Here is a 72089-nt window from a genome sequence, read left to right on the forward strand (position 1 = left end):
ACACTGCTGACTTTGAAAAGAACTCCATGTATTCAAGATAATTTTTGTTTTTTATTGAAAGAGAAAAGTAAATCAATTCATTTGATATCCTGCAGGTAAGTTCATAAACCTTGACTTTATTAATTTTTATTTCATTTTGTATCATTTGTGACATCAAAAATAAACCATCTGAAATAAGTTTCATTTTAGATATAACTGAAAGTTTGTTTAAATAGTAAACAAAATAAATTCCTATCAATGATGAAATATCCTGTGTAACCAGTCAGCTGAAATTACGCTAAACAAATGCCTGATATTCAACGCCAGTTTGCAGCAGAGGTCTTCAAATGTGATACCAACTGATTTTATGGCATTTTAACGTCCATCATCATCTTACCTTTGCCTGCTTGATTTCTTTTTTTAAAACTTTGCAAAATAGTAAAGGTCACACTTTTTATGACACCTTTTCAGCCGAGCATACACTAGTTGACAGATTTGGGCTCAATTACAATTACGTAATTGAAGAAGTGTTAAATTACTATATAATTACTTTTCAATTAAATTACATTTTTTCCCCAATTACAATTACCAATTACATGTACTGTACTTTAGTCAATTTCAATTTCAATAACTTTAAATTAATTTTCATTACTATAAATTCATATTTCACATTTAGGGCCATCCATTTCAACATAGGCCTTATTCTAAGATACAGAGCAACTGATCTGTATGACTCTATTGCATTTTGTATTCACTTGTTTGTAATATTTTATTTGATTCTGTATGCCGAATAAAATAATAATAATAATAATAACTGACAAAATGAATGTAATAGAGAGCATTGATCCTGCCTATCGCCCCCTTCAATGTTAAAATCAATTGACATTCTCAATGTAGATCTGCATGATTTCTTCATTTGTAGAAATCCTGATGTACAACATTTTTTTTTACCAAGAAAATACAAAAGAGGAGTAGCAATTAATATGTTCACTAAAACACCTACACGTACAAGAACTGTTGCCAATCACATGTGAATTCGAAGAAAGTGTGTGGTGTCTTCTGGAAACAGCTACATGTAGGGACAAGATTTTAACCCTATTTTAAGTGGGCTTTTTTGGACCAGGATATACAAGGGGGGGAGGGGTCAAATTGCCCCCCCCCCTCCAGATCTCGGTCACTGATTGCATGATTGCCACAAAATTTTGCACGCGTGTAGAGCTGCATGTAAACTACAAGACTGTATCTAGAATGAAAAAAAATTGATTGTATATTTTAATAAATTTTTTATGCAAATAAGCATATATATGAAATTTGCCCTAAATTTGTTTTCTATGGATGTTTTTGCCTTTAACTCATTTTAGAGAGCTGGTAGAATGCTAATTTTTGTTGATGTCAGGATTCTGCCACCCGTTGGCATTAGATCTTAATCCATGAAATTGAGGTGGGTGCACAATTTCTTTTTTTCCCTTTAATTTTGGGTGTTTTTGGTATCCCAACTATGAAGGTACCCATGTTATTATACTGTGGCACCCTATGGTTACCTACTGGGCTCAGGCCCACTTTGCATGCCGGGACTCTCTGGGTAAGGGTGTGACCAACAAAGTGGTAAATTGTGTAAATTGGCGAGACAAAAATGGGGGCTTTGGAGCAGACTTATTGTAAAAAGGAGGGTCCTCGGAACGGGCTTCGAAACTACAAATGTTTGTGAAAATAGGGGTCCTAGGAACAGGTCGTTATTTCTTCTTTTTTTCTCAATAATAAGAAAATGCTATGCTTTTTATTGGAGTGGCTTTCTTTGTTCTTTTCTTATAAGATAAAAATGCTATGCCTTGGAACAGAAATTTCAGTGTAAATATGGGGGTCCTCTCCTCGGCAACACCCTCCACCCCAGGAGGGGGGTACACGAATTATAACATGATACCTATGTGCCGTGCCAATTCAAAAATATGGGGCTCTGGAAGTTAATTTATGTCTTAAAACAGGACTCACAGGAACGGCTCTTGGAACAACGATTGCTAAAAATGCAATGCTCTGGAACGGACTACATAAAAAAACGGGGTCTCCGGAACTCATTAGATCGGAGGCGCAAAACGTGCATGCGTCTTGCTAGATTCATATCGGGCCAGCGCAAGTTAGCTGCGAGACGGGAAGCTTCAACGGGCCAGCATAATGGGCTTTTAGTGGCTCCGCGCTGGTCGAGCTCGTCGCTCAGCTCTGACCGGCTTACACAGAGTAGATCACGACGAGTGCTCTCCAGTCTCAAGAGCGAGAAATCACAAATTTGAGCATGTGGAGGGTCTCCGGAATGGGAAAAATTTGGTATTTTATAGATGGCAAATATAGCGATCTTCAACGCTTATATATAAGCGTCGAAACTTGTAGCCATCTCCTTGTATTAATCTCTATTATACAAGCTGTCAAAATGTAACGAACTAGTCCGCAATTTTTCGGATCTCCTCTATATATATATATATATACGAGGGGGGAATTGTAGCGAACTAATTCGCTATTTTTTCGAATCTCCTCTATAAACAAGGAGGAATTGTAGCGAACTAGTTCGCTATTTTTTCTGATCTCCTCTATATATACACGAGGGGGAATTGTAGCGAACTAGTTCACTATTTTTCGGATCTCCTCTATATACGAAAGGGAATTGTTGCGAACTAGTTCGCTATTTTTCGTATCTCCTCTATATATACGAAAGGGAATTGTTGCGAACTAGTTCGCTATTTTTTGGATCTCCTCTATATCTATACAAAAGAGAATTAAAGCGAACTAGTTTGCTATTTTTCGGATCTCCTCTATATATACACGAGGGGGAATAGTAGCGAACTAGTTCGCTATTTACGGACCTCCTCTATATATATATATATATATATATATACGTTGGGGCATTGTAGCGAACTAGTTCGCTATTTTTCGGATATCATCTACATATACACGACAAATTGTTGCAAACTAGTTCGCAATTTCTCATCTCTATACATTTAAAACGTGGCAAACTGCAGCGAACTAGTTGGCAATTTTTCCAAAGCTTACATTATGGTGAAGGCTTCAAAGTGAAAATTGACAGGTTTTGGCTGTATTGGAGCCATATTTGTTAAGTTGTATGATAGGCGTATCTGCTATGCAGTACTATTTGAAATGTTTACATTATTTTGATAGGCTGAAAGTGAAAATCCACAGGTTTGGTGCCTATCTTACGCTGGATTGGTGCCATATTCGTTTGCTGATATATCTGTTATGCTTTGATATTTTAATTGTTTCTTTGATGGTCTTGATGCGGGGGCTCACAGTTCTGAATTGTGGTTTAAAAATATTTTGATAATATGTATTTACATATAATAAAGAAATTTGTAAAATGTTTCACTGACCATTCCAAATATCTTCTATTTGATAGTGTTTCATTCACTATTTTCCTGCATAATCTCGCTGTACATGTGAGGGTGTGTGGGGAAAGCATTTAAAGGGGCATTACACACGCCGGCACGTACAGAGATATGAATATTCATGAGCTCCCCCTGCAGGATTGGTACCTATATAGTGCTTACCCATTTGGTCTCATCAGGCCCTTCAAATCAGGCCGGAAGAGCTAACAGAGAAATAACTGAGAATTTCATCATTTTTTATTCAGGATTATATTGAATATTTCTACAATATCAAAACAATTTGAAAGCTCCAAATAGTCTTAACTTAATCAGTTATAATGATAAATAAAATATGCATATAATTAACATAAACATGTATAATTTACATGAACGCTTTCATTTTCAGCATTGCAATTTTAGATAGATAGATAGATAAATGGATTTTATTAAAAACATCATGTCTCGCAGTAAAAACTGAAATGAACATGAATTACAGATTAAAACAATTACAATAACAAAAAGCAATATAAAGTATTAACATAGGAATTTAAATTAAAATTAAGGGGTCACTCTCGCAGTGCACTTAATTTCGGCAAGGAGGAATACATTTCCAGGCACCCCAAATGGGGTACCTGTAGAAAATTAACTTTGAATGCAATCATCCAAAGTGCACCACGAAAATGACCCTGTAAATACTTGACATGAATAAAATCTATATATAAAAAAATACTAAGTTCTTACTTCGGTATAACAAGGCATAAATTAAACTAGATTCGATTCATAAAAAATCATGAGTAAAGTTAAAACTATCAAAATTGTACAGAGGAAACCATTAGGACTTTACATTTACTATTGATAAAATACTTTACTACTAATAAAATAGGGAAAACTAGCATTTATATAAAACAGAATTTCAAAATATATGGACCCTAATTGCACTTAAAATTAGTTACACCAGTGACTAGGCTTATTTATGTGAGTAAATGTTAGTATTAACTCCAAGTACGTACACAATTTCAGAGTTTTTGGTTCAACCGTGGCCGAAATTCATACCCCCCCCTCCCCCGACACGGCTGTGATGTGAGTCAAAAGGTCTGACCTGTTTAGTGTCAATTTGTTAAACTATAGTATTAAATTCAATTGCTTAAGATATAATTCACCTTTCAGGTACTTGGAGCAATGTTTGTATAGTTGATTAATTAAACAAGCTGAAAGGTAAATATTGCTCAGGCCTGCTTGTAGTAATATTATGGGGAAAACTTAGGAGTCCTCTTCCTTCTTTCCCCTCCCCTCTTTTACTTCTATCCCCTCCCTCCCCCTTCATTTCCTCCACGATCCCCTCCTCTCTTTTTCTTTCTCTTTCCCTGGGTCTTTCCCCCTCCTCTCCTTACTTTACCTCTTTTCCCTCCCTTCTTCTTCTCTCCTCTCTCCTTTTCCTCCCCCGTCCTCTTTTCCTCTTCCCCTCTCCTCCTCTTTCCCCTTTCCTCCTCTTCTTCCCCAGTACTCTCTTCTTTTTCCTTTCCTCTTTCCCCTTCCCTCTGTAAATAGCAAACTAGTTGGCAACAATTCTCCCTCGTATATGTAGAGATCAAAAAAATTCAAAACTATTTTGCAACAATTCCCCCCTCCCCTTGTTTAAATATGTAGAGGATATCACAAAAATTGCAAACTAGTTTGTTACAATTTGACACAATCTATAATATACAGAGAGGAGATGAGAAATTACGAACTAGTTCACAACAATTCCCCCTGGTCGATGTTTATACAGAAGTGATCAGAAAAATTCAAACTAGTTCGCTACAATTTGACACGCTTTATATCAAATGTATAGAGAGATGAGAAATTGCGAACTAGTTTGCAACTATTTCCAGTCGTGTATATGTAGAGATCAGAAAAATAGCGAACTAATTCTCTACAATGCCCCCTCGCTTTATAGAGATAAAAAAAATAGTGAACTAGTGTCTAGTTCGCTACAATTTGACACGCTCTAGACTATAGAAATTGCAAACTAATTCGCTAGTTTGACACGTCATACTATACAGACTAATAAAAGGATATGGCTACAAATTTTGACGCTTAGTTAATAAGCGTTGTCGAAGATCGCTATACTTGCCATCTTATTAAAAATTATTTCCTGGAAAAATTGTAATTTCTGAATTGGTGATATGCTCTGGAACGGAAATTTAGGCTGAAAATGGGGGCCTCAACCGTGGCACATACGTACTACATGACGTATCATACATTTTGAGTACCCCCCCCCCGGTCTTTGTTAACCCAGTGAGTGAGCTTATCGCTACAGTCAATCAAGTACCTCTGCTCTGCCTCTGGCGAAGTTCGTGCAGGCTCCACTCCAATTCACTACCGCTATACACGCTCCACCTTCGCTTCGAGAAGTGAATTGGAGTGGAGCCTGCACAAACTTCGCCCGATCCGACTACAGTACCAGTCAAGAAATTTTGGTTTTTTTCTTACCCAACAGCAAACATAGGACTTCCTGGCCTGAACATTCTTTTGACAATTTGAAATCTCCGAAACAAGTACACGATGATCACGAACAGTGACAGTTGGGCAATCATATTAAATTTTACCGTAACAGTAGGCCCTAGCCGCTGTTCGCGATTCGTTGGACGACGACGGAGCTCCGCTGTATATACTGTTCGGCTATTGGAGTATTGCTATAGCTAGCTAGCTGGCGGCGCCGCGCCGGCGCCCTGGCTGCGCTAGCGCTGCGCTGGCTGGTGAATTTAATTTGTTGTTATTGTTGAATATGATGGCGCCCTTTCTTTTTATTTAAGTTCAAGTTTAAGTTTATTGATTTCCTTTCTTCACATATATATATACATTGGTACAAAGAGGACATTAAGAGAGTAACATGGTAAATTTTAACAAAGGAAATAATAACAAAATAACATAATTATTAAAGAAACAAAATAAGTCAGTATAGATGACACATCTTGTCATTAACAAATTAAGTGTTATAAAGTAAAGTTCATAACCTGTTACTAATATTAAAGTCATGAAAGAAAGGAGAAGACCTTAAAGAAGCTGGGCTTGTTAACGCAATGACCCCAAAGAGAAAATAACATATACTTGAATGTTTACTTACTTTAAGACATCTAAACAAAATAAGCTAACGTATATTTACATTAAGGTTAAAATAAAAATATCAACAAAAGGGATAGAGTTGAAAGCTGGAAAGAGGAAATATATAAGATGGAGAAGGAAACAGTAAGTGTGGGGGAGGGAGGGGGGGGCAAAAAGAAAACGTGAAAGAAGAGGGTTTCAAGGATAGGGAAAGAATTTGGAGAAAAAGAAACACAAAAGAAGAAACAAATCAAAACAAGAGTGCAACTTGGTTGGTTCAGAAATTATTGTTAAGGGCCAGCCTGTGAAAGAAAGAGGGGAATAGGCATGATTAAATATGTTCAGCATAGTTACTCAATAAATGTAATTGAAGTTTGCGTTTAAAAACAGAGATAATAACAGAAGAAGTTACATTAATAAGAAGTGAATTCCAATATTCGGACCAGTACAAGTTAATGTATTCAAGGCAAAGGTAGTTCTGACACGTGGAATGTGAAGTGCAGTTGCCTGTCTCGTATTATAACTATGAAACTCATTATTCTTTCTAAAAATTTGTGCCAACACTCTCGGGAGAGTACCATTTTCAAAATCATACATGATTGAGCCTAACTGTATAAATATCTTCTTGCTTTAATAGTTTATTACTATAAAGCAAAGCATTCGTATGAGCACGATAATTTACATTAAAAACAATTCTAACCACCCTTTTTTGAGCGATGTGTATCTTACCTAGCTGCATTTTTAATGACTTCCCCCATGCCAACACTCTTAAGATAAGGCAAAATTAATGTGGGGTACTAGAAAAATTTCTTGTGAAACAAATGAACTTAAATTATAGATTACACCAGTATTTTTAAATATAGTTTTACATTTTACTACAATGGGTTGCCCAACTCAGCTTCTCATCAATATGTAGTCCAAGAAACTTGGTGGAGCTTACTTTCACAATATTGACATCATCAAAAATTACACCTCCAGGTAGGTCTCTTACAGAATTACTAAAAAACATATACACTGTAGTTGGTCTTTTGGACACGACAGCTTATTTGCATGGATCCACAAAATAATTTTCTTCAATTCACTATTAACCATGTTAACTGTATCTAATAAAATTTCAGGGTTTTCATGCGAAAAAAATACACTGGCCATCTGCTCTTCCAGAGTTATCAATAGACATTCGCGCCAATCGCTTTCGTGTAAGTAGGACGTCTTCGGCAAAGGTGATCCATACAGCCGGGCCGTATAGCCAGAAACATTTTGTGGTGGGGGGGGGGGAGGGGGTGTACCAGCTAAATTTGCCAACTAAATATTGCGTGACAATGCCAATTCGAGCACAGGGGAGTCTGATGGGGGATGTGCCCCCCTACAATAATATGTAAAAAGATTTTGAATTTTTGGCATTTGGTGAATACTTTAGGTAAATTATACAAAGATATGGAAAAATATTTGCACTGTAAAAATAAACATTTTGGATCAAAATAGAAAGGCTAGTGTGAAGTAGTTGCTAACTTGCAGTATAATGATTTAACCTAATGTGGCGTATCATGGGTCACGGCACGGTGGGGGGGGGGGCACCGGCAAAAATTTTGAGTCACTATGTGAGCGCGCAAATTAAAAGCGCCACGTATAGGCTTATTGACATTTTAGTGGACTGTGGCATTAAACGGATATGTAATGTAGTCACTGATCAAAATGATGCGACAGCGAAGCGCGAGCTGAAAATTTTTTATATTCAGACCTAAAAAGGGACATAATAAGCAATTCTTAAAAAGAATGAAAATACGTATCTGTCTAGCTAAACAAACAATGTGAGCGCGAAGTGCGAGATGAAATATTTGTATTTATTGACCCCAAACAGAGAAAGTTTAAGGACTATTTTTCGGAATCAAATAAGAGAATACACATCTCACCATACTCATCTAATTTGAGTGCAGAGCGCTTGCTGGTTTTGTTAGAAAACATGAAACACTTTTTGTAGCCATTGTAATCATGATTAAAATACGCATCTGACTAATCAAATATTATGAGCGCGAAGCGCGAGCTTAAAATTTAGGAAATTCATACCTGAAGAGAAGCATTTTAAGTCTTGTTTGTAGAAATTTACGAAGACCTTATCTATTTCAATAACAAAATAATGCGAGTGCGAAGTGCGAGCTGAAAAGTTTGTATATATTAACCCTAAACAGGGACATCTTAAGGACTATTTCTTTTTTTAGAATCCATTAAGAGTATACATATCTCACTATAGTCATCTAATGCAAGTGCTAAGTGATTTCTGTTTTTGTTAGGATCACATCCAAACACACGAAGAGCTCTTTGTAGTCATAGTCATAGTATCCCAATAATATCCAAGTCCTTTGGAAGTGCATAGAGACATTATTTATAATTGTGATATGCGCTATGCAAGAACTGTTTATTATTTTTATTATTATCATCATTAGTAGTAATCATGATTATCATTCACATCTCACTAGCGCAAAGTGCGAGCTAAAGATATAAGAAATTCGTATCTGAAGAGGGGCATTCTTAGGCTTGTTTGGCAGGAATCTACTAAGACTATATTTCACTAATCAAATGATGCGAGCGCTAAGCGCGAGCTGGAAATGTTTGATATTTAGATTAGAAAAAGAGACATTTCAAGGACTGATTTTAGGAATTCATGAAGAGCAGACATATTTAATCAATCCACTAATTCGAACGTAAGCACGGACAGGAAATGTTTTATATATGCAGACCTTGAAATGGGGCAATAAAGGAGAATGAAACCATTGGAACAAGATAGCTTGTGTGAAAACAGAAAAATCAAAGAAACAGATCAACAAAAGTTTGAGAAAACTCGGACAAATAATGAGAAAGTTATGAGCATTTGAATATTGCGATCACTAATGCTATGGAGATAGCAAATTGGCAATGCGACAAAGATGTGCGATGTCACTTGTGAACAACTCTCCCCATTACTTTAGTATATTTCACTTGAATTGCCTCTTTTATCACATCTATCCATAGATCATGTGTACTTTCTACATGAGGGTAAGTAATACATATTTTTTAAGAATACATCATGGATAAAGAGTTTGTATCATCATAAGAAAAAGTAAAAAGATACATTTTGAGGGTATTTTATAGTCCAACAAAGGGAAATATATTCATCAGTGACATCACACATCCTTGTCGCATTGCCAATGGGAGGACCTCCATAGCATTAGTGATTGCAATATTCAAATGCTCATAACTTCCTCATTATTTGTCCGATTTTTCTCAAACTTTCTTTCTTATTATTTTATGATTTTTCTGTTTCTACACAAGCCTATTTGTTCCAAAGGTTTCATTCCCCTTTAAGTAGAAGCATATGTCACTATATAATAACTCGAAGTGCGATGAAATATATTTGGTGCATATTGACTTGAAAACAGGACGTTTTAGTACAACATGATTTTTATATCTCGTTAAACTGACAATGCGAGTAAATAGACCATGAGCAAATAATATTTCACAAAGTTATGAAAAATATGTAATGTAACATAACATATATAACATAATATAACATTATAATGTACAATAATTTCTTCTTTCCCACTACGTTTAATTCTTCTCCCTCTTTTTCTCTTTTTTTTTTGGGGGGGGGGGGCAGCCGATGCCCCCCCCGTAGTTACGCCACTGATATAACCCTATATGAATTAACAATATCGAAATCAAAGATTTGTTAATTTTTCATTGACCTTCTTTGCAAGATGTCTCAACTACTAAAATTTTGAGAGTGCTATTGCTAACATGTATATCTCTTTCAGTCAATAAAAATGTTACAGAAATTATTGAAGTTACCTTTATCTTGTATGTTATTCTACATCATATTAACGTCTTGGTTTTGATGACCAAGTTGTTAGCAAGCGATTTAAGTCGGCAGTATCTGTAAGGTCCTTTTCACAGTTCAGGAGTGAGCAGGTTTTGTCCAGTCGCCGGTCTCCCATGCTTGATCTAACATTAAATTGGTGCTGTCATGAGAAGCTTGTAAGCATTACTTCAAGGGCGCCGGAAGCGGGGGGGGGGGGCACTTGCCCCCCCAATAGGCCCTTGATTTTTTTTTTGGGGGGGAGGGGCAAAACGAGATTTTGCCCCCCAATGTACCCCCCTGAAAGTAGAAAAATGATCAATTATTTAAGGACAAAAGTAAAAGAAGGCACTTTTCTGCCTGAAAATTGTCATTTCCATTGTCAAAAATGAAAAAGTTTTGCCCCTGACGGGGCAAATACATTATCACAGTATAAGCCTCGCGTCTTTTGACAAACAGTTCCTCTGTGAAACATACCTTTTATAAGCCCCTTTTCCATCTTATTACAGTGTGATAACGTTTAACCTTTTAATGAATACATTTCAGACTCAAAGCGAATGGCAAATTGATAGTGATCCACCAATGATGCTGGCTGTGTCGTCTAACCAAGGAGATATGATATCTCCTTGGTCTACGCGGTCGCCCAGAAACGCTCAGAAGACCGGACCCGATATCACTAACGCGCGTGAACACTAGTTACTCGAGCAACATAATGGAATCTATGTCATCGCTGTCAAGCCCAGAAACCATAACATCTCGAGAAACTTGTTTCAATTATTTCATTTTCAACTAAATATAAATTGAGTTAATACAGTGATAACAAGTCAGTGCCCTAAAGAAAATACCAAGGTCATTTCAACTCAATATAGACATGTTATCAGAAAATTACACAGAGAATAATCATGTGTAGAGGATTATAATTTATAATTTCTGAAAATGGTGAATCCCTCTCGAAAGCAACTTAAGAGATAATGTTTAGACATGAAAAAAATAAAATCGTCTGTGAAATTGTCTTCTTGACCGGACTCATATTATCCGAGATATGAATACAAATGTAAATAAAGAACATAAAAGAAAAAAAATAAGCGTTACAGTACTGCTCTACTAAAAAAAAATCTTAATATATTTTCACAGCCCCGTATTTTCCTCTATTCCTTTTCATTGGCATGATTGGAAGGCGTTTTGTCTGATACTATTTCAGCTCATATGATATAGCACTTATTTATTTTAGATTCCAAAACTTCTTCCCATTACCTTTTACTAATCAAATCTGATCTCTGGTTCATCCCAGCTTTTGTTATTCATGGACGTTTGCCATGTTTGCAAAAAAAAAAAAAAAAAACCAATCCGGGAGTGGGTGGGGCTGCAAGACCTAAATTTTCGAAGAAACTTAAAGGTCAAGTCCACCTCAGAAAAATGTTGATTTGAATCAATAGAGAAAAATCAGACAAGCACAATGCTGAAAATTTCATCAAAATCGGATGTAAAATAAGAAAGTTATGACATTTCAAAGTTTCGCTTATTTTCAACAAAATAGTTATATGAACGAGCCAGTTACATCCAAATGAGAGAGTCGATGATGTCACTCACTCACTATTTCTTTTTTTTATTGTTTGAATTATACAATATTTCAATTTTTACGAATTTGACAATTAGGACCTCCTTGCCTGAAGCACAAAATGTTTAAATAATGCAATTCCACGTGGTTAGGGAGGAATGAAACTTAATTTTACATGACAATGACGAGAAAATCAAAATATTTCATATTTCATATAATAAAATATAAAAGAAATAGTGAGTGATGTCATCAACTCTCTCATTTGGATGTAACTGACTCGTTCATATAACTATTTTGTTAAAAATAAGCGAAACTTTAAAATGCCATAACTTTCTTATTTTACATCCGATTTTGATGAAATTTTCAGTGTTGTGCTTGTTGAATTTTTCTCTTTTTATTCAAATCAAGTTTTTGTTGGGGTGGACTTGTCCTTTAAGAGCGAGGGGGTTTGTGATGGGGGAGCTTTTGCATTTTCTAGAATTCGTGCACACTTTTGGTGGATTTTGTGAATTTTGCCCTCTCGATTGGCGGCCACGGCTGCGTACGGTCATGCATGTTTGTCATCTTAAAGTCTTTAAAAGGCCTATATTACTTTGGTTTGAAACATTTTCGTTTGCAATAAGGCTTGTAATTTGCTGGAACTGCGACCCTGATCATGAAGAAACACCAGTCTGGGTCAGAAGGGAGGAAACAGAAGGAGCAAAAAGAACACCAAGATTGTTTAATTCTCAAGAAATTTATTTTTTGAATGCTCTTAGAAACGCAACTTTTATACTCCATTTTTACACAAAGTCCTTACCGTGGGGGGGTCCCACAGCCTCTCCCGCTCGATCGCTTTGGCATCTCACGCTGTCAAAAATATTGTGCCCCCTTTGGGATTTTGCCCCCCCCCCAAAAAAAAAAAAAAAAAAAAAAACTAAAAGTGTTCCGGCGCGCCTGCATTACTTAGAACATCTTTGTGTTTTTTTGCCGACTGCAAACTTGTAGACAAGTCTACAAGTTGTAGTCTACAAGTTGTAGACTTTGTCTTCATGAATTTGCCAACTGCAGAGTTACCAGTTTTTAAAGTCTTAATTGTGTTCTCAGGCGCGCCGGAACACTTTCAGTTTTGGGGGGGCAAAATCCCGAAGGGGGCACAATATCTTTGACAGCGTGAGATACCGAAGCGATCGTGCGGGAGAGGGGATTGTAAGGACTTTGTGTAAAAATAGAGTTTAAAAGTTGCGTTTTTTCTAAGAGAATTCAAAAATAAATTTCTTGAGAATTAAACATAGAATTCACTACGAAAGACTATACTCAGTGTTTATGAGAACCTATAAAATCTACGCGCAAAATGTGATTTTTGTGTCTGATCAATTAAATTACGTAATACGCTAATATTGACTCAAAATAACAGAAATTTTTCAGCATTATCCTTTCAGAAATATTATTTATGAACATTTACATACACGGACGACGCGAGAGAGCACAATTATCATAAGTTTCAAGGAGTGTATTAAGTAGAAGAAGCGTAACAACAGAAACAACATACATTCTAATAAATGTCTTTTCAAATTCAAAATGTCATACTGTTCTGACGTGGCAGACGTCGATAAGCACTTATATCCCCACTTTATGCAAATCATTTCTGAACTCAGCATTGGAGATAGTCAGTCCCTGATTATCCATGCATAGGCAAAACGTTTCATATTCTGTAACTGGAGGAAAAAATAAATATGACCTGCTTAATTATTGTCTAACAATTTTAAACTTTTCTGAAAATTTATAACATTACTCGATTTATGTGTTTCCTTTGGCATGTTTTGTATGGCTGGGAAGCACTTTTGGATGACCCCTTCAAAATCTTCTTTTTTCTTTACATATTTTCTGGGGAAAATGTGACCATAACTAGGAAATGATGAATATCAAATTCCAGGAAATATTCATTAGTAAATAATCATGAATTAACAAACTACGGCAGTTAATAATGTACATTATTTAGAAGAAAACAATTACATTCCAATAGCAAATATGGTTGTCGGAACACCAAGTGGAGTTTTCGAAAAAGTGGATAGAGGAAGAAGTGAAATTGATAGGAGGAAGTGGACAGTTGATAGTCGAGTAATTTTTTGTTCAAATGAGCGTAGTCCTGATAAAGACAGTAAACCAGAAAAGGTCGAAGACTTGAAGAGGCTTGATTAGTTGATAGATGAGTACTCCATTCGCCGACTCAAGCTAGCATCTTCTCATTTATCCAATAAGCAACTACTCAAGCCTCATATAACTCTTTAAACTTTTCGGTTTTACAGCTATTTTCCGATTCCATATATGTTGCTCGAGTAACTATAGCGTTCACGCGCGTTAGTGATATCGGGTCCGGGGAGCATTTCATGAAAGGACTTGTCGGACGTTTTATCCGCCAAGTCCTGTTTTATCCGACAGTTGCTATGGTAACAATTAATGCTTCTCAACCAATCAGAATATAGGAGACGAAAGTTGTCAGATCTGACAATTTGTCAGACGAAAATATTGATGAAACACCACCCCGGTCTGAGCGTTTCTGGGCGACCGCGCGTTTGTTAGCCGACACAGCATTGGTGAACCACTTTCAATTTGCCATTCGGTTTTAGTCTGAAATGTATTCATTAAAAGGATACACGTTATCACACTGTAATAAGATGGAAAAGGCGCTTATCAAAGGTATGTTTCACAGAGGGACATATTCGTCAAAAGACATAAGGCTTACTATGATGTGTAATTGCCCCGTCAGGGGCGAAATTTTTTCATTTTTGACAATGGAAATGACAATTCTTAGGCAGGAAAGTGCCTTCATCGTTTACTTTTGTCCTTAAATAATATGATTTTTTTTACTTTTAGGGGGGCACATTGGGGGGGGGGGCAAAATCTCGTTTTGCCCCCCAAAAATTTTCGTTGGGGGGGCAAGTGCCCCCCCTGCCCCCCCGCTTCCGGCGCCCTTGATTGTGTTCTGTTCTTTTCAGATCTGAAACGGGGCAGTACTTGTACGTCATTTTGCTGACTGGTAGAGTGTAAAGTGTTCTGCCACTTTAATAGGCCCACTTTATAAATTGCCAACTGAACTTTGGCTTTGATTATTCAATTTAAAGCTTGGAAATTCATCCCATCCCATATTTATTTACCTAGTCTTGCATCTAATATTATACAAAACTACACTCTTAAAACAAATCAGTAAAATTGACTAGACCATAGTCAGCTAGGAGCAACTGATATGGCAATCACTGATATTCACATTTCTAACCTATATTCTAGTCAGAAATAACTCTGTTCTAGTAAAATATGACTAGAAAATAGTCAAATATGACTAGAATAACAGTTGCACCTAGCTGACCCTATTAACTAATCATTTTTGACTGATTTGTTTTTAGAGTGTATATATGTCCCGGGGGGGGGGGGCCACTTCCATTCACGAGTGGATACCATGCGCGACCATGGGGTCTCAAAAAGCACCCTAAACACGTAATTTCCATATTCTAAAAATGCACCCCTTAACAAGTATTGGCGTGTGAAACCCTACCCTTAACAAGTATTGGAAACAAAATGATACTCTTGGCAAATATTCTCTGAAATGAACCCCTAAACAAGTACAGGAATATTTTATTGTTACGGGTCCTTCGGTCGTCTGCTTTACCTTATTTGGTTTAGTACGACCCCACTTCTACAACTCGCGCAAATCGGACTCTAAACACGAAGTGTTGGGGCAAAAAGGACATCCTTTATAAAACATTTTAATTTTGTTTTAACATCCCAGCAAATTCGACCCTAAACACGTAATGTTCCTAGCGAATTAATAGATACCCTTTTTTCATTATTTTTGTGTTTTTGACACCCTTATCACGTTACGTACGTAACGTGCCCTATCGTGAAAAAGACATCCTTTTTACGTGTTTTTTTGGTCGCGCATGGTATCCACTCGTCAATGTAAGTGGCCCCTCCGGGATATATGTTTGTTAAATCGTCAACAATAAGTGGTATAATTTGCAAACTCATAAGATTATTTATATTGGGGGGAGGCCCTTGGCTTACTTTGTGCGTTATTATAGCTGTATCTGTTTTGTCCTTTGTATTTTGCCGACTAGTAGGGCTCTAAGCCTGGCTACATTCGGACTGGGATTTGCCAACTGGTTGTCTTTACTCTATAAGTCGTAACCTTCTTCGAAGTTAGTACCCCTATTTTCTCTCCTTTTTCTTTCTTTCTTTCTTTCTTTCTTTCTTTCTCTCTCTCCTTTCTTTTTTCTCTTCCTTTTTCTCCCCTATCCTCCATTTTGCCGACTGCCATGAATGTTGGGGGGGGGGGGGTGTCACATCCCCATACCCCCCCTCTAGCTACGGCCCTGGTTACGCCTCTGTGTATGCTGAGAATAAACGTCAGCCAGAAGTTTACTGTTATGTCTCCACGCATGCAGTGTATGGATATGACTTTTGTGTCTCCTTATTCTTTGGCGAGTCTTGAAGTTATAGCGTTCTTTTTCAAACTTCTCCGATTTACCTGATTATACCTGCAGTTCCTTTCATGTATATCAAATACGGTACTTTTGTGGTATAAATTAAGGGATTAATGTTTTTCAAACTTCCCGATTTACCTGTATATTTAAATATACATTTGGCATTGAGGTTGGCTAGGCCTACCTGCAGTTCCGTCCTTTTTCTTTTTAGCAGATACGTTACTGGATTAATGTTTTCATAAATTGCCTTTTTCATCTGTATGAACGCATATATATGATATCTCCGATATTATTCATATGAATTGAAAAATGATACAAAATATATGGCTTCTAATAGAATGGCTTCCAATTTGCCCTCCAAAGGGGCACAATAATTCAGGGCTCTAAAATTTTACTTCCTTAAAGGGATGGTCCGGGCTGAAAGAATTTATAGCTTAATAAATAAGAGTAGAATTCACTATAAGCAAAATGCCCAAAAATGTCATCTAAACAGGATAACAAATAACAAAGTTATTGAATTTTTAAGTTTAGCAATATTTTGTGAAAAAACAGTCGTCATGAATATTCATTAAGTGGGCTGATGATGTCACATCCCCACTTGTTCTTTTGTAATTTATTATATGAAATTAGGTTTATTCAACTTTTTCCTCCAAGAACGAGAAAAATTGGATCGACTATGGATTTAGTGCATTAGGTATTGCTGCAACTTATTTCATTATAAGGGAGACATTATTCACACAAGTATGAAATAATGAAAAATATGATTTTATGTATAAGAAAACGGAAAGTGGGGATGTGACATCATCAGCCCACCTAGTGAATATTCATGATGACTGTTTTCACCAAATATTGCTAAAATTTAAACTTCAATAACTTTATTATTTGTTATCCGATTTTCATGTTAATTTCGGTATTTTGCTCAGTGAATTCTACTCTATGTATTAAGATATAAATATTTTCAGCCCGGATCATCCCTTTAAATTCACTAGCCAATCACTTCCACCATCCGGATGTCGACAAAAGTGATGCAATAATACTGATGCAATCATCCAATGAAGTCTTGGATTAAGACAATTTTTTGAACAATTAAGTGATCAGTTTGGACATTATTTTTTGCAGTCTTACCCAGATTCTTAAAATGAAAATTGCTTGTAACAGTAAGGTAAGGACGAATTTTCTTCGCAAGTATTGCAGTTCATGTTATCACTTATTCTTAGTTTGAATTTAGAATATTGTAAACAAATCGAAAATAAGTTTAATCTCAAAGACTAAGCCACATGTGTGTTTACAAGCAGAATAGCAGCGCACGTGCGTGCACATATATGCCATCGGCATCACGCCGGCATATTGTTGTTCTTGTCAGTCGTTCCGCAACCTGTTCCTGGTTATATTCCTTAGTTACAGTGAATTCTTCTTTATTACAGTAAGTTATTACAACTAAACTGCCATTAAACGATTACATTTATGTTGTTCATGTATTAAGAAATATGTTCTGAATTGTTTGTGCAAATACAGATTGGAATATTGCAGAGACGGGAAATGATCATTGTCACCTCGTCCTCGCTCGGCTGGGCCGGGCTCGGTTGTCTTGTAGTTGTACGGCCTCCTCTCGAGCTCTCTCTCATTGGGCGGAGGGGGTGGGGCGGCTGGGGCCGGGGTAAGTGATGGGTGGAGCGTGCTTGGCGGAGACTCATATGTTTACTTTTGTTTATGTGTATGTTTTGTTTATTATGAATTCCTCTGATTATTTTGAGAACTGCTGTTGACTGCTGTAAACGAAAAAACTAGAAAAAGTAGAATTTTAATTTGTCATGAGGACGAATTAATGAGGTGAACTCTCTGCAGCCCTGTATAAGTCTGATCACCATGTTTATTGAGATCAATATGATTATGATTATCATGATGAAAACTGAACTTTTCTTACGAAAAGAATGTGTTTCAAATTCCTACCCTTGAAAAAGAACGAACTGAGAAAATTGTGTGAAAAGGTTTAACAGTTAGGTCATACACATGCCGGTACATGTTTATTAAAAAGGGATTTTAATCGCTTTTTTTGTGCAATATTTTAACTTATACCGTACCTTAAAATGGTCATAAAGGATCATTTGCGAAATGTTGAAAAGAAAAAAATCTCACGTTCACCCTTGGGTTCGAACCATGGACCCTAAGAACACAAGTCTGATGCGTTACCAATTGAGCAGCACTGTTTCCCATAGACATTACACATTTATAAGCAAATTAAGAGGATCTCAAATCCAATTTTGCAAGTGAAATACAGGCATGATCCCGGCATCTGATAGGAAAATGGAGACAGCATTTATATTAGCTTAGAATCTCAGCTACAACATACTCACAGCTCAGAGAAAACTGACAAGAATAAAAGTAGATATGGCTCGCGAAATAGACAAATGTAGAATCCAGTTTTAAGAAAAAGTCATTTTACATACATGTAGAGATTACACACATAATGAGCAAAAATGACATGCCTCTTGAAATAGCATATTTTTAGGATGATCCTTTCTTAAAATGTGAATAAAGCCAAAACATTAGAAAGAATATATCCTCAGCTACAACATATAAAATAGCGAAAATTGACCAATATTTACGGAGTTAGAGTCAAATTTGCATAACTATGATGACGTCATAAGGAGTAAAATGGAAATTTGAGTTCCGACGCCATTTTGATGACGTCATGATAAAACTTAGGGTAAAATGTGGCATGACATCATATTTCCCATCCATACTCCATTCAAATATGACAAAAAAAATGGGGGTCAACGGACCTCCTAAAGAGCTATAATGAATTTTGTATAGGCATGTTTTTGCACATATATTGCCTATATGCTGGTTAGTGCGCGAGTGCTGCAAACTTTGAAAGAGGCTAATTCCATCACTACTTGTTGTAGAAGGTTGATCAAGGTATCAAATTATTCAGAATATTATTGATGCATTGATATAAAAAAAATGGTGATTCTATGTTGCATAGTGCTGCAACGCGTGAAAACGCGTGCGTAACCGTGTGTGCATGCAAATTCTTTAAATGATTATAATGACCTGATTCATACTCTACTGTGGTCAAAAAATGATTTTGAGCATTTTTAAATTTTGATGCGTGGTCGTGACCTTTACATGACCTTTGATGACATGGACAGTTGACCCTTGACCTGAAATTAATGTGATGTAAATGTTGTTAATTTGATAATGAAGATATGATTGATAATGTAATTTTACAAAATTGCATCTAGATGATGTCATGGTGACCTTTTGACCTTGAACTGTACATCACATGATAAGTCCCCATACATGTATCTGATGATATCTTGAAGATAATTGATGATGTAGATTTGGAGATTTTGTGCTAACACAAAAAGGGCGGAAAAATAAAAATAAATAAAGAAATAAAAAAGAAAATTCGTAAGAAATTAATAGTTGATCTGTCGATTGACAGATCACCTAAAAATCATGATGAGGGGCCAGGGGCAAATAAGTTTAGTTTATGTCTAGCTCATTGACAGATTGATTCATAATTATCGGTCATATTCTTTGTGATTTCCCGGACATCACTTATTCTCCCAGTAAAAACTTGATGAAGACATCACTTCCCAATCCACAATACAAACAAAACTCGACATCAAAGTTATATAAACTTTTGATTAGAATAATGATCATTTAAAATGAATTCTGATTCAATTTTGTTAATGTCTGATTTTGTGGTCGTAAGTATTATAAAAAAAAAATAGCTACATGATGTAGTTAGAACTAGACCCTATACAATAATGTAGACCTGGTTCCATGACATTTGCTCTGGCGACAATTACTACACTACAATTATTCCACACACTGAATGCAGTGCCTATCATGCCTATATAACTTCAACCCTTGATTTACAATATAATAATGATAATAGGCGTTTATACAGTGCCATCTATCTTGAAATATTCTATTCCGAGGCGCAATGTTATTATTATTATTACCCCGGCTTTAGCTCAAGCTGGTCATGTAAACCTAGCATAAAAATTAAAACCCTATGGAGCGTTGTGGCCCAGTGGATAAGTCTCCACACTTTGAAACTGGGTTGTGGGTTCGAATCCCAGCCGTGGCGTAATTTTTTCTTTGGCAAGAAATTTATCCACATTGAGCTGCACTCGACCCAGATGAGGTGAATGGGTACCCGGTAGGATTTTTCTTTGAGCGCTTTAGCGCCTATTAATACGGTGGCTCAGCTACAGCCGAGGTAATATATGATACCATGTACAGTGGCGTACCTAGGATATTCCACGGGGGGGGGGGGGCATAACCGTCCGCCAAAAATTTGATAAGCAAAAAAAAAGTCTTCAATCACAAATAAAGGATTTCGTACCAGAAAAAAATTTGACAACCAAAAAAAAAGGTCTTCAAGGTCATCAGGGGGGAAGGTCTTTCAAGCTCCCTCTGCCCCCCACCCCAACCCCCCCCGTAGGTATGCTAGTCTAGTGACCATGTATCAAAGTGCAGTTATAGTATAATTTCCCTGGCACAACAATAGTGTTTGCTGAGATCCCCTTCCTGAGTTGGTCAACCTTGACCATATGACTATTCTGCATGGGAGATGCACGTGTGTGTTACATGGCAGGTGGATGTGGGGACAACAGGAGAGGTGAAAGTCACCTTCACTTTTTAAGCCATAGTTTGGGAAATGAATTGATAAGCTTCAAGAGCATAAAGATGCTATTTTTCAAGCCTCTTTATATTGTCATAATTTACCCACAAATAACTCAGGGACTTAGTGAAAGCCCATTTGGATGATAAAACAACTATTCGTTACTCAATACATTCATACCACACTGACTTAGTAGATCTAAAAACAAGTTCTTTCCTTTCCAAAAAAAATATTTCAAAATCAGTTAAGGCTTAAAAAAATTTAAGAAAAAAAAACTGAAAAATAGAGAAGATGATACACCATTTGTTTACGGTAAATGAAAAAAAATATTGTTGGCCATTGTTTGTACAAGAACATTAAAAAATGAGTTTGCAAGTGGCACTCCATTGAAGTGACAAGATGGCATTGCATTGTGTAAAGGGTTATGTTAGCATAATTATTATTTCTGGCCCTTATTAAATGTCAACTTTACTCAAAGAAAATTGTTTATTTGATTCATTAAAGGAAAATCAACCAGCATTACACTGAAAATTTCATCAAAATCAGTTGTAAATTAAGAAAAAACTGACATTTTAAAGTTTATATTTTTCACAAAGCAGTTTGACATGCACAACTCAGCTAGTGATACATGTATAAGCCAGTTCGTAGTTCCTTTCTGCGCATGATCAGAGGAAGGTCATTTTTACTAAAGTGACATGGCGGTTTAAAATCTAATGAGATAAGCACCAACTTTGATGTCTTGATTATTCTTTTGAATTTTGTACTTTCATGTACATCCACAAAAAACAACACTGGTATTTCACAGATTGCCAAGTACATTGTGCAACATGCTGCATTCAAAATACAGTGTAGGAATGCAACAAATACCTTCAAAAGTGTTCATTGGTGTGCTATTCTCGTCACCTGGTCTATTCACTTACTTCATCCTGCTATGTGAGGCATGCTTACGTAATATCTTGCTTTGAAATCTGCCTATCATAATGAAAGAAATGAAAGGTCATTTGACCAAAACTGTCCCTGAAGTAACTACGAACTGGTCTATTCAAATGAGAGAGTTGTTGTAATTTACTCACTATTTCTTTTTTTTTTTATTGTTTGAATAAAAAGATATATTTGAATTTTAACAGACATCTGGGACCATTTTGACTGAACCACAAAATATTAAAACAATAGTAATTCCATCAAGGGAGGAATAAACATTGTTTCACATGACAATGGGTGATTTCAAGTACGGTGTTCGGTGTTGGTGTTGAGAGTGTAAAAAGTCCGCTGAACCGAGCTCCAACACCGAGCTGAGTTCAGGGAAACGATACCGGTTGCTAAATCATCTCAACTTCACGCGAGAAGTCTCGGTGCTGGGTTTAGCAGACGATATTCAACACCATTCTTCAACATGAACTGCCGGAAATACTTGAAATCACCCAATGAATAAGGAGGAAAATTTAAATAAATATGACATATTTCAATACAAATGAAATAATGAGTGGTTGATGCTGTACAAACTATGGATTATTTTGCATCAAATTTCGATGAAACTTTCACTGTTATGCTTGTTTGATTTTTCTCTTTTTATTCAAATCAACTTACTCATCCTCTAATTTCCAGGGTTTTTTTTTTTGAGGGAAAGGCATATTGACAAATGCTGACACTGTCAGTCACATTATTGTTGATTTATCAGTGTTACAGGGTTGGAACTTTCTGTCAAGTTTGTTCAGTGAATTTAACAACCAAAGCTTTAAAGTACACTGTAGTCCTGTAGCTGAACCAAACAGGAGTTTACTGAACTTGGCACTTCCGAACCAAACCAAAGGGAAAACAAGGGCTTGGTTTGGTTTGGTATAAATGTCCAGCTTATTGATTTTGCCCAGTGTCAATGACCAAAATTAAGTTTGGTAGGGAACGCCATGAATTTTAGTCATGATAAACATGTTTATTTGTGTCAAAATTAGAATTTTCCACACAAAATATTTTCTAAATCTACTAGTAAATCTTCTGCATTTTTTTTATTGTACTGTATTGTAATTATAGGACGGGACGTATTATGGTATCATGCTCGGTGTCCGTCCATCTGCCCGTCAGCTTTTCATTGTAAACGTGATAACTTCAGTTTGACTTAACCTACATTGTAGGCTCATATAACTTGGTGTGTATGACACTAGCATAAATCCCAGGAAGCCTAATGATTTTGAGGTCAAAAGGTCAAGGTCAAGACTCATCTTACCATACCACAGCCCTTGTATATAGGCCTACGCAATATCAAAACTTCAGTTTGATTTAACCTAGGCTCATATTATTTGGATTGTATGATACTAGCATGAATCCCATTATGCCTATTGATTTGAGGTCAAAAGTTCAAAGGTCAAGGTCACACTGACATGTTTTCATCTTACCCTTCTGCAATCCTTGTAAACGCAGTAACTTCACTTAACTTAGGCTCATATTATTTGGTGTATATGGATCCCAGGATGCCTATTGATTTTGAGGTCAAAAGGTCAAGATCACAGTGACATGTTTTCATCTTACCCTTCTGAAGTCCTTCTTAAGGCAATAACTATAGTTGAACTTAACCTAGGCTCTTATAATTTGGTGTGTGTGATACTACATTGTACATGTAGCATAGATCCCAGCAATTCTATTGGTTTTGAGTGCAAAGGTCAAAGGTGAAGTCGTCGTCTTCCACTTTTCTTGCTTGACCAATAACTCCATTTTCCGCATTACAGGCGGGCGTATTACATGTATGTGCTCACCTTGGCGACACTTTTATTTAACCATAAATTTACCTTTTCCTTCTTAAATATGATGAAATTTAGAATCTGTAGTTCTGTACAAGCCCATCTTGATAAGGTTGTGGACACCGTCATCAAAATTTGACTTTGCTGTGAAGTGTAATATTAATTTTTATTTTCATTTCATTTCAGGTCGAAAAGTGAATTGAAGATGTGTGGTATTTGGGCATTGTTTGGGAGTGATGTGGATGTCCACAGACATCTAGGTAGTGCATTAAAGATTGAACACCGCGGTCCTGATTCGTTTCGGGTTGAGAGCATCCCAAAGTTTAACAACTGCTGTCTGTGTTTTCATCGTCTGGCCATCGTTGGTAACATTTTTGGGATGCAGCCGCTCCGCATCAATGGATTCCCTCATCTCACATTGCTCTATAATGGAGAGATCTACAACTATCGTAAGGTATTAAGTGCTATTCTGGTTTATTACATACAATGTACTGTAAGTGTATTTGATCTACTTCTAAGATGATCTCATTCTATATGAGATAAACCCATTGGGCCTGCTATCTACAGGGGCCACAGAACCACACTTTTTTCGAAAATCATATACATGTACAAAAACATAACCATCTGGGGCCCGTTGCATAAAACTTTTTACCTGAGAAAACTCAGGTTGTTTTTACCAGAGTTTTTGCCCTGTGTTAAAGTCAATGGCAGAAATCAGACTAACCTTAGTTTCCAGTTTTTACCAGAGTTTTCTCAGGTAAAAAGTTTTATGCAACAGGCCCCTGATTGTGATTTTTTGCATGGTCAGCCTCCTCCCTTTCAGCTCAGCCCCCTTAAAGACCGTTCCGCGGTCTATTTGCTTTATTACTGTTTGATAGACACTTGGTCTAATACCCGCTTAGTCTAATTCTCATTTTGTCTTATACCAAATTTTCACTTTTCAGTGAATATTCTGGACAAAATGGTAATTAGACCAAGTGATCAGTAAACCAAAAGGTTGTAGAACAAGTATGATAAGACCATAGGGTTATGGAATGAGATGAATGCAGATGAAGCAGATGTAGACCCAGCAATTTTCTTCTATTCTTATTTGTGTTTTCAAAGCTTTATAGAGAGTGTGTTGGAGGTTGCAAATCTACTTGCAGTTTAAGGAAAACATTATGTATCTATCGTGTACTCTTTGCATACGTGTTTCATAAGCTCTATATTCATCGAGCATGCATCCCTCAACTGTGATTTCATTGTTCGCCCATTTTGTCTATTGTCTGGAGTGGATGAAAACGGATGGAGCAACTCTGAAATTTTACCTGTCCGCTGTATGCGTTATGAATATGTTTTGTGTCTGTTGGCAAGAGGGACCAGGCCTTTACAGAAAATTGACTCTCTTTTTATCATCTGTTGGTACAATGTGAAGTATTTCAAACCTTGACTCACACTCCTGCTTGACATTCAAAGGCTAACCTTATTTTTATTGAGTCCGAATTCATGTGTTTTTCAATATATGATGCAAAGTTGTGAATCATAAACGGGAAAAAGTTTATGGGTGTTTTTCATTTATCTGCCTTAAGTACCAACACATGGAAACAATTATTACTTTTTTCAGGTGCACTATGGCCAAAAAAGAAATAGGAAAAGAAAAACACAGGTGCAGGCTGGCAGAAAAAAGTTCACAATTAATGAACTGTAATCTAGAACAAGCAAGAGGAAATATTACATACTTACGATGATAAGTGTACAATGTATATTATCAATGAATTAAATGGTACAAATGAACAAATATATGGTAGACCTTGATACATACTAGCAGACTAGTACTCTAATTATGATATCATTTTGTTATCATTATTGTTGTTATTATTAATAGTATTATAATTATTATTCAGCCAAAAAAAAAACCTATATAGACAAAGGAATGAAATTGACATAATGCTGTATACATTTGCCTTGGAAAGTTGGGGACAAATAAAAGTAAACTAAATTTACCTTCCATCCCTATTCCAAGGGGAAGAAAGAATATAATGGTGGAACTATCATAATTGTATACACAATGATTGATCTTTAATTGATTTACAAATCAATATTTTTTTAATGACAGCTGAGTGAGGTGTATGGTTTCCCAATGCAAAGCAGTGTTGATGGTGAGATTCTTCTACATCTATATATCAGAGGAGGTATAGAGTATGCAGCTTCAATGGCCGATGGTGTCTTTGCTATGTGCATTGTTGATACAGCAAACAGACAGGTATTATATTGCTATTGATTGACTACCACCACTGCAACTATTCCCAACCAATGTAATTAGATAGCACATGTTACAATAAAAGAATAATGGTACAAAATAAAGATCAGTCTGGAAACAAATATTGAGGTGTTTTAAAGTGAAGTACAACAGCCTATATCAGTATAATGTTGAAAATAGTGTAAAATGCTGAAAATTATGGTTAAAGCTGACATTTTCTTGTAACACCTAGATATATCTACAATTAAATAATATATTTATCAGGACTACTAATGTCACACTTAATTTATGATGTCTGAACCCCCCCCCCAATGAACTTGGCAAAATTAATTATTTTCTATCCCTTTCATGTCACCGATTTGAAACAAAAAATGTAACAAGATACACGTTATTACTGGTATTGGCTTTATTTTACAGTGGACAAAATGGTCTTAGGTAACTTGAGTAAAGTTTGATTGGTATCATGTCTGAATGTTTTTTGTGAATCGTCTTTCCACACCAATTAACAATATTTTTCTTTGAAATAGCATGCATTACTGATGTGTGAATCCCCTTCCATATGCTGCTATTTAGAAGTAATATGAAATGATTGCACTGTGTGATAATATCCCTAGTGAACAATGTCCTTCATAGTTCATTGATTATCATGATCTCCCTCTGTGACAGTGAGCTTTTATTATTGTTTCCATTCCATCGCTTCTCATGATACAAATCTGTCTCGCTTGGCATGGATTCATTTGCAATATCAAAGAATAATGGTAGGTTATGAGAACAATTCTGTCATGCCGCATTCTTCTTTGCAGTTGAAGGTAAAGCATTTGGCAAAATGATATCAAACACAACAAACAGTTGATTTTCACACTTGTGGCAAATTATGTTATTCACATTATTATGATACAGAGCAAAATTTGTTATACATGTACCTCATACATTTGTAAAGTTTAGATTGTCTTGAGAATTGTGTTCTCATTTTTAAAAATAACTGTAAATTCAACCAATGTACATTGTATGTAGTCAAGTTGGATGTTATGACTTTTCAGTTTTGTGTTCATGTACACAAAAGACATGTATGCCACCCATGATGGCACTCTATTGCTGATTGGCTTAATAACCCTATCTAGGCCGGGGTATTTGGGAGTTCAGATCTCGGCCGAAAATTGGCACGCGGGTTGCCTGGGACATAATCTACAAGATTGTACAGTAATTTTTTTCATGCGAATTGCTATTAAGTGATTATGCTAATTTATGCGTAATTAGTATGCGAAATCATTCTTTTTCCTCTAACTCCCTAAATAAAGCTCCAAATGTACTAATTTTTGGTATAGAAACTCTTTGTGGTGTTCTTAGCAAGTGTGCATGAAACAAATTGCGATATCAAATCATTTTCTTATGTATTATATTGTTTTTTGCAATTTCTTATGTATTTCTTTGTTTTTTTCCTTTTATTTTTCATTGTTTTTTCAATGAAATTTGTTGGGGACTCTTCTGTGATTATAAAAAGCATAAAATAAATACATGTACATTTAGACCAGCAAAACTAAAAATGATCATGCATTTATGAATTTTGGTTGAAAACACAATTTGCATTGACTTTGTACACGAAATCACGTTTTTGAGCAATTTTTGGTCTGACATGCACTTACATAATGTTGCGTAATTTCGGAACCATGTACCCAGGTGACGCAAAATTGGTCTCAAAAGTTGTGCAAGACTTGAAAGTAAAAAGTCAGCAAGCAACGCGGTCAAAAAATTTTGCGCGGTGAAAATATCGCGCGATTCGTTGAGGGGGGGGGGGCCTCCGAGGCCTACATAGGGTTAAATATCCATATGAGCCTACAAGTAAAATGAATCTTAATATTGTGAGATGCACTTTAAACGGTGTATGTTTCTTAATGCCCTTCATATTGCTTATTTTCTAATCAATACTTTTTTAGATGTTAATTTATCTTTCTTTTCAAATCTTGTTTTATTTCTTAATCAGCACCTACATGTACATGTATTTTGGTGTACTCATCTTTATTATTCTGTTATTAGTTTTATCTGATACTGTTGTTATCAACTAATCTTTTTTTTACCACTTCTTGGCCCATTTAACCAAGACCCATTGGCTATGTAACTATGGTAACTGTAGCTATTATATTGGATAAATCACCTTGGAAACCTTGAATTTGAGATTAGCTTTTAATTCTTTATATTACATTGTTCCCAGGCACGTTTATTATATCCTGTTAAACAGTCTAATTTCTTTGGTTGTTTTTTATTTTCTTTGTACCGTATCTAATTTCTGTGTTAGGTACATCTTGCCCGTGACACCTATGGAGTGAGACCAATGTTTTATCTTGTTAACGAGGATGGATTCATGGCTTTGAGCTCAGAGGCTAAGGGTAAGAAGTTTTGTGTGGGTGTATTTTTGACAGAAATCGATTTACAAATTAGACTTTAATTCAATCAAATGAACAACACTACCAATTCTATTTCTATACCTGCATGGCTCAAAATCAAGATGAAAAGGAAGATTTGAAATTTGAATGTACCAATTAACAAAAATGTTTATAGCTTATCGTAAGATAGATAAACACATACATACATGTATATATACCAGAAATCTTTAAATGGTAGCTTAAGTAATCTGACAGTGCACCATTGCAACTCATGTAAATGAAATATAATGTCAAATGCAAGAGAAATATACAAGGGTACATTAAGATAAGGTACAAACACATTTTGAGCATTTTTTGTTTTATTTTTCAAAGGTCTCCTTGGTTTATTACATGGCTGTGATGACCGTGATGTCACAATCAGACCCTTTCCTCCTGGCCATATCCAGAGCTTCAATCTCCTTCCTAGTGGTAAGGTATCTCCTTTAGAACTCAAGCTATTCCATTCCTTTGAGGAAACTCCAAAATGGGCATCAGTAGAGGGCAGCCTTCAACCATCAGGTAATAAGTTCTTGTACATCCACTTTGTTTACTTTGCATTAGATCTCAACCCATAAAGACTAATCTTAGTTCATCCATATCCAGTTCCTTTTACTAACTGTTTGGTCCAAGTGTTGCTTAGCCCATTCACCACTGTGTATTCTAGTTAGGCATACTCTTTTTGTCCACATGTTACAACACCACTCTTCTTAATGATTGCATGAACAGATAAGGAACCAAATATTTGTGAATGTCACATTGTGAAAAGTAGAGATTAGACCATCGGGTCATTATAACAAGTAGCCCAAGTGACTTTCATGTCAAGTGATGTTTAAACCAAGTGGAGAATTTAACAATATGCTTGTAGACCAAGTGATACTTTCAGGTATGGTAGAGATTAAGACAATGATGTATATTCAATGACAATGTTTTAATGTATTTGCAAATCTAAGCATTTTGTGTCAGAAGCATCAAAATCTTGTAAAAACTCAAATAATAAGAATGAAATTAATTGATTAATGTGGGACATTATTCCTTTAAAGAAGTATATTTTTTGCAAGAAGATTTTAAAGTTAATTGAAATGTGGAATACAAAATGAAATTAATATTCACAATATCTTATGTAAGTGTGGCAATGTTATTTCCCCCTTTTCTTTTATTAGATGAGGATATCCATGCTAACATCCGTGCTTTATTCACTGAAGCAGTGAAAAAGCGAATGATGAGTTCACGTCGTATTGGATGCATGTTATCCGGTAAATATACTTGTGAATAAATGAGTCAAATATAAGGAACTCCAGCTCGAAGATGATCATGCTTAGATGTTATTAGATCCAATTCAAATGTTTCTTGACAAAATAAGAGTCAGTATTCAAACTTCGAAATTGTATTATATGTTAACTTTTTAAATAATGTTTGAAGGTTTGCATGGTGGTATGAACAGTCATAGAAGTGTTTTATGATACACCATGTTAAAAGTTTCTGAAGGACTGAGATCAAGTGGATATTGGTAGAAGTGGAGAGGCGAGAGAGTGGTGGTTAGGAAGAAGACTATTTTTAATGGAGGGTAGTCATTATAAGGAGTGCGAACTAGACGGAAGTGGAAAGCTTGAGTAATAGGCAGGATGAGAGGCTTGAGTAGATGAGAGAAGCCTGATTGTAGTTGGCGAATGGAGAACTAGAGTAGGAGCATAAGAGAAGTCTTCACACCTAGGGAGAGTTTCATGAAAGGACCAATCAGAATCAAAGATAGTTGTCAGATCTGAAAACTTGTCGGACAAAAATGTTGATGAAACGCTCCCCTGAAGACAGACAGTCAACCTGCCCCAAACTTTGAGATTTCTCTCCCACTCATGCTCTACAACTCCATTACCTAACTCAAGCCTGGCTTCTCTCTTCTATTAAAGCCTCTCTCATCCTGCCAAGTCGACCAGCCTTCTCATTAATGCTGTTTACAGCCCTTTTAAGGACTACACTCCATTCTCTATAAAGATAGTGTTCTTTCTAACCTCTACTTTGACTGTCCATTTCACTTCTACCAATATCCACTTTATTTCACTCCCTCCAGGACTTTACACATGATGTACCATAAATCACTTGTGATGTATTTAATGATTTATATTATAGAAATGTATTGGGGTCATGAGGTGAAAGGTGAAAGCTCACAGAGGTCATATAGATTAAACCTATCTGAGCATTAATATTTAAGCACTGCTTCTACTATGACTTTGCATAATGCATCACACTTGTTGTTAGTTGAAGTTGATGTATGTTATTTTGAAATTAATCTTATTCAGCTATAACCTGTTTTGATCTTTACACATTGTTTGAAACACCAAGGCAAAATATATTTTTGCAGAACTTTTTATAGAGCAGTAACAAAGCAGTCCTTTTCAGGACTAGCTTCTCTCAAAGAAAGTGCCAAACCTCTTCACCTAGTTTATATTTATCTCATTATTAGGTGGTTTGGATTCTAGCTTAGTATCATCCCTTGTTATGAAGCAGATGGTTGCATCAGGCATGGAGTACCCACTTCAAACCTTCTCAATTGGAATGGAAGGCAGTCCTGATATTGTTGCAGCCAGAAAGGTAAACTATACTTAAAATCCTCTTCAAACCCTCAATTGTAATGGAGGGCAGTCCAAGGTCCTGTTCTTAAAGGTCAAGTCCACCTCAGAAAAATGTTGATTTGAATAAATAGAGAAAAATCAGGTAAGCACAATGCTGAAAATTTCATCAAAATCGGTTGTAAAATAAGAAAGTTATGACATTTCAAAGTTTTGCTTATTATCAACAAAATAGTTATATGAACGAGCCAGTTACATCCAAATGAGAGAGGCGATGATGTCACTCACTCACTATTTCTTTTGTTTTTTATTGTTTGAATTATACAATATTTCAATTTTTACGAATTTGACGATTAGGACCTCCTTGCCTGAAGCACAAAGTGTTAAAATAATGGAATTCCACGTGTTCAGGGAGGAATGAAACTTCATTTCTCATGACAATGATGAGAAAATAAAAATATTTCATATTTCATATAATAAAATACAAAAGAAATAGTGAGTGAGTGATGTAATGAACTCTCTCATTTGGATGTAACTGGCTCGTTCATATAACTATTTTGTTGAAAATAAGCGAAATTTTAAAATGCCATAGCTTTCTTATTTTACATCCGATTTTGATGAAATTTTCAGTGTTATGCTTGTTGAATTTTTCTCTTTTTATTCAAATCAAGTTTTTGTTGGGGGTGGACTTGTCCTTTAATGGACTTGCAACTGTAGTAACTTTGCCATTATGGCAACTACCATGGTAACCTTGATTTTGATTGGCTGCTGATCCTTGTTGCCATAATAGCAAACTTACAACAGTAGCAAGTCAAACGGGACCCTGATGTTGTTGCAGCCAGAAAGGCAAATAATCCTTAATATCCTATTGACCAAACATTTTTTGGTTACTTTAGGCAGGTTGTTTGTCACATTGCTAGTGAGCTTTTGTAAGATTTGTTTCCTATAAAGACAACTCCAAGGTCAAGTCTACCCCAGAAGAATGTAGATTTGAATAAATTGAGAAAACAAAATTAAACAAGCATAATGCTGAAATTTTCATCAAAATCGGATATAAAATAAGAAAGTAATGATGTGTTAAAGTTTCACTTATTTTTCACAAAACAGCATTATGCACAATTCAGTTCAATTCAAATGAGAGAATTGATAATGTCCCTTGCTCACTATTTCTTTTGATTTTATTGTTTGAATTATACAGTACTTTGATATTTATATATTTGACAATAAGGTCCAACTTTACTGAAACATATACCGGTAGTATTAAACAAGGCTAATTTCATATTTTCAGGGAGGAAGAAATTGTTGTTTCACTGACAATGAGGAGAATATTTATATTAGAAGGATTTTAACATTAATAGAAATGCCCTTTGACTCAACAAGTTTATGATTGCTCCATTCAGGTTGCTACTCACATCGGCAGTGAACATCATGAGATATCATTCACTCCTGAAGAAGGTATTGAAGCAGTTGAACATGTCATCAAAGCTATTGAGAGTTATGATATCACCACCATCAGAGCTTCAGTTGGTAAGGATATATCTTATTTTTGGGTAAAAATTCTTAGTGGTATGTTGATACCTTTATCTTGATGAATAATTCTCTTGCCATTCTTATCTCACTTTTAGCCTGGCTTACACCTTTGGGTTTCAAGCTGCATGTTGCTTTGTTAGAAAATAAAAGTAATATGAAGCACTAAAATTATGTTGATGTCGTTTGCTGTTGCCTGTTCTCTCTCATCTTTGTGCGTCCTTGCCCGCTTTTGCTCATTACCGTTCATCTTTGCTTGTATGAATGTTTGTTGCTTTTGGGTGCGTTCAGTTGCTGATGTTTACAAATTTTCAAGCTGCCGAGCTTGTATGAAATACTTCTGTTTTCTGTGTATTGACCTTGTATTACCTTGTTTCATTGTGCTGTGTTAGGGTTAGTCTGTGTTTGTTTACGTTGAGTAAATCCATAGCTGAAGGTAACCCCAAAGCACAAAGATATGAGCCAGGCTGTAAGGATTTTAATTTTGAATGAATAAGCAAACCAAAAATTGAATCTTCTCTATGTGTTATCTATCTCTTATGATATCTGTGTTATCTTTCTCTTATGCTGTGTTATCTATCTCTTATTTTATTTGTTATCTATCACGCTATATGTGTTATACATATCTCTGCTATGTGTGTTTTCTATTTATTATGCTATATGTGCTATCTATCTCTTTATGTTATATGTGTTATCTATCTCTAATGCTATATGTGTTATCTATCTCTATATGTTATATGTGTTATCTATCTCTAATGCTATGTGTTATCTATCTCTTATGTTATATGTATTATCTATCTCTTATGCTCTATGTGTTTAATATCTCTGTATTATCTATCTCTTATGTTATATGTATTATCTATCTCTAATGCTATGTGTTATCTATCTCTTATGCTATATGTGTTATCTATCTCTTATGCTATATGTGTTATCTATCTCTAATGCTATGTGTTATCTATCTCTTATGTTATATGTATTATCTATCTCTAATGCTATGTGCTATCTATCTCTTTATGTTATATGTATTATCTATCTCTAATGCTATGTGTTATCTATCTCTTATGCTATATGTGTTATCTATCTCTAATGCTATGTGTTATCTATCTCTTATGTTATATGTATTATCTATCTCTAATGCTATGTGTTATCTATCTCTTATGTTATATGTGTTATCTATCTCTAATGCTATGTGTTATCTATCTCTTATGTTATATGTATTATCTATCTCTAATGCTATGTGTTATCTATCTCTTATGTTATATGTATTATCTATCTCTAATGCTATGTGTTATCTATCTCTTATGTTATCTGTATTATCTATCTCTAATGCTATGTGTTATCTATCTCTTATGTTATCTGTATTATCTATCTCTAATGCTATGTGTTATCTATCTCTTATGTTATATGTATTATCTATCTCTAATGCTATGTGTTATCTATCTCTTATGTTATATGTATTATCTATCTCTAATGCTATGTGTTATCTATCTCTTATGTTATATGTATTATCTATCTCTAATGCTATGTGTTATCTATCTCTTATGTTATCTGTGTTATCTATCTCTAATGCTATGTGTTATCTATCTCTTATGTTATATGTATTATCTATCTCTAATGCTATGTGTTATCTATCTCTTATGTTATATGTATTATCTATCTCTAATGCTATGTGTTATCTATCTCTTATGTTATATGTATTATCTATCTCTAATGCTATGTGTTATCTATCTCTTATGTTATATGTATTATCTATCTCTAATGCTATGTGTTATCTATCTCTTATGTTATATGTGTTTACTATCTCTTGTTATATGTGTTATCTATCTCTTATGTTATATGTATCTATCTTTTATGTTAAATGTGTTATCTATCTCTAATGCTATGTGTTATCTATCTCTTATGTGATTAATATCTCTTGTTATATGTGTTATCTATCTCTTATGCTTGGATACATTCACGGAAGTCTATAGTTTTCTTACTTGTGTTACATGTTTTATTTCATTGTTTTCTGCATGTAATGCTGCACTCAATGCTGCACTCACACCAACAAGAGTAACTCTGATTCTGAATGTTGCATCATCAGTCAGTTTGAAATCACTTTTGTTGATGTAGGTAGGTATCTGTAGCAATAGGGTCAATTCAATATGTTTTTTCTACCGATTATTATATGCAGTCATCAATTCATTGACGGCTATTCAAATATTTGTATTTGTTTGTGTGTTCTTCTTTCAGGCATGTATCTGGTAGCACGTTACATCAGCAAAGAAACAGACACCATTGTTGTCTTTTCTGGTGAGGGTTCTGATGAGTTAGCCCAGGGATACATCTATTTTCACAAGCAACCTGATGCATCTGCTGGTGATGATGAGAGTAGGAGGTTGTTAAAGGATCTATATCTGTATGATGTACTGCGGGCAGACAGGACCACCGCAGCTCATGGGTAAGGTTATGCTCTTCACATTGGCAGCAATATGCAGCAGCAGGATTTAATAGCATTCTACAGTGTAGATCACATTATTAGTAGTAGGTAGCCTTTAGCACTCTACAGTGTAGATCACATTATTATTAGTAGGTAGCCTTTAGCACTCTACAGTGTAGATCACATTATTATTAGTAGGTAGCCTTTAGCACTCTACAGTGTAGATCACATTATTATTAGTAGGTAGCCTTTAGCACTCTACAGTGTAGATCACATTATTATTAGTAGGTAGCCTTTAGCACTCTACAGTGTAGATCACATTATTATTAGTAGGTAGCCTTTAGCACTCTACAGTGTAGATCACATTATTATTAGTAGGTAGCCTTTAGCACTATACAGTGTAGATCACATTATTATTAGTAGGTAGCCTTTAGCACTCTACAGTGTAGATCACATTATTATTAGTAGGTAGCCTTTAGCACTCTACAGTGTAGATCACATTATTATTAGTAGGTAGCCTTTAGCACTCTACAGTGTAGATCACATTATTATTAGTAGGTAGCCTTTAGCACTCTACAGTGTAGATCACATTATGATTAGTAGGTAGCCTTTAGCACTCTACAGTGTAGATCACATTATGATTAGTAGGTAGCCTTTAGCACTCTACAGTGTAGATCACATTATCATTAGTATGCAGCCTTTAGCACTCTACAGTGTAGATCACATTATTATTAGTAGGTAGCCTTTAGCACTCTACAGTGTAGATCACAGTATTATTAGTAGGTAGCCTTTAGCACTCTACAGTCCTGATCACATTATTATTAGTATGCAGCCTTTAGCACTCTACAGTGTAGATCACTTTATCATTAGTATGCAGCCTTTAGCACTCTACAGTGTAGATCACTTTATCATTAGTATGCAGCCTTTAGCACTCTACAGTGTAGATCACATTATCATTAGTAGGTAGCCTTTAGCACTCTACAGTGTAGATCACATTATTATTAGTATGCAGCCTTTAGCACTCTACAGTGTAGATCACATTATTATTAGTAGGTAGCCTTTAGCACTCTACAGTGTAGATCACATTATTATTAGTATGCAGCCTTTAGCACTCTACAGTGTAGATCACATTATTATTAGTATGCAGCCTTTAGCACTCTACAGTGTAGATCACATTATTATTAGTAGGTAGCCTTTAGCACTCTACAGTGTAGATCACATTATCATTAGTAGGTAGCCTTTAGCACTCTACAGTGTAGATCACATTATTATTAGTATGCAGCCTTTAGCACTCTACAGTGTAGATCACATTATTATTAGTATGCAGCCTTTAGCACTCTACAGTGTAGATCACATTGTTATTAGTAGGTAGCCTTTAGTTTTTAGATATTTCCAGTGGCATTACAGAACTCTACACTAGATGATTTATGTTTAAATGGTTTCAAATTTTTAACTTAAATAATTCAATTCCTTTTAATAATTTCCAAGTTTTTCAGCTTGTAATTGCTAGTCATGATGATTCTGATGTAATTTTAACATTTTTTCACATCATTCATTTAATAGCCTTGAGCTGCGATGTCCATTCCTTGATCACCATTTCACCTCCTACTTCCTGTCCTTGCCAAAGGAAAAACGATGTCCAAAGAATGGAATTGAGAAGTACCTATTCCGTAAAGCATTTGATGAAACTGATCTCTTACCATCAGAGATCTTATGGAGACCTAAAGAAGCCTTCAGTGATGGAGTATCATCCATTCAGAAGTCATGGTATGAGGTCCTACAAGAACACATTGAAACCCAGGTTTGTACAAGATATCTCATTTGCATGCTCTCAATATCCACAATAAAAAAAATAGCTGTCTTCATTACATTATCCATTCTTGTGATGTTTCTTAACCAACTGATGGTGGTTTTTGTGCTGCAAAGATTAAGCCTTCCCCCCACAGACAAATAGTGCCAATAGTGTATCTAACTTAACCCTATTCCCTATTTCCCAAGATACACGGGGGGGGGGGGGGGGTCAATTTGACCCCTGCCCTGAGATCTCGTCCTCTACTTGTGGATTCACTGCTATTGTAACATAGCCTGCATCTATGAAACATGGGAGAGACGTTTACATACAACGCACTGGCTTCAGTCATCCGCCTGGGGTGGACTCGAACCCCAATCTTTGGTTCAACGGTGGGACGCATTACCGACTGAGCCAACACCGCATTCTAAGATCTGAATTTAATCTACAACACTAGTAAAATTTTCAAAGAAACTAATTGCATATAATTTTATAATATTTTTAAAATTAATTTTTCAAATATGCATATGAAATTTGCCCCCGATATATTTTTTGTGTATATTTTTGCCTTTAACTCACTTTATACAGTAAGTAGAATGCAAATTTTTGAGTAACATATCAATCATTACATTTCTTTAAAAGAATAACAAAAAATTGCCCCAAAATAATTAATTTGCTATGTATTGTTGTTTTGATTATTATGTAGTTCTTTGTTTTTTACCAACTGTTGCTTTTTATAGTTTTTTTATGAACTTTGACGGGGACAATTTTGTGATCATAAATTACTTAGTATAAATCCATCTAAACTAATGAAAGTAAAAATAATCATGATACATTTTATAATTTTTTGTTGAAAAATACAATTTGCGTTGACTTTGTACACGGAATCACGTTTTTTGTGCAAATGTGACATGTGCTTACTAAATGTTGCGTACACAAGCTTCGAAAATTTGGTTTTAAAAGATGCTCAAGACCTGAAAGTACCACCTGAAAGTACCTGTACAATTTTTTAATATCTGCATAGTGAAAATCATTTAAAACCTGAGGAATCTATTGGCCAAATGGGGGAAACTGGCCAATTTTTTGTCTCACCTGCGAAGCAAAGTGAGACTATAGGCGCCACTTTTCCGACGGCGGCGGTGGTGGCGTCAACATCAAATCTTAACCCGAGGTTAAGTTTTTGAAATGACGCCATAACTTAGAAAGTATATGGACCTAGTTAATAAAACTTGGCCATAAGGTTAATCAAGTATTACTGAACATCCTATTAGAGTTTCATGTCACATGACCAAGGTCAAAGGTCATTTAGGGTCAATGAACTTAGACCATGTTGGAGGAATCAACATCAAAATCTTAACCTGCGGTTAAGTTTTTGAAATGTCATCATAACTTAGAAAATATATGGACCTAGTTCATGAAACTTGGACATAAGGTTAATCAAGTATCACTGAACATTCTGCATGAGTTTCACGTCACATGACCAAGGTCAAAGGTCATTTAGGGTCAATGAACTTTGGCCGAATTGGGGATATCTGTTGAATTCCCATCATAACTTTGAAAGTTTATGGATCTGATTCATGAAACTTGGACATAATAGTAATCAAGCATCACTGAAAATGTTGTGCAAGTTTCAGGTCTCATGATTAAGGTCAAAGGTCATTTAGGGTCAATGAACTTTGGCCGAATCGGGGGTATCTGTTGAATTACCATCATAACTTTGAAAGTTTATTGGTCTAGTTCATTAAACTTGGACATTAGAGTAATCAAGTATCACTGAACATCCTGTGCGCATTTCAGGTCACATGACCAAGGTCAAAGGTCAATGAACTTTGGCCGAATTGGGTGTATCTGTTGAATTACCATCATAACTTTGTAAGTTTATGGATCTGATTCATGAAACTTGTACACAAGAGCAATCAAGTATCACTGAACATCCTGTTCGAGTTTCAGGTCACATGATCAAGGTCAAATGTCATGTAAGGTCAATGAACCTTGGCCATGTTGGGGTTTTTGTTGAATAACCATCATATCTCTATTAGTTTATTGGTCTAGTTCATAAAAAGTGGACATAAGAGTAACCATGTATCACTGAACATCTTGTGCGAGTTAGAGTAGTATTCAAAGTCAGCACTGCTGCTATATTGAACCGCGTGATGCAGGTGAGACGGCCAGAGGCATTCCACTTGTCCTTGAAGATATAAGTAGCTCATGTTATATGGTGTACAATAGTAATAAATAATGCACATAGGCGCAAGCATGCAGGGCCAAATAATGAACAATGTGCAAGAAGAGCCAATGGATATACCGCACCGAGGTCTGCATGACCGATTTGGACCAATCAGATTATAGAACAATGTTGGGAGTTGTATAATCCGCAATAGTGCATTTATTTGAGCAATTATTTGACATGCGCAGACCTTAGTATGGATAAATTTAAATATGATTTTTTTTTTTTCAGGTGACTAACAGTCAATTAGAGGATTCTCCAAAGCGCTTTCCCTTCAACCCTCCCCGCTCCAAGGAAGCATATTACTACAGACAGGTGTTTGAGAAATACTACCCTGGACGATCTGATTGGATACCTTACATCTGGATGCCAAAATGGACTGGTGCAACTGACCCTTCTGCTAGAACCCTTAAACATTATAAAGAATCAGAAGTTAGTGACAAAGAACCATTGGAAGCACAGTAGATTGCCAGGTAACACTCTATTTGACTTACATGGGCTATATGCCTCAGTCTAATCATTTGTAAATCTGCTTGACTTAGTAGACTTACAAGAGGTGTACACAGTGCGTCCCCCAAAAAAACATATTGCTGAGATCCACATGATAAAGTCGAAATGCTGCACCAAAAATTGCAATTCATGATCACTCATGCATTCAGTTTTAATCTAATAATGCATGAAATTTTCTTAAACAACAAACTGGTCACATTTGATCATTAATTTATCATAACGCCCTTTATTATGCAAACTCCAAAGGAATTGCCTCTCAAAAACTAACATAAATTGGAAGGATAATTCCGGCCCAGCCTAATTTTCATACCCTTTGTTTCAGCGGGCAGTGCTCGCTCAAGCATGAATAGTTTTCCAACTTTTTGGTGTCATTTGAAAGTTCACTTTATTGGCTTTCCATATATATATATATAATATATATATATATATATACAGTGCGTATCAAAAAAAAGTTTACACTTAGAAAAAATCCTGTAAAGATTTTTACACATTTTAAGATTGGTACAGATTCATTTAACCAAATGATGATATAACTGTCGAAAAATATTTCCACTTGAGTGAGCACCACTTACTTTTGAAAAGTTAGTGAAAAATGATTTGCGCAGACCTTTGAAATAGTTATGCAAATAAAAGTAGACCTTAATCATGAAGAACACGTTTAATTTAGCTAGTAAATTTGATTTGAATATATTTTTTACCCTTTTTAACTTGTTTCCTTGTCCAAAACACTTCGAAGAGTGCATTGCGCCCCACCCCACTCCCCACATACCGAGGCCATTGTGACGATATTTGCTTTACAATGAGCTGTGATTTACATGAAATGGCTTAGGCTTGATTTTCATTTTGTAAATCATTGTCAAGCTTGGAAAAAGTGTGGAGAAACAAGTATTAAATGAAAAATGAAATGTAAACCCACTTTAAATGATAAAAACTTAGTGAAAAATGCTGGAGATGTCTGATATAAATTTTTGTTCAGATTTAGTTATGTCCTCAGATCCAGCTGGCATAAAAGGGTTAAGGTGGTGATTACTGTGTGTTGAAATTTCAATTTGGGTAGCGAAATTGTTACAAAGTGCTTGAATGTTTCCCTTTAATTTCAATTGATTAAAAGTGCAAGGGAAATGTATGAGAAATGTAAAGCACGGTAAGTTTGATTTCGCCCTTTCCCCTTGACACAGCATGAAAACGAGCATTTCTGCGAGCTTTACACAAATGGACAGTGCTCACTCAAGTGTAACATTCTGTCAAAACTTTTACTTTCATTTGATAGATGAGACCCAAACTCAAGATTACATGTGAAAGTATTACCCACATGTTGTATATTTTTTAATTGCCAGGGCTCTTTCAAAGTGTAAACCTTTTTTTGATATGCACTGTATATATATATATTTATTTATATATATATATATATATATATATATAAGTTCCCCCCCCAAAGTGATAAATATTTTTTATTCGGTAGCCATTTCAAAAGTACTTTTTTGGGGGATGCACTGTATATCATATGCCTCAATTTAATTTTTTTGAGAATTTTGTCGCACGCACCAGAACTGTCCACTCTGCGCACTTCGATGCGAAAGTCAGTTTGGCAGAAAATGCTTTTAAAGAATAGCTTTTTTAAAACCAGCAATAAGTGCACCTACAAGGAGAGCAAACTGTTAACCGGTGTCTTTGTTCGATAGTTCAGGTTCCAAGTTTCACCCCATATCTTTATATTTTCTTGTAGTTAATTATTTATGCCACAGTGTGCATCGTAACAGAGCGGACGGTTCGTGGTGAAATCACAAGGCGCGATAGCGCACTGTATCTATTCCACAAACCGTCCGCTCTGTTATGATGCCCACTGTGGCGTAATCATTCACTTCAAGAAAATATAAAGATATGGGATGAAACTTTTGAACCTGAACTATTGAACGAAGACACCGGTAAACAATTTACTCTCCTCGTAGGTGCACTTATTGCTTGTTATAAAAAAAGCTTTACTTTAAAAGCATTTTCTGCCAAACTAAATTTTGCATCAAAGTGCGCAGAGAGGATGTGGCCGTGATCTGGCAGAACTACGTATCTCCTTTTATGCGATTCCGAGATATTCGAGTTTAAAAATTCAAAATTGCTTCTTTAGCTTTCTTTGAAAAAATGGATAATGACGTATCGGACTTTTTTGTTTTCTTTTGTCCTGTGGAACACATATATAAGGAATTGGGACAAAAAAAAATTTGATTTCTTCATTAAATCTTGTAATTTTCTTCAATTTTTAAAACTTACGTGCTTTTGCCTGATTAAATCGACGACTACACTCCTAGCTTTTGATCAGGCAAAACTATGTATGTCCTGCGCATCGCAAAGTTTATCAGGCAAAACTTCTTATGTCCTTGCGCATTGCAAAGTTTTATCAAGCAAAGCTACGTATGTCCTACGAATTGCAAACTTATCGGGCAAAACTATGTTCAATGTATCGTATTACCAGGGAGTATTAGCAAAGAATTATGAATTCAATATCAAACAAAATATTTTAATAAAATTCATCAAACTTTCACCAAAAATACACAAATAAAAAAAGTTGCAAAACATGCCGAATCCGTTTGTCTTTTTTTAAATGTCAGCTTCCAATCACACCCCATTCGCATATGAAATATTTTGGTCACTTGAAATGGATGTATTACCGCATGCATGGTTTTTTATGGAAAAATTGAGACTGAAACAAAGTCAGTGATTCAGTCTATTAGTAGATCTACTTAGTTAAAGATATAGATCTAACAGTAAAATTGTAGCTAAGATCTGGATCTTTTTTTATAAAGACTCCGTGTAAAATTATGTTAACTTGTAATGTTTCATATTTCTTATTCTAAATGTTAATTCTTAACGTCGGCCTACTGTGTCAGGTTAGTGTCTAGTCAGACTTTCATAGTCTTGAAGCAAACTAATGTTCCCTTTGGAACATATGGCACAATGGTGACTAATTCCAATTACAGTGTAGATCTATAATCTAGATTTAACTCAAAAGTTAGATAAAATTAAAATTCAAATTATAAGCCCTTACTTACTATAGGCCTACCTTAAAGTTTAGAAATGATGATCAGATGGTGATAGACCTCTAACGTATGATCTAACGTAGATCTAGTCTTTGAGAAAGTCTCATGTTTTATCATCTAAACAACAAAGTATACTACATAGTTTAGCTTACCTTGTTTCAGTTGGGAAATTTTGGTTTTGTCTATAGTTAAATTCAAAATCCGTTTCCCTCTCCAGCCTCACGAATTTGAAGCCATGGCACCACAGTGACTGTGGGAAGTTTAAATGGCGGCTCCTTATTGCGCTGAGCAACATTAGCTAACTGCACGTGATGCGGTTCTCCCGACCGTTACAATGCAGAAATGAGGGAGATACGTAGTTTTGCCTGATAAATCAACTCTTACTTTCGAAGAGATTGTTCTAACAAAACTATGTAAGTAGACTTACGTAGTTTTGCCTTTTCATATTCGTCAAAAATTGAAAAACTACTTTTGTAAGTCAACTTACGTAGTTCTGCCTTTTAAATCTTCTGATTTTTGAGACAATTTTACAAAAACTGGTTTTCGAATCTCAATAAATAGTTAGAGTTAGAACTTGAAATTTTGCCAGATGAAAGAGCACATTTAAAACTATAAGAAACTCCCAAAAACTGAAAAACGCCAAAAAGTGACTTACGTAGTTTTGCCAGATCACGCCCGGACGGTTCGTGGTGCGTGCAATGATTTGTTTGAATTAGTAGACTTACAAGGGGTATATATTGCATATGCCTCAGTCTAACCTTTAGTAAATCTGTTTGACCTGGTAAAAATTGGTCTTACAAGGGGTTTATGTGGCATATTTGTCATAACCTGGAAATAATAATCCTAATAAGGAAATAAAAGCTATCAAAATATCTGAGTTTAATTATACTTCATGAACTGACCATGTTTCAGGAAAATCATAGTCAATAACTACGTGTAAATCAGGGTGCTACATAAGCATCGGCCAGATTACCCGGGGCAAGTAAAAGTTAGAGTCGAGCAAGTGTTTGAAGTAAAGACCAAAACTACTTGCCTGTATTGGGCAAGCAAAATTCACACAGTAGAAACTGAAAGCGAAATTCTCACAGTAAAATGACCAACATTAGGGTTAATATCATATCAACCCTAATTTTGGTCATGGCAGGCAAGATAAAATCACTTTGGACAAAGAAATGCAATCACAAGCTAGAACAGTTCATGTCAAAAGAGAAAAAAGGTCAATGGTGTATGAAAATGCACAACTTTCTTTTGAAGAGGTAAAACTTTTTTTCAGGCAAGTTAAATAGATTTTGGGGGCAAGTATATTCCAACCACATGTATTTAAAATTTTACATGCCTGCCCGGGCAAGCGTTTCTAAAGTTATGTAGCACCCTGTAAATGATGGAACTCTCTTGTAAAGCATATGCATTGAGTAGGTGCAATTTGAATTCAAGCTTTACTACACTTTAAATGTTTTTGTTTCCTGATTTTCTTTATCTATCAAATAGATAATATTTATTGTATTTATTGTAGGGATAAGATTATATGTTTGTATCTTTTAGATGTTTACCTAGTTATTTACAAAAAAAAGTAATTTAGTTTGGTTGATTATTTCCTAAAGGACAAGTCCACTCCACCAAAAAATGGATTTGAATTAAAAGTGAAAAATTCAACAAGCATAACACTGAAAATTTCATCAAAATCGGATGTAAAATAAAAAAGTTATGGCATTTTAAGGTTTTGCTTCATTTCACAAAACAGTTGTATGCACATCTCGGTTGGTATGCAAATGAGGAAACTGATGACATCATTCACTATTTCTTTTGTATTTTATTATATGAAATCTGAAATATTTTTATTTTATTTTCATTTTCATGTCAAAATGTAGTTTCATTCCTCCCTGAACACGTGGTATTCCATTATTTTAACATTTTGTGCTTCAGGCAAGGAGGTCCTAATCGTTAAATTCTTAAAAATTGAAATATTGTATAATTCAAACAATAAAAAAAAAAAACGTGAGTGACATTGACTCTCTCATTTGGATGTAACTGGCTTGTTCATATAACTGTTTTGTTAAAAATAAGCAAAACTTTGAAATGTCATAACTTTATTAATTTTACATCCGATTTTGATGAAATTTTCAGCATTGTGTTTGTCTGATTTTTCTCTATTGATTCAAATCAACATTTTTCTGAGGTGGACTTGACCTTTAATTAAACACTTAAAATGGATGAGAAGGCTCAAAGAGGTTGAGTAACTTTTAAAGAAGAAATTCTAATTACAATTCAGTGCAAATGATGCAAGGATTAGATTTAATAGAAAAGGTGATTTTCTTTAGTAATCCCATGTTTTATGTTATGATGTTGTTCCATAGGCAAATGATTTCAATGATCATATGAACCACCAGGATTTCTTTTAAATAAAGTAGATCTTACCTTATAGGTATAAAAGTTATTAAAAAGCAATGAAAAGAAGTCATAAATAATTCCAATGCAGTATGAGAAATAAGTTGCCTTTTGATTTGTATGTGTGTGTGTGTGTAAATACATTCTATAGGCAGGTGAATCCAGGCAGAGGTCCAAGAGATGACACACACTTCTGATATAATCACCATTTAACTTAATAAAGCTAAATTAAACAATATTGTCATCTGTGCACCCTGTTTTTTCATTTTTTTACAGCCACTCTTTTTGGAAAGGCTGGATCCGACATTGTAGGACTATTATTGAGGAGAGAGATCATGTATTGTATTGTGTTCAAAACACATTTGACTTTGTAAGTGGTAGTTTAGACTCCTATGTTGTAAATAATTTACTTCATGAAGGCTTATAAAGCTAATTAATCTAAAACTGATTATGTCATTGACAAAATGGGAACACTAAGAATCACAATCTTTCAATTGATGTTAAACGTTGATTTGTGTCGTATTGCTTGATTTATCACATGGGTGTTATTTATCAGAAGAAATAGATTTGTGATGAATACTAAAAAATTGGGGTGGGGGTTCAGTGGGGCTCCATCCCCACACATTTATTTCCAAAATTGTGTAAAAATCATAGAAATTACCATCTGATTGTGATTTTTTTTCCATGTTTAGGTCCCCCTCCTATTTTGGGGGCTTAGCCCACCCTCATTTTCAATACCGTTCCATGACCACTGCATTGTAAGTTAAGATGGGTTTGGTTTCGACCATTGATGTGTTTTGGAATAATGATAGATGCTTAGATGTATATAGTGCATAGTATTCTACAGAATGTCTATGTGCTTTACAAAAGAGGTAATTAAGTCTAATACAGGTATACTTACAATAAAAATACATAAATACTAAATGAAAGATTAACAAAACATTTTAACATACCGCTCCTAAACAAAATAATCTAACATGAGAACAAGTAGGTTTTTAAAGATTTTAGAAAGGTGTAAGTACATGTGATGGCCATCAGATTATTAGGCAGTTTATTCACAGTAGACAAACATGTTTTAGACGTTGGTACAGTTAAACAATTCTTCTCGAGGTATATTGAGTTTACCCATCACAAATTATATATGTGTATATATTATATTATATATATATATATATATATATGTGTATATATAATATTATATATATATATATATATATATATATATATATATATATATATATATATATATATATATACAAACATACATGTATACACAGTATCCAGTCCATTTAAATTCCTATTTCTTCTGCGCCTCGGCTGAGTCTTAGATATCTGGTGCATTATGAATACTGTTTTTATTATTTTATATTTCTAGATGGTCAATATATGTTTGTTTCCCACAGACCTATTCTTTGTGAATAAGGTATCCTTCCCATGATAATTGTATTGTGTGAGAGTCCAGACAAATTTGATACTCTTAAATCACATGTGCTTGAATTATTTTTGTTTTATCCATGCACCTTTTCTATGTTTTATTTTTATTTTTTTGTCATTTATGTTTTTTATATTTTTGTCCTCTCTATATATTGGCACTGTATTCTTGGAGTATAGGAGGAAGTGATAAGATTTTTGCCAAAGTGAATAAAAAAGAGACCAAGGATATTTATACGCTTTTATTTTATTAATTTGTCAGGAGCTCAAATAAATGTACTAGTATTGCTCTGAGTTGTATTTATCTCCCCTCTGAAATATACAAAAAATTTACAGGTTTTGCAACATTTTTTCATGTCCTTGAAGGAAAAATAGTTTCGATATAAAGTTCGATGTGAAAATAGAAGAAGATCCATGTATTCGAAATTTGTAGTATTTTTGAATTTTCTATTAATTGGCCGATGATGTAATTATCTAATAATATCGTGCTTGTCAAACAAACAGGTAATATACTTTTACTATCTTGTGTCACAGTGGGATTTGTGTGCTCTTACATTTTTCAAATCAATATTTATAAACATTGTCCAATTCATTGTTTCCAGCATCTTGAAATTGTTGTAAATAGGTCAACAGGGTCTCCTTAAATATTTTTGTGTGTGTGTGTAGTCATGGTTTTATTTCAATCTTCAATGGAATATACATTTACACCCATATAATATTTACTATCAGCAGGACCTGATATACATAAACTTTAATGTTTAACTTTTGAAAATTGAGGGGGTTGTCATTTCATGACATGCAACTTTTAATGTTAATGCATTCATGAATAATATTTACTTTGCTTGATTATAAATTGTATCACTTTTCTTACCTTGTATTACTTTCACCACATCTATGACATAGATGTGGTGAAAGTAATCATTTGATTGTTAAGCTTGTATTAATCATAGCCTCTTATCACACAATAGCTATCATAATGTGAATAAAGTTACACTTCTGAATTCAAGAATCTATAATTCTCACAAATTATTCTCTCGAGAGAAGGGCGGAACAAATTAAAAGAATCATCTGTTTATGCCATTGACATAAATCATGTGTATTGTGAAAGTCGCCAGTATTCAGATGTGTTTTGAATTGTATTGTTACATCCTCTATTATTTCACATTTTACTTTCAAAATATTAACAAGGTTGCACTAACACTCGCATTTTTCTGAAATATTATTTATTAAAAAAACATGCCCTGATATTTTTTTCATATCATGTACCGTAATTAGAATTGCTGATGTAGAAACGAATGAATTAGACTGACCACTAGCGTAATTTCTGTTTTGTTGACTTGCAATAAAACGGGATATTCAGTATTCCACTTTCTGCACAAAAACGGACTCCATTTTCTTCATTTGGTTTTGATTATAAGTTTATTTTGTCTTTCTTTACTTTATCTCATTTTCTTTATCCAATTATACGTTATGAACATTATTTTCATAACAATTATTTCTACTTGTATATTGTTTGCATGCTTCTTTGGATGCTTCCCCCACCACATCCATATTTTGACTACTCTTTCTCCCTCACTGTCCCTTCAAGTCAAAGCGCTCTTTCGTCTACTTCATGTCACTTTTCTCCTTCCTTTCATGCCATTCATTTTATTTTCTTCATGTACTTTCTATCTTAGATTCCTTTTTTTGTTTATCATGATAATCACGATCATTCATACTCCTCCCCCTCCTCAGCTCATTCTTCATCTTCTTTTTTTCTTATCCATCTTCTCCTCGTTGTCCTTCCGGAATTAATAGTTATTACGTAAAATAACGCGTGATTTTTTTGTATGTTTAGTTTCAAAATAAAAAAATTAAGTTTTTATGAATGCAAAAGAACCGAATGCGCTTACACATAAAAAATGGAAAAAGGGATAACTCCTTAAAATACTGAAATGATCTTACCCTATCTGAAAAAAGCCTAGCAAATATAAAAGAGAATGAGGATAACGCCTGTCAAAACCGTGGCCAAAGACGCACAAACCTTTCAATTTATCTGGGAAATGCTTTTAGAAATACTACATTTGGATATCTTTGTATGTATTTCAACAGCATTATAAAGATCGTGGAGGTCACCGAAACAGTTTGATATGGAACATGAAGAAAAGAATTCTAAAATTGATTGTGATCATGCATACCATTCACGCCTTCATGATGTCATGATAAAAATCCGTCTCAATACTACCCTATTTTATCTGAATTGAAAACATCCAAAGCATTTCTGCTTTTGATTCGGGAATTCCATTCAAGAATTTCAACTCAAGGCAACAATATCGCGGTCAGTCACTTAACGGCGAGAAAAGTATCATACTTGATATTGCCGCCAAAATATTCACTTTCCTTTTCTACTTTCCTTGAGTGTAAATACAACGAAGAGTTTTCATTGTCACTTTTGTTTTCATTGAGGAATCTATAATCTAAAGGCACATGAAAAGTCCAGCGAGAAAATGTACACTGGGTCTTCACGGAAGCAATGAGGAAATATGTCTAAATGGTCTTTCTCTACATATATATATTTTGCCATCTTGTAGGGTGTTTCTTCTGTTCTTATTTTTTTTTATAGATTTTCCGCTTCTTTTTTTTTATACTAAAGTGCACCTTGAATGAGATTACAAACCTTATGTATTGTGACTTTCGAACTACTTTCACACATATAGTTTGGTGTATACGAAGTAGAACCTATCTATGTTATACGATTTATGATGATTTCCGTTTGAAGTGCCATGTGAAATATCTGTACAAAGCTGTATTACATGTATTGAAAGCATTCCACTCCCGCTTGTGACGTTAACAGCGTTCGGCACACTTTCCTATCTAAAGGTCGAGTCCACCCCAGAAAAATGTTGATTTCAATAAATAGAGCAAAATTAAACTTGGAAATCGCTGAGAATTTCATCAAAATCGGATATAAAATAAAGTTAAGGCCTTTTTTGAAGTTTTGCTTATTTTTCACAAAACAGTGATATGTACAACTCAAATGAGACAGTCGATGATGTCACTCACTCACCATTTCTTTTGTTTTTTCTTGTTTGAATTATACAATATTTCATTTTTTTAATATATTTTACAATAAGGACTAACTTGACTGAATCATATAGTATCATCAATGCTCATTTCACGTGTTGAGGAATTAGTCGTTTCATTTGACAATGAAGAGAAAAATAGAATATTCCCTATCTCATATAATAAAATACAAAAGAAGTGGATGACGTCATCAGTTTCCTCATTTGCCTACCCATCAGGATGTGCATACAACTGTTTTGTGACATTACGCAAAACTTTAAAATGTCATAACTTTATTTTACATCTGATTTTAATGAAATTTTAATATGCCTGTTGGATTTTTAACTTTTTATTTAAATCAACTTTTGTGTTGGGGTGGACTTGTCATTTAAGTTAACTGCATAAGGCTTACACTTTGATGGGAAAGATGTCATGAAAGAAACTGTCGTACTTATTTTTTAACCTCAAAAGCTAGTTTTTACCGATGGTTACTATGGTAAAAGTACTTCTCAACCAATCAAAATAAGGAAAGTTGATAGCTGTGCCAACTTGTCAGAAAACGAGTGCTGATGAAACACCACCTTGAATTCACTCAACTGAATAAATACATATACGCAACAAAAAAGTAAGTCTCCCCTTAAACAAGCATCCATAATTTCCGAACCACTGGGAGTTCTGAATATAGTTTTACATGAGCGTGTAAGTAATTTATGAGAATGAATATCATGGACGTAATTTATGTCATGCTTTACAGTGAGCAAACAACCGCGTAGCCAGGATTTCATTTTGGAGGGGGCGGTAAATGCACGCAAAGCGTGCCAACACTTATAGAGCGCGCGAAGCGCGCTCCCTAGGGGGTGGGTGCAGGGAGGGGGAGTTTCCCCCTCCCGCGCGAAGCGCGAAGCTTTTGGTGTTTCATAAATTGAAATGAAAAGGAGCCGTCTCTCTTGTCTCTAGTACCTATATCAGCTCCAATTCACTATATTATGATTTTGAACCTTGTTTTTATGAAACTTGTTTTCAAAAGTGATGGTGAACGCACAAAAAGGAATACAATGGAGGAAATTAAAATGATAAGAACCCCGCGCGGAAGCTAAAGCGTTTTATCATTTTTTGCCATGAAAAGGGTCCGAGAAAAGGGTTTTCTTAAAGATATATTGAATACTTCCCTTGGAAAGATCATATTAGATTACAAACAATTAAGCAACAGTGCATATCTTTAACTCGCAAAAACAGAGGAGAAGAAGTGTAGATGCCGGGAGGAACTTATTCCTCCCCGCGCAGAGCAATGAAACTCAGAAATTTCAAAGGGCGGACGTTTCATCAAATACAGATATCTCTAATGCCCCATCGGCTCTAATTCAATTGATTTTTAAAGATTATTGAACTTCATTACAATCAAAATAGTGCACAAAAAGTTGAAACTTCTGTGATTTATTGTAATCATATAAAAAGGATGCCTAATTTCTTTGACTTATCCTGAAGCGCTTCGTTTTGAATTATAATAGTGTCATTCAAAATTTAAAACTGAGGGCGCAAAACAGGACAGGAGATGAATGTGCAGGGAAATAAAATGAAGTTTAATAGAATTTGATAAAAATATTGTATATTTCTTATTTAATACGACACGAATTTTATACCTTCCTCTTTTTGATTTAGGAACCTGTTTCCCCCCAAAAAATTATGGGTGTTTAGTAATGAGCTGAAAAGCGGGAAAGTTGACTTTATGGAGGTGACGGCAGAAATTGATATAAGGATCTTACCCACCCGCAGCCGACCCGACCAAAAGTTGCGCGATCAAGTAAAAAAAAAAGATTAATTCCTATACTAATGTATACATTTGTACTTTAACTGGTAAGAAATACATATAGCTGAGGTGGAAAAACAGGGCCAGAGAAAGGGTGGGGGAACAATGGAGATCTTCAATATTGTCATTTAACCGCGCGCAGCGCGGAAGCAAAATTCATATATAAATTTAGAGCAAGAGACGAAGAGTGAAGGAGTTTCTCTAATGAGAAAAAAATAAGAATAAAAAGGAAAAAAAAAACACAAAGCTACCTTTCTTTCCTCCCTTCCCTTCCCTTTTCCTTTTCTCCTCTCTTTTTTTTCCTTTTTTTTTCTTTTTGGGGACGTTTTGGGGGGGGCGACCGCCCCCACCGCCCCCCCCTGGCTACGCGCCTGTAATTCCATTTATTGATACTCATGACACCCGATCTTTCAAATGACATATGCTGATCTTTGTATTTGTTATTATCTTTGTTCACCATCATCATTTTCAGTAACAAATTCATTATAGTTATAATTATAGCAACTATTTTTATTATCAAACCATTCACATATATACTTTAAACACATCAATTCTAAGCATATATTTCGTGGCTCCATTAACATTGATAACATCCATCTTGCTGAAAAACAAGAAACGAAATTCTTAGGTGTATTAATTGACTCTAATTTAACTTTGAATAGCCACATTCGTTATATTAGCACACTTGTTGCCAGAGGTATTGGCATACTATTCAAACTGAAATATTGTCTTTCCCAAAGATCGCTATTTATGCTTTACAATTCTTTTATTTTGTCACACATACCATATTGCAACATATTGTGGGGTAATTGCAACAAAACCAAAATAGAGTCAATTCTACGCCTCCAAAAGAAAGCACTCTGCATTTGCTCCCACTCGCAATTTTTAGCACATACTGATCCTATTTTTCGGAACCTGACAACATTAAAAATTCATTACATTCATACTTTCCAAACTGCCATTTTTATGTACAAGTTTTCAACTAAATCTATACCTACACCCTTTCAAGATATATTTGTTTACAACAGCAACATTCATTCATATCCTACACGCCACTCATCCGACATCCACCTCACAAACCCGATAACAATATTCGCACATAAAACGATCAGACATCACGGTCCAGACATCTGGAATGATTTGCCCAATGATATAAAACTCACTGCATCTATCTTTTCTTTTAAAGCTTCATTGAAAAAAAATCTTTTATCGAAGTATTCTTAGTATCACACCTGCACGTTCACCCACTTGCACACACACGCACTCTTCATTTCTTATTTTTTCGTCTTTCTCCTTTTCTAATGATTTGTGACGTAACATTTTCTTCCAGACCCGGACCTATAAAATATTAGGTTTCCATTTATTTCCCCCTTTGGCTGCTATTGCTCAAGCATTTTTTTTTGCTTATACAGTGCGTATCAAAAAAAGTTATTCCAACTTTAGAGGGTTTAAATTCAAAGCTTATGTAATTTCACTATTTTAATTCACCTAAATATGAAAGAGGGACTTCCCAGCGTTTCATTGATACCCTATTTGTACCACTGATATTATGCTTGACCGAATGAATCAATGCTGAAGAGAACAGGTACAAATTCCACTTTTTGCAAGTTTTTGTAAGCTAGATGAAAGGGCAAGGGCAGAGTTAAATACTTTTACGGAGGCCTGGGCTGGCTGAATTCTTTTTCTTTGAACATGGCTACTTTGAATAGCATTTTGTAGGATTTGATAGTAATGAATACACAAATGAAAGGGTTGCTTTCCTCATGTTTCAGACTGATAGTCTGTAGTAGCTTATATGGTTACTTCTGGTCTTGTACTACACAACTATCCTTGGAAAAATGGTTCAACTTACAGTTGAAGAGCGAATCTTCCTGGTGACCACATTTCACCAAACACATAGTTTGCAGAGGACTCGAGAAGCTTTCAGGGAACGTTTCCCAGAAAGAGTGCCTCCAGCAAACAAAACAATCTGGGCGAACGTTAGGAAATACCAGGAGCACGGGACCAGCCTTAATCGCAATAAGGGCAATTCTGGAAAGAGGCGTACAGGGCGGTAACAGGAGAACATTGAAGCAGTAAGGCAACAGCTTTTGGAACATCCCAGGGACACTAGCGCAAGACGAAATGGAATTGGATTGCAACATTTAACAGAATAACAAGACTGGACCTTCACATGCATCCATATCGGATACACATGCGCCATCAGCTTTTGCAAGGTGATCTTCCCAGGGGGCTGGCATTTGCCAGATGGTTAATAGGCCACCATGAGTGAGATGTCAAGTTTATTCGGAATATCATTGTAGGTGACGAAGCTGCGTTTTCCATGGATGGCAAGGTCAATACACACAATGTTTTGAAATATGCACCGGCACGACATCCTCCAGAAATCAATTATGAGGTTAACATGAGTCGTAAAAAATGGACAGTCTGGGTTGGACTGTGTGGCAGTGGGCAAGTGATTGGACCTTTTTTCTCTCGAAGAAATGTTACTGGTCATATGTACTTGCAGATGATCAATGAGGATGTCTTGCCACGGTTAGAGGAACATTTTGAGAGACAAGTTCGAGGAGTTTTCAGACAGCTCTGGTGGATCCAAGACGGTGCCCCTGCACATCGTCTCATCGTTGTCCGAGATCGACTCAGAGAACTCTTTGGAGATCGAGTCGTTGCCCTAAACCATGAGGTAGAATGGCCTCCAAGATCGCCCGATCTCACGCCCTGTGATTATTTCCTTTCGGGACATTAAAAAAAACAAGGTGTTTGCAACTCCTCCCCAAGATCTTGACGATTTGCAGGGCCGAATTCGACATGAAGTGGATGCTTTGCGAAATGACCCGGCTATGGTGAGACGAGCTTTCCAGGACATGGTCCGTCGCTGCAGGCTTTGTGTGCAAAGGGGAGGAGGACATGTTGAAGGTGTGGGTGCATGATAGATAAGAGTGAGAATTTAACCATCTAATCATCATTTCAAGAAATGACTTGATTTGTCATTGTAAAAAAAATCACTTTTAATACACTTGAGTCTGCAAACCATCAGTTATTTATGTCACCCATTTTACCAAAACTTGCAAAAATGGAATATTTACCTGTTGTCTTTCAGATCAATTTATTTGGTCATTCGTGGCATCAGTGGTAAAAGTAATGTATCAATCAAAAGCTGAGGAGTTCTCCTTTCAGGTTCATGTAAATAAAAAATTATCAAATTAAGTAAGCTTTAAATATCAACTCTCTAAATTTGGATTACCTTTTTTTTATACGCACTGTATAGTGTACCACTGCATTTGTTTTTTTTTTCATTACTTTGTCTTATCCTTATTGTTTTCATGTCTAAATTTTGTTATGACACTACTATAAATCTGTCACCTAACAATGTACTTTCATGTCATATCACGATTATGTTTTATGTATTGTAAATTTATTTTGACTTTACAATAAATGCAGAAACTCCTGCAAAAAAATATGAGAAATCTGGAAACCTCAACTAATAATGAATAATTTGTTCATATCACACACTAAACCCACAAATATATACAATGCTAGAATACCATTTGCTACATTAAGTCGAACTTAGATTTATCTCAATATCCAAAGTTTGGAACTACTGCTCACTCGCTGCGCTCGTTCACAAACTTTATACTCATCGTGATTTCGGGCAGAGATCATTCTTTGGATACCATGCACAGCGATGTATCTCAACCTTAACGAAGAGTCTCGCTTTAAGGATAAAACGTTCATTTCTCGCGAACCATCTTCGACCGAGCCCCCATTGCTCAGTGTCCCGGAAAACAACCAAAGCTAGCCTATTTTATCTGCTTGATGATTGATGATTTTTGAATCGTAGAACATCAATCTACGATTGATTGCATTGACTACAATGTACAATCGATCGTGAAAATCTAGTGTTTTTTATGTGAATTTAGATGCAAATGATGTTGAAAAGACGAGGCATATTGATGCTTGTTTACCCGTTAGTTGGAAGAAGAATATCGAAATAAATGCAAATCATGACTCTGGAATCGATTTTAATTTGGGTAAGGAAACAAATAATTTAATGTTTTTAAAATCAAAAGAAATATCCGAACAGCTGTTGAAATAAAATGAAATTAAACCTTCTATTTTAGACAGAATTAGAATGAATTATGATTTTACAAATAAGGAAATAGAAAGTATATTTTTAAATTATAATTGCGCACTGAATAGTCGAAGAGGGGAGTTTCAGAATAAACTCTTGCATACACTGACCACCACCATTTCCGTATTAGTCTTGTTTCGACCAATTCATAGTCAATTTGTAAAAAGGAAGAAGAAACGAATGAACATCTATTTTATACTAAGTATAAAAAAAGATGTTCATTCGTTATGTGAATTTTCAAAATCACTTTGGGATATGTGTGCAAGAAGTTTAAATTTGGAATAAATAAATTTAGTTGAGCGGAAATTCTTTTCGGGAAGCGAGAGAGAATTAAAGGTAAATATCAATTAATTAATCATAATTATCTTGATTTTAGTTAGATATATTATTTACAAAAACCGAGAATTAAAAAAACCTTTTTCATTGAATGAAAAAAATTAATATGCTGATGGCTTTAATTCGTTTAGGTTTTATTTATGATTTATTTTTGTGTATTTGGAAAATCTCTTTTTGAAATGTTAATATTTGACACTGGACAAAAATATATATGTTAAATTTATTGTAGAAGTTTTATTCTTAATGCATATTATTATGATCAATGTCATTTATAGTTATGTATTAGAAGATGTCTGACATTGTATTTAATTGTAACATTTAAGGGAAGAAAATGGTGTTAGATTTTTTAGTTTTCAAGGTATTTATCAACTTGTGAAGACAGTAAATTTCTATTTGTTATATGTATTTTATTTTGTATATAATTGCAGTTGTCAATAGAAACTACTTAATACTTTGTGTTACGGGATTCAGTAGGGTGTTTCACAAACCTGTTTGTCAGTTACTAGCGACTTTATGACGACTCGTAATCTTTGTTTAAGGTGCAAAATCAACATTGTAGAAAATTCAATAACCGTGATGAAACACAAATAGGTTATCGATCTGGAGATAAAAGTTAATCCATTTTGTTTTACCCGCAAAGGCTTTTTACTTTCAATGTAATGACTTATTTTTCTTCTCAGAAACTTTTTCCATCGCCTGAAAAAGAATCTAGGAAAAAAAGAGAATAGCAGTGACCGAGGCTTTTAGTATGTCTTCGTATACTAATTGTGTGTGTAAAGTTAATTACTTTACTTTGACCTCCCAGCACGTACAAACGCTCACATACTCCGTCCTATTTGCGTGCTGGTTCCCTATGAAACAGAATAATTTCCGCTGCTTGCTTTTCATAGCGCTTAGTACGCTACCAAAATATATAAACAAAAAAGAAAGTCCCCCCTAAATCAAGTTGCTGTAACTTTTGAATGGAATTATTTTAAGATATGATATTTCGTAGGTAGTTTTCTACACTCATTAAGCAACTCCTAGAAAAGATTGAGATCGATCGGTTGAGTCATGAATGAATAATTAAAGATTGAATTAAAAATGACAATTTTTGAAAGCCAAAAGAGTCATGTGCAAATACAAAGTTGGGCAAAAGTTGTTTTTAGGTGAATTTCATGGTGTTAATGCTGTTTTACTATCCATCATTTAGCCACTCCACACACAATTTTGATATCGCATGTTCTGGTTGAGTGAGCACAATATTGCAGGGGCCGCAGAAGCAGGGAGGGGGGGGGGGGCTGGGCCCCCCCACTTTTTTTCCAAAAGCATGTACAAAAATGTAAAATTGACCATACGATTGTGATTTTTTGCATGGTCAGCCCCCCCACTTTTGGCTCAGCCCCTCCCCCAGATTTTGAAAACCGTTCCGTGGCCCCTGTATTGTGACATATCTTCATAGGGGTTTTTGGTAGTATCCTCTACAACTTGTTTAGGTCTTATTAAAATTTGAAAATGTTGGTGGCTACCCCGATTATAGGCCCCTCCCCCATTTTCAAATTCTGGATCCACCCCTGATTTGTCCATAAATTAAACTCATTATGAGATTTTGTTAGGAAAAGAATACATTTATGCTGTATAAAGAGTATTCATTCTTAAGTTTTCGAATGTGCTCGCTCAACCATTAAAAATTAAAAGCTCGGAAAGTGTGTGGTGATAGAAATGATGGATGATATAAACAACAGCAATTAAAGTCACATTTGATACCGAATTTGCCCCCAATATTCAACTTATTACCCTTTAAAATGAGTCTGTGATATTGGAAATACCCATTTTCCCACTTTGATGCGTGCTCACTCATCCATGAATACACAAATCGATTTCATTTTTGCACAGAATTCTGCCCATAGGTTGATAAACATTACTGCCAAATGACATTGATAAAGACAGCCTTGAAAAAAAGTTCCTCCATATTTAATAAGGGGTTACTTATTCTTAAACATATGCACACATAATGTACACAAGTCTATGAGAGAGGAAGTCAAAATTTTAATAAATAGGAAATAAGGGTTTGTTTCATGGACAGTTTTTGTTACTTCTGCCAACAGTTATTTCATGAAACTTCGCACATGACTTCAGGGTAACACTATCGAAAAGGCGCGCACACCAAAATAACAATTCGATACGGCACAGAGTGGGGCCAAGGCCTTGAACTTTCTTCCCATTTGCATAATTTTCGAATATTGTGTGCTCACTGATGCATTAAACAGCGAGATTTTCATAAAAATCAAATTAAATGAACCATGCAAGGAGGTTTGTGACAGATATCCATAGTTACAAATTGCATTTTTTTTTCCAATAACGTAAAGAAGAGCTAATCACTTTCCACATGTTCATTCAAGCGTGAATGCCTTTGAATCATTGAAGCATGTTAATTGCTCATGAACATAACGAAAAAATTGATAAAAGATCAGTTTCAGTTACCAAAATGACACAATACTTGCCTATGATATTTGAAAATCGTATTTTTTGTTTTCAATAAATGATCATTGAAACATGAAACGATGAATTTGTTGAAGATAATCTTCTCAAAAATAACTGTCATCATATTCGATCATTTCTATTGATAAAAATGTGCAAAAATCCAATTATAGCAAATTAGGACTTGTGTTTATTCAACCGTGAAATTTAGCCAAAAGACTTATATCGTCTTTTAGAAAGTACCTTTTACAAGCCTGATGACTATTTTTCATGATGAGAATGTGGAATAAGTTCCTATAAAATGGAATCAAAGTCATGATATTTGGCTTGTGACTTTTGAAAAGTGACATTTTTGCCTTCCGATGGTGCTCACTGAAGCATGACGTAAAATACGTTCATAACATTTACTCAAAGGGTAGCTTATAAAATTACCTACACGCTCATGTAAAAATATATCAAAAACTCGCATTGGTTCGGAAATTATTGCTGTTTGTTCAAGGGGGGACTTACTTTTTTTGTTGTGTATATATAAAATCTCTCATTTATCAATTATATAATAATGAGAGTCTATACGCTCACCAATATCTAATTCCAAAAGTAAAACAAACGGGGAAAGATCGTTTGCTTAATAAATAACTGCATGCCCCTCTGTTGGGAAGTGGCCTTGTGTCATGGAATGCTTTCTCAGTCTCAAAGAAATAACATTATGCTTTCTAAGAAGGACAGTCATCCTGATCAGTCAGGTTTTCTCAAAGGCGGATTTATTCTTACCAATATTCGCCATATCTTAGATTTTATTGAATATGCTAATGGAAATGATCTTCCAGGTTCTATTGTGTTTCTAGATATTGAATATATATATATTATAGCATTTTTACTTTGGAGAAACCTTTAAAGATTGGATAAGAGTTAATGGTTTTATGACTGATCGATTACACATAGAAAGCCGGAGTATTTTTCAAGGATGCCCTATTTCTCCGTATTACTTTTTGTTATCGGTATTAAATTCCACCCCCTCCTGTTTTCTTCAAAGAGCTGAATAAGATTGAATAGGAACTGAACTCTCATTTTAAAAGAACTTTAATGGTAATATAGATGTTTAGTGGATTTCCCATGCCCCCGAATCCACTTTGAAATGTATAAATAATCTTCATTTGGCAAATTCCCTTGGAACTTGGTATACTTTATGAAAGGGGCTTCTATTGATATCATTGGGAGTTTTTCTTCTTCAGAAATTGGGATTTGCCAATCATTATGGTTGAATAAGATATGATGATCAAAATCAAAGCAATACTTGTATTATAATGAATGGTAGGCAAAAATATTGGTAAGGTATCAAATTTATTGAACCTTTTCCTGGACACAAGATATTAGAGGAATCGATTTGGGATTTGATGTCTCTTGTAAAGATTGAAGGAAGTATGCCCTTTTGTTGAGAAACTTTGGAGAAACATTTACAGATTGGATAAGAGTTATCTATTTAAATATAATCAGTTATGTTATGAATAATGGTTTTATGACTGATCGATTACACGTGAAAAGCCGGAGTATTTTTCAAGGATGCCCTATTTCTCCGTATTCATGTTTGTTATCGGTATTAAATTCCACCCCTCCTGATTTCTTCAAAGTGCAGAATAAGATTTTCCTGGTTTCATTCGAAACGGTGGAAAGGATAACGTGAAAATGAAATTAATGTGCGACGATTATAAGGAGTGTATGTTGATTCCTATTCCTATGCTGTTGCTAAAAAAAGTATATTCACTGATATTTGTTCAATGTTTATGAGACAAATAAACTATGATATTGCTTGGAAAAACTGAACTCTCATTTTAAAAGAACTTTAATGGTAATATAGATGTTTTGTGAATTTCCCATCCCCCCGAATCCATTTTGAAATCTATAAATAACCTTCAGTTGGCAGATTCCCTTGGAACTTGGTATACATGTAACCCAGATGCTTGTTATGATTTCTTCTTCAGAAATTGGGATTTGCCAATCATTATGGTTGAATAAGATATGATCAAAATCAAAGCAATACTTGTATTATAATGAATGGCAGGCAAAAATGTTAGTATGGTATCAAATTTATTGAACCTTTTCTTGGACACAAGATATTAGAGTAATTGATTTGGGATTTGATGTCTCTTGTAAAGATTAAAGGAAGTATACCTTTTTGTTGAGAAGTATACAAGATTTTTGGTTAGAACCCCCTGACCTTGAAGATTTTTACCTTGATGTTGTTGATTTGATTGTAGATAAACTTGTTCAAACCATCATGTATTACTCGATAAGCATACTTACTAGCTAGTAAGTATGCTTATCGAGTAATACATGTAACCCAGATGCTTGTTATGACTACTGATTGGCAAGTAAAATACCTATACCCAACCAGCCTTGAATTAAGAAAAGATCTATAACGTGAACTTTGTGTGTTCAAAATTATTGACACTCATTTACGCTCCATTTTTTTAAGGTTTACCACAAAATCTATAGTCTACATGATTTTTTGTTTAATTTGAAGAGAAATGACTCTCCCAACTCATTTGTTTCGTGAAAGCAATGTTGTTCCTCCCTTACAGAATGTTTTGTTGCAAATAATTTCAAAGCATGAGATTGATATCAAGAAATGTTTGGAATTTCTTCATTTTTGATTTTATCTTTATAATGTTTCATTTACTTATGCAAATTCAAGAATGAAGCATTCAATCAGACAATTTGTTATACTAATGTCATATAGGCCTACAGTGGTGCTAAAACGTACGTTGGTGAAACCCACAAGCTAAGCGCTGAACGCAGACGACAACGCAACCATGTCCCGCCAACCCAGACAAACAAACTGCCGTTATATTGAATGTAATAATCTACCACCAGACTTTACAATCAAATTTCTCAAAGATGGCAGAATTTGAACACTTTTATATATGTTCAATAAATTCTTATCACCACTTAATAATATATATAGACATGGTCTGCTTCGGCATATGGAATAAAATAATCACAAATGGTTTCTAAACCATTTGTGATATATATATATATATGGCCAGAAGTTTAGGTACACCAGGAAATTCAAAGAAAAGTTGACACTTGCTTAACATCATAAAATTTACTGTATCTTATAAAATATCTGTGCTATCATAACGAATTTGATATCAAACAAACGAGTATGTCGTGCCCCTTTATCTCACAGAGGATACATCCCCCACTTTTCGGAGGGGGGGGGGGTGGCATGAACAATCATCCCGCCACTTTTCAAGATAGAACAAATATTTTTTTATCAAAATTGTTAATACTACTGTTAATGTGTGGATTCATGTTTAAATGCAGTCAAAGTGCTTGAATTGGCCTAATTTTGCGTTCTAAAAATGCAAAATTTCTCGCGCCGTCACTCCGCTTCCGCACCAATCTTTTCTTACAAGAATTTGACCGTGACAAATCCCTACGTTTAGCTTATTCCAAAGAATATATCCACTGCATCATGGGAGTTTAGTTATAATAAATCCGTTTATGAATATAAGATTCCAATGACTTTCAAATATCATTACAACTTTATCATAAACGAATTAAAACATCCTTTAAATACTCTTTCGTGAATATGGGAGGGGGTCATTTGGTATCTTTGTACTAGCGGGGAGTTTATACGAAAAATATTTGGCATATCGTAATCTTCAAAAGTATACGATGAGATACTGATGAGATACATTGATCAAATCAATGCTGTTAATAAAACCATTACCACTAACCATTCATATGGCACTTTAAATCACATAAATTAACACAGCAATGTAATAAATATTGCAGAAATGAATTTTGCTCAATATTTGGAATGTTGCATCATCTCCCAGTATATATAATCTTAAAGATTATTAGAAATCTTTCATTTTCATATATCCATCATTGTGATATTTCCACGTTCTTTTAAAAGTTTATATTGTGGCCTGTGATGATCTATTATCATTTCATATGGCGCCTTTTTTCCCTATAATCATGATCCTATTTTTGATTTCATTATCTCACCTTTGACCAGTGAGCAAATGTGTTTTCATTGAACGAAAGTAGACTATTTAAGTCCATGTAATTTGCTCTTTTTATATATTTCTTGTTCATAACCGTCTAAAATTTACGTTATTGATAATATAACCTTGTCATCCTCTGTATTTATTATTTTAAACGGCTAAAAGGAATTGAAGACTCGCTTAATTTCACTCCCTTGAAAGACAATTTGATAATCATTCTGTTTCTGTTTCTTCCAACTCCGCATTTGAATACTAACTGCAATCAAGTAGTTTACATCACAACAAATTCATTACAATATAACCATCATTGCGATAGTCCTTCAATTGTAAAAGATTATAGTGTTATGCATGCAGATATACAGGCCTACCCCTTACCCCTGAACATAAAAGCCCGTGATAATCTTATATCCCGCTTGAAAGGGGTTTTGGGGCAACATTCTTTCTTCCACCTACTACAAATTTATTCGCTCGCTATGCTCACTGTTCGCCACATTATCCAATAATCACACCTCATGAAAGACGATTTTGGTCATCGTGTCTCCCATTACTGACAATCTCGCATTTGGATATGAATTGTACTACAAATTAATTATTCATGTCATTGTAGCTATTGAAATAATCCTTAGAAGCCTTTACCTGAAAGATGAAAGGATTATGTATACAGTTATATATCCCCGTATACATAGACTTGGGTGTGTGGGTGTCCCCCAAATTTTTAATTTTCAGCTCAACATACTGCAGCTTTCATTTGGGCTTTCACCCCCCTCACTGCTCTGACCGGGTTTATGCCAGTACTCAATCACATCGCTTTGTCATCAAGAGCTGAAAAGTATTAAGGTGTCATTCTTTTCCCCCCAAATCTTCATATTTTAGACAAATTAAAGCTAAAACTTGACAAAATCATTTCATACTTTTGCTAGTTACTTCTTAACACAAACTTTTTTTTTTCAGTGGTGACATATCATGATATAAGATGTAATATAAATCATAAATATGACTTTGAGATATTTCTATAAAACAATTTTTTAAAATATAGTAACAAACAATAGAATATATTTTGCACGAATATTACTTTTTTCTTTAAAAAAATCCCAGTGAAATATACTTTAATCCCAACGGCATCACCATCATGTAAAAGAGCTTAACATTGTTTTTCATGAGATACCAAACTCTTCATGGTAGTATTTATATTTCTGAAGATATGGTAAATCGTATAATGTTTAGCAAGCGAACACATTTCACTGTTTCTGTTTCTCCCGTAGGAACTCGGCAGGACATTTTGCTGGTAAACGCCAAGCTGGTATACATAACCAATTACCTAGGAAACATTTTTCGTCTAGGGTAATCAGTCATAGTGGCTGACCGTATTAGACGACAGATATTACTCTCGGGCCTTTTTTAAGTAAAGACAATGGGAGAGTTAGGATTCGAACTCATAACCTTGCGATTATGAGTCCAATCCTCTAACCACTGGACCATTTACACTGATTTCCATGGGTATACGCAAACTTTTGGCCTCAACTGTCATTGCTAGCACATAGCCCCACATTTAGGCCTACTGTGAGTTTCACTCTTGCAAAGGTATCTGTGCAAATAATCAAATCAATAAATCAATAAATAAAAGTTTACTTTAAAACTTTTCTTTTTCTTATCTCTTTTTGTTCCTTCAGCACCTTGTAGATCTCGATTTGGCGCTTTATTTTAGCGATCTCACTCTTTTAAATACATCCATTGTCATTCTCATTTATCACGATCGCCATGTTTATATCATTCTGGCCTTTATCATGCTCGGCATTGACCTTGCTATTTTCCGTCACAGGCGACGATTCCTGGTCTTTCCGAAGACCGCAGCAGCCGAACAACAGTCGTCTGAAGTCACTAAGCCTCGTCCAGTATATGATTGGGTTGACGACAGCGTTGACGTTCACGAGCCACCAGGCGATGTAATATACATTGTAGAACCAATTAGCAGTACCATATCGGTCATACTGGGGGTAGTACTGGTAAATAAACCCTGGTCGATTTGAGAGACACAGCAGTGAGAAACACATGAGAACCCAACAGACCAGGTTAGAACACACCACCAAAACGAAGGTACAGAGGACTTTCTGGTTTTTCTTGACACGGAGTAGGTAGGCGTCGGACGTGAGCCCGATGCCACGGGTTGATCCAGAAATGGTGATGTACACGAAGGCGTATACGATGGCGCAGATTCCGATGGCACATAGGAGCATGATAGGGGAGATGAAGTAGAAGAAGAGACGATCATTAAGGAGAAAGGTACCAAGATAGACTGCAAAGACGGCTGCCCAGATGAACACACATGAGATTATACAGCGAGTGTTGGTGACCAAACCACGATTTTGAAATGGATCAAGGCGTAGAATGATAAATCGATGAATGGCTACAGCAAGTGTACTTAAGATGCTTACCATCATAGCAGCTCCAAGAATACGAGTCAGGATTGCGTGCTTTAAAAACAAATAGAATCAATTACGTCGACTGAATAGTGATATTGTTTTTTTTCTATTGATTTTGTTCTCTTTCTTCTTTTTCTTTAATCATTCTTTTTTTTCTTCTTTAATACAACGTCAGAATTCATTGCAACCATCATGACTACGGGAAATTGTTTACCTAGGCCTACATTAAAAAGTGCACATTAATTCAAATACAAAGGCCCCAATTGTCCCAACGGGATCCCTTTGAAAGACCATCGTAAATTGGCTATTGGTGAAGTCTTTCGGCAGTCTCCAAAATTTGTGATCTCTGTGGAAATGTCTTCGATAAAACCCTGAAAGGACTATGAAATATTGATGGATAATTCTAGTGTACAGTTGCTGAACTTAGAACGCTCCTTCAGTGATATTTGACAGGTCTTTACCAGAGATCTTTAGTGCGTTAATTGATCTTTCAACACAATCTTTCATGGTCCAGACATTGGCTGTTTTGTCGGAGGATGGGTCGTAGGAAGCCCAGTCGAATGAAAGGTCGGAGTAGCATTCGTGTGGACAGAGATACTCCGACCTTCCTCCGATCAAAATACTCATACTCACAGTGGCGTAATAAGTCAAAAATTTGAAGAGGCCAGATATGGGGAATGGGACAAAATTTAGAGTCGCGAGCAAGCTGGTAGAATGCTCACACTTCTAGTTCCTTTCATTTTCTTTATCAAATATTCAATATACTAATCGTCGCAATTTTTTTTTTTTTTTGGGGGGGGGCATGTCTACTCTTATGCGATTCTCTCAAGTAGCGCAGCTCCGAATCCAAATCTCTCTTCTTATTTTTTTCGACCCTACAAGTGTCAGTAGACACTAAACCAATATCACTGTAATAACAAGATCCAACTTACATTGATATCTGCCCAGTAATCAAGCCATCTCTGAACAGCTACGACAGCTGAGGCGACGAAGTCTCCCAAAGCAACGTTGAAAGTGAAAATATTCTGCGCCCTCCGAAGGTTCTTAGAAGCAATAATCGCAATCAATGTTGCCCCATTAAGAAGAATGGCCAGTCCACTAAATAATGACAAGAAACCTACGAAAATATCACTATTAATCCGCATTTTCCCGTAATTGAGACAAGGCAACCTGCTGACGATGGCGATGTATTTCACGGTTTTGACTTGTAAAATGAAAATTGTGATAAATAAGATGACCTAAGTTGCTCGAAAAGAAATTGCATCTAATAAAATTTGTTTTAAGCTGTTCTTTTTTCGAGAGAGTCCGGTGTATTTGTGATGGTTTATGAAACCTTATAGAAAAATTGATAAATTTTCTCTTTATCTGTAATATTGAAGTTGAATTTCAGTGAATTGAGATGAAAACAAGTAATCTCTAGACCAACGTTGGATATGTCAAATTCATGAATGATTTTTCACTGCTCTGATTCTCATAATAAAACCAACCAAATCAACCAATTTGCAATCTCGAATGGAAGATCTACGTCACTATAGTCTGGGCATGCGCAGAAGAGCACTACAATCTTGCCAACGGAGAATTTAAGAACTATAATGATGAAAATAGGTTGACTTTCAGGCGCAATCACTTGGTCTTTATCCAAAATTTAAATCATATTAAAACCAGACCAGAAGAAGTAACTCTTTTCGTCTAGAATCAATGATCATAATCATAATGGTGGATTTTTCTGCTGCATTGATGAGATATTCTTAATATTGGAAACTTATTCATTAAGTGTGATGTTTGTGGTGATTTTGATCTTCTACTGTTTTCCTTCTCGTTAATTTATGTTCCTGTCTGCCCTCATGTATTTCTACCATTGTTTCATCTACATGGTCATCAAACGTTTTTACTCCCCTATACACAGGCCAGTGATTTTACCTTTATTATAAAATTAAATCTAAAAAAATGGAAATTTTGATTTTTTTTTTGGCCTGAGTGAACAGGCCATGACATTTCTACCTCTGAAATGACCTTTAAATTCCACATTATTCTGCTATCATTGGAGTGCATCATTAGGATCCATGTGAAAATATTATATTGGTAATTATAATTTGTTGAACTTTTTTTAGAGTGTTTCTTCAGTATTGTGACGTTCTTTCAAGAAACATCTTTGTTTGAACACATACCAGTAATGTTGAGTATAAATAGGGCGCCGGGGAATATATATCGCAACAAACATAAAGGAGTACCTGGATCATCATTCGCCTACAAACTCCCAAAGAACATAACTGTTGCAAGTATAAACTTTTGTCTCCAAATATCATATGATTCGATATTGTTTAGCATATCTGACGAAGTAGAGGAATCATTCTAAACCATTTGACTAAGGTATACCCAAACTTGAATATTGAAATTGGACGCCATTTTGTTGTGGTGATAACTGATAAAGGTCTGCAAGCGTAGACTATACTTTGTTATGACGCAGTAGTGATCATTGTTGTTGCATCTCACCTAATAAATGTCTGTTGTAAATACGTTTAAAGAACTGCCTACTGGACTTTTTGATTTATATAACATAAGTTCCAACCATGGTGTCAGAAGTGGGATGGTGTCAGAAGTTTTTCCGTCAGATCCTGCATTATTATGCTGAGTAACCCACCGAGCTATGAGATGGAGATTCATTGAAGTCAGGCCAGTTCATTCCATTTTCTCCCTAACCCCCGTGAGGAGAGAGATGGTGAAAGACAAAGAGCTTATTGTATTCATGTGTATCAGTGAATGACCATTGCTGTATGTGTGATGTTATGTCCATAGTAGTTGGCTATGTCGTTGTATGGATTTGGAGTGCATGAATGTGCCTGGCCAAATTCCAGTATGACGGACAGTTAGCGTGACGTTTATGGGACATGAACATTCTATCTCAGTGAGAGTAATAATTGAGCAAACATAATTGTTGGAAAGATACAAATACTTGCTAATTATTATACTGTTCATGAGTATATGCACAAGTGATATGGTATGTTAAAGTTACTAAACTAAAAAGTAAGACAAAGTTACTAACATTAACGATACACAGAAACAATGCCAGTAACATCAAACAAAAGACAAGAAATTGTTGAAGAGACCAAAAAAGATGTAGAGCTTCAAGAGTTGCTAGCCACCATCAGAAATGGTTGGCCAGAAAGTAAGCAACAATGTCCAGCTAGAATAAAACAGTACTGGAACATTCGAAGTGAACTCTCTGAAGCAGATGGAATCATATTCAAAGGTTCTAAGATAGTAATTCCAACTTCCATGAGACGATACATACTAAACCAAGTACACGAAGGTCACTTAGGCATTGAGAAATGTAAGAAACGTGCTAGGGAAGTAATCTATTGGCCAAGAATCAATGCAGACATCACTGAAATGGTCCAAAATTGTACTTCATGCCTAATGTACAAACCAAAACAACAGGCTGAAAGCCTAAATCCACATGCCGTGCCAAATCGTCCTTGGGAAAAAATTGCAGTAGATCTATTCACTTTGAACAAAAGAGAATATATGGTCGTCGTCGACTACTACTCACAATTCATTGAAGTATGTACTTTGACTTCAACTACAAGCAAGGCCGTGATTAATCACATGAAAGCAATATTTGCTCGTCATGGTACACCATGTGAACTGATGTCGGATAATGGTCCTCAATTTGCAAGCCAAGAATTCAAAAGCTTTGCAAAAGAATGGGATTTTCACCATACCACATCGAGTCCACATTATCCACAATCAAATGGCCTCGCAGAAAATGCTGTGAAGATTGTCAAAAATCTCATACTGAAGTCACAACACAGTGGACAAGATATCCACAGAGCTTTACAAGTCTATCGAAGTTCACCAATAGCATGCGGAAAATCTCCAGCAGAACTTCTGTACAATCGTCAGATTAGGTCAAACCTTCCCATGCTTGACACTTTGCTCAATAACCAACAGATTGATACTAAATCTGTGAGGGGAAGAAAGGATGAGCAGAAGGTGAAACAAAAAGAGCGATTCGATAAACATGCTCATGACTTGCCAAAGCTAAAACCTGGAGATCATGTGATACTCCAAGACATGAAAACTAATACCTGGTCACAACATGGTATCATAAAGTCTGTCAATAATCATAACAGATCATACCAAATTGAAACAGCCACAGGCGAGATACGTCGCAGAAACAGACGTCACCTCAGGCCAGATCCCAGACACCAAGCCGAGTCTATTCCATTACCAGCACAGGATGACTTCGAGCTAGATGACAGCGCAGAAGCGGAACCAGCATCTGATGTTCGCGCATCTTCGTCACCATCCCGAACAACCAGAAGCGGACGAGTCGTTAAACCGCCAGATCGTTTAAACTTGTAAATAGAGGAAAGCGAACTAAACAGAAAAACTTTCGCGTTTCGTTTTGTAAATAGCCACATGAGTTCAAAAATAACTTTGAAACTGTAATTGGTTTGAACTCTAATACAACCCCATGATAACTGCATGATATAAATTTGCATGTTAAAGTTAATCAGCAATACGGGATTGAATTTATCGCTATCACAAAACTCAACTCAACAGATGTCTCTACCGGTTCAACGAATTGTCGCATCATACAAACAGCAAAAATGAAATATATATGAACTGTAATGTTGTTGATTTGATTTTTATGAAAATCCCGATGTTTAATGCATCAGTGAGCACACAATATTCGAAAATTATGCAAATTATGCAAATTAGAAGAAAGTTCAAGGCGTTGGCCCCACTCTGTGCCGTATCGAATGGTTATTTTGGTGTGCGCGCCTTTTGGATAGTGTTACTCTGAAGCAATGTGCGAAGTTTCATGAAATAACTGTTGGCAGATGTTACAAAAACCGTCCATGAAACAATCCCTCATTTCATATTTGTTAAAATTTTGACTTCCTCTCTAATAGACTTGTGTACATTATGTGTGCATATGTTTAAGAATAAGTAACCCTTATTCAATATGGTGCAGCTTTTTTTCAAGGCTGTCTTTAGCAATGTCATTTGGCAGTAATGTTTATTAATCCATGGTCAAAATTCTGTGCAAAAATGAAATCTATTTGTTTATATATGGATGAGTGAGCACGCATCAAAGAGAGAAAGTTTGTATTTTCAATGTCACAGACTAAATTTTAAAGGTTACTAAAGTGAATAATGGGGGCAAATTCGGTTTCAAATGTGACTTTAATTGCTGTTGTTTTTATCACCCATCATTTCTATCACCACACACTTTCCAAACTTTAATCATTTTCATGGTTGATCGAGCACATTCGAAAACTTCGGAATGAATACTCTTTATACTGCATAAATGTATTCTTCTCCTAACAATTTCTCATGATCAGTTAAATATATGGACAAATCAGTGATGGATCCAGAATTTTATAAAGGCGGAGGGGCCTGTAATCGGGGGAGACACCAACGTTACAAAATTTAACATGATCTAAGAAGTTGTAGAAGATACTACCTTAAACCCCTATGATGATGATACGTCACAAGACAGGGGGCGCAGAACGGTTTTTAAAGTGGGGAGGGGGCTACCATGCAAAACAATCACAATCGTATGGTCATTTTTACATTTTTGTACATGCTTTTGGAAAAAAGCCCAGCCCCGGCTTCCGCGGCCCCTGCAATATATTGTGCTCACTCAACCATGAACATACGATATCAAAATTGTGTGTGGAGTGGCTAAATGATGGATACTTAATCAGCATAACACCATAAAATTCACCTAAAAACAACTTTTGCCCAACTTTGTATTTGCGCAATCTGAAAACGACTCTTGTGACTTTCAAAAATTGTCATTTTTAATTCAATCTTTAATTACTCATGCATGACTTAACCGATCAATCTCATTTTTCACCAGGGGTTGAGTGTAATGAGTGTAATGAGTAAATGAGAAAACCACTTACGAAATATCATATCTCTAAATAATTTCGTTCAAAAGTTACAGCAATTTGATTTAGTCGGGACTTACTTTTTTTGTTGTGTATATATGTAGTGATGACATCTCCCTAGAAGAGTTTAATGTTGAATGAAATGACCGAATCCGCTCTGTCGTTGACATTTAAGTTTACATCTCAAATCGTCATAGATACACCAGACGTATTTAATTTGAAGATAGCAATTTAGAAATAATTTGTCTACAGTACATTTACAGTTCCAAAAAGACGTGTATGTAATCGGCTTATACAGGCCGCCATCTACGGGAGTCGATTATTCTTGGTGACACAAACTGTTATTACTCCATTTATGGTAGAAACAGCTTAAAAAATAAAATTAAAAGGGTTATAACCTCACCAACCCGGGATATAAATACGTCTAGCACAATAATTGATCAGTTGCCAGGTATACTGACCTAATATACCCTTTTTACACAGAATTTTCTTAGCCCCGGACTTTCGCTAACCCCGTACTATCCTTACCCCCGTACTATTTTTTTTTTCTTTTTCACACATGCCAAATTGTTATTGCTAACCCCGGAAAAGGAATGTATGCTTTTCACACACGAAACTTGCTAACCCCGGACTAGTGGATTTTGTCGATCATTCGTAGTACAAGTACTTCACTGGTACCCTTCCTTAACCCCGTACTATAGGTGGGGATAAATTGCCATTTAGCCCCACCTATAGTACAGGGTTAAGCTTTAGCCCACTTTCGTTTTACACTAGCGATCTTAACCCCGTACTCCCGACCTTTCGTTTGAGGACGCGCACGCTAATTTACAACGGTAGTTGATTTTGGAAGAGACTTTTTGGGCCCGTCGTAAAACTCTAGCCGGCAATGCAAATTGTGTGATATGAGATTTTTTTTTTCGTTTCGCATCTTCGACGGAAACGTTCAATATGCGTTTCGTGTGCAAAATTCTGGTTGCTACTATGGTAACAGCGATATATCCGATTGAGGACGACTTTCCAAAGCCACATTTGATTCCTCCTAGAGCTCGAGAGGCCGCCGGGGGCCCACTTCCATTGATTAGTGGATACCAAGAGCAACCACGCGTAAAAGGGGACAGAGTGGGCAAGTACATTACGTATAGACCTATGTAGCGTTATAAGGGTGTCAAAACGATGTTTAAAATGCTGAAAAAGGGATACTCACATATCCAATACTTGTAGGGTGTCACAATCCAAATACTAATTAAGAGATGCATTTTCATAATATGAAAAAGACTTACTTCCATTGTTTAGGGTGCTTTTCGAAACTCCATTGTCGCGCATGGTATCCACTCATCAATGGAAGTGGTCCCCCGGAATTTGAATCTAATCCCCATTTCTGGGGAATGTAAAACATAATGCCCCTCACATCGTGTGCTCGAGGCATATCGTTTGTGTAGAAGGCGTACACAATAGAACAAAGAAACCCGTTAGCTCAAACCATGGACCCTATAGGGTCCGTGCTTAAACGTATTGTACATGTATATGCTGTGTACAGAAATGGTTTTGGCTAGAGAGGTTGATCTGACCCATGAAATCAATTGCCAGTGATCCACCAATAATCCACATTAAATGCAATATCGATTCGATGGAGTGTAATGATCTATATCTAAGCGTTCATTCAGTAAGTTTTTCCTCATTCAATATGTACTCGATCTGTTTGAAAAACCACTTTCTTATCCATGTCATAATCGCTTTAGGTCCTACATTTCGAATATCTCCAGCCATCAGTCATAATATACATG

General features: G+C 35.4%; 3 protein-coding genes across 3 annotated transcripts in view; 2 read left to right on the forward strand and 1 right to left on the reverse strand.

Moving 5' to 3' along the window:
* The window catches only part of LOC121425946 (probable hydrolase PNKD), a 21123-nt gene extending 15097 nt beyond the window's left edge, over positions 1 to 6026 (reverse strand). Inside the window, exon 1 of the mRNA XM_041622068.1 lies at positions 5820 to 6026. Within this exon, the coding sequence (XP_041478002.1) occupies positions 5820 to 5923 (104 nt within the window). The 5' untranslated portion in view covers positions 5924 to 6026. The remainder of the gene's footprint in view (positions 1 to 5819) is intronic.
* Positions 6027 to 17599: 11573 nt separating this feature from the next.
* LOC121426071 (asparagine synthetase [glutamine-hydrolyzing]-like) lies at positions 17600 to 45713 on the forward strand. Its single transcript, XM_041622219.1, has 12 exons — positions 17600 to 17701; positions 23836 to 24103; positions 25745 to 25891; positions 28182 to 28272; positions 28642 to 28827; positions 29469 to 29561; positions 30767 to 30894; positions 32273 to 32399; positions 34632 to 34839; positions 36382 to 36619; positions 39066 to 39307; positions 45038 to 45713. Exons 1-11 carry the CDS (start codon positions 17601 to 17603, stop codon positions 39297 to 39299), a joined length of 1821 nt encoding a protein of 606 aa, XP_041478153.1. The 5' UTR covers position 17600; the 3' UTR covers positions 39300 to 39307; positions 45038 to 45713.
* Positions 45714 to 67465: 21752 nt separating this feature from the next.
* LOC121426025 (uncharacterized protein K02A2.6-like) lies at positions 67466 to 68767 on the forward strand. Its single transcript, XM_041622155.1, has one exon. The coding sequence runs from the start codon at positions 67466 to 67468 to the stop codon at positions 68765 to 68767; it is 1302 nt and encodes a 433-aa protein (XP_041478089.1).
* The last annotated feature ends 3322 nt before the right edge of the window (positions 68768 to 72089 follow it).

This window comes from Lytechinus variegatus, chromosome 13, assembly GCF_018143015.1.
Source record: "Lytechinus variegatus isolate NC3 chromosome 13, Lvar_3.0, whole genome shotgun sequence".
Lineage (NCBI taxonomy): Eukaryota > Metazoa > Echinodermata > Echinoidea > Temnopleuroida > Toxopneustidae > Lytechinus > Lytechinus variegatus.

Coding starts and splice junctions, on each gene's coding strand:
- LOC121426071 (XM_041622219.1), top strand. CDS start 17,601: ATGCCATCGGCATCACGCCGGCATATTGTTGTTCTTGTCAGTCGTTCC. Junction 17,702..23,835: donor GTGAATTCTTCTTTATTACA/GTAAGTTATTAC, acceptor ATTTCATTTCAG/GTCGAAAAGTGAATTGAAGA. Junction 34,840..36,381: donor AGGACCACCGCAGCTCATGG/GTAAGGTTATGC, acceptor TTCATTTAATAG/CCTTGAGCTGCGATGTCCAT.
- LOC121426025 (XM_041622155.1), top strand. CDS start 67,466: ATGCCAGTAACATCAAACAAAAGACAAGAAATTGTTGAAGAGACCAAA.